General features: G+C 35.9%; 3 protein-coding genes across 3 annotated transcripts in view; 1 reads left to right on the forward strand and 2 right to left on the reverse strand.

The window, feature by feature from the left end:
- LOC127625141 (colorectal mutant cancer protein-like) overlaps nt 1-4,005 on the forward strand; it is a 132,386-nt gene extending 128,381 nt beyond the window's left edge. The window contains exon 17 of the mRNA XM_052100233.1: nt 2,679-4,005. Within this exon, the coding sequence (XP_051956193.1) occupies nt 2,679-2,859 (181 nt within the window). The 3' untranslated portion in view covers nt 2,860-4,005. The remainder of the gene's footprint in view (nt 1-2,678) is intronic.
- Nucleotides 4,006-12,173: 8,168 nt separating this feature from the next.
- On the reverse strand, nt 12,174-52,888 carry LOC127625540 (serine/threonine-protein phosphatase PP1-gamma catalytic subunit A-like). Its single transcript, XM_052100858.1, has 7 exons — nt 52,636-52,888; nt 28,236-28,367; nt 27,553-27,783; nt 25,872-25,976; nt 24,280-24,503; nt 13,319-13,453; nt 12,174-13,214 (listed from the first exon to the last, which is right to left on the reverse strand). Exons 1-7 carry the CDS (start codon nt 52,688-52,690, stop codon nt 13,125-13,127), a joined length of 972 nt encoding a protein of 323 aa, XP_051956818.1. The 5' UTR covers nt 52,691-52,888; the 3' UTR covers nt 12,174-13,124.
- Nucleotides 52,889-55,297: 2,409 nt separating this feature from the next.
- LOC127625661 (myosin regulatory light chain 2, ventricular/cardiac muscle isoform-like) overlaps nt 55,298-72,089 on the reverse strand; it is a 19,389-nt gene continuing 2,597 nt past the window's right edge. The window contains exons 3-7 of the mRNA XM_052100983.1: nt 59,978-60,053; nt 58,543-58,647; nt 58,362-58,440; nt 58,143-58,191; nt 55,298-58,050 (exon numbers count right to left, since the gene is read on the reverse strand). Of these exons, the coding sequence (XP_051956943.1) occupies nt 57,946-58,050; nt 58,143-58,191; nt 58,362-58,440; nt 58,543-58,647; nt 59,978-60,053 (414 nt within the window). The 3' untranslated portion in view covers nt 55,298-57,945. The remainder of the gene's footprint in view (nt 58,051-58,142; nt 58,192-58,361; nt 58,441-58,542; nt 58,648-59,977; nt 60,054-72,089) is intronic.

The raw sequence follows: 72,089 nt of genomic DNA on the forward strand, positions 1-72,089 counted from the left end.
TCCCAAATTTTATTTTTGTCGGTTTCTCTAAAAAACGTTTTTGTCTTTCCCAAATTTTATTTTTGTAGGTTTCTCTAAAAAAAAAAAAAACGTTTTTGTCTTTCCCAAATTTTATTTTTGTCGGTTTCTCTAAAAAAAAAAAAAACGTTTTTGTCTTTCCCAAATTTTATTTTTGTAGGTTTCTCTAAAAAAAAAAAAAACGTTTTTGTCTTTCCCAAATTTTATTTTTGTAGGTTTCTCTAAAAAAAAAAAAAACGTTTTTGTCTTTCCCAAATTTTATTTTTGTAGGTTTCTCTAAAAAAAAAAACGCTTTTTGTCTTTCCCAAATTTTATTTTTGTAGGTTTCTCTAAAAAACGTTTTTGTCTTTCCCAAATTTTATTTTTGTCGGTTTCTCTAAAAATGTTTTTGTCTTTCCCAAATTTTATTTTTGTAGGTTTCTCTAAAAATGTTTTTGTCTTTCCCAAATTTTATTTTTGTAGGTTTCTCTAAAAACGTTTTTGTCTTTCCCAAATTTTATTTTTGTAGGTTTCTCTAAAAACGTTTTTGTCTTTCCCAAATTTTATTTTTGTCGGTTTCTCTAAAAACGTTTTTGTCTTTCCCAAATTTTATTTTTGTAGGTTTCTCTAAAAAAAAACGTTTTTGTCTTTCCCAAATTTTATTTTTTGTAGGTTTCTCTAAAAAAAAAAACGTTTTTGTCTTTCCCAAATTTTATTTTTGTAGGTTTCTCTAAAAAAAAAAAACGTTTTTGTCTTTCCCAAATTTTATTTTTGTAGGTTTCTCTAAAAAAAAAAAACGTTTTTGTCTTTCCCAAATTTTATTTTTGTAGGTTTCTCTAAAAATGTTTTTGTCTTTCCCAAATTTTATTTTTGTCGGTTTCTCTAAAAATGTTTTTGTCTTTCCCAAATTTTATTTTTGTAGGTTTCTCTAAAAACGTTTTTGTCTTTCCCAAATTTTATTTTTGTCGGTTTCTCTAAAAAACGTTTTTGTCTTTCCCAAATTTTATTTTTGTAGGTTTCTCTAAAAATGTTTTTGTCTTTCCCAAATTTTATTTTTGTCGGTTTCTCTAAAAAACGTTTTTGTCTTTCCCAAATTTTATTTTTGTAGGTTTCTCTTAAAAAAAAAAAAAACGTTTTTGTCTTTCCCAAATTTTATTTTTGTCGGTTTCTCTAAAAATGTTTTTGTCTTTCCCAAATTTTATTTTTGTCGGTTTCTCTAAAAACGTTTTTGTCTTTCCCAAATTTTATTTTTGTAGGTTTCTCTAAAAATGTTTTTGTCTTTCCCAATTTTATTTTTGTAGGTTTCTCTAAAAACGTTTTTGTCTTTCCCAAATTTTATTTTTGTAGGTTTCTCTAAAAATGTTTTTGTCTTTCCCAATTTTATTTTTGTAGGTTTCTCTTAAAAAAAAAAAAAACGTTTTTGTCTTTCCCAAATTTTATTTTTGTAGGTTTCTCTAAAAATGTTTTTGTCTTTCCCAATTTTATTTTTGTAGGTTTCTCTTAAAAAAAAAAACGTTTTTGTCTTTCCCAAATTTTATTTTTGTCGGTTTCTCTAAAAAACGTTTTTGTCTTTCCCAAATTTTATTTTTGTAGGTTTCTCTTAAAAAAAAAAACGTTTTTGTCTTTCCCAAATTTTATTTTTGTCGGTTTCTCTAAAAATGTTTTTGTCTTTCCCAAATTTTATTTTTGTCGGTTTCTCTAAAAACGTTTTTGTCTTTCCCAAATTTTATTTTTGTAGGTTTCTCTAAAAATGTTTTTGTCTTTCCCAAATTTTATTTTTGTAGGTTTCTCTAAAAACGTTTTTGTCTTTCCCAAATTTTATTTTTGTCGGTTTCTCTAAAAAACGTTTTTGTCTTTCCCAAATTTTATTTTTGTAGGTTTCTCTAAAAATGTTTTTGTCTTTCCCAAATTTTATTTTTGTAGGTTTCTCTAAAAATGTTTTTGTCTTTCCCAAATTTTATTTTTGTAGGTTTCTCTAAAAATGTTTTTGTCTTTCCCAAATTTTATTTTTGTAGGTTTCTCTAAAAATGTTTTTGTCTTTCCCAATTTTATTTTTGTAGGTTTCTCTAAAAATGTTTTTGTCTTTCCCAATTTTATTTTTGTAGGTTTCTCTAAAAACGTTTTTGTCTTTCCCAAATTTTATTTTTGTCGGTTTCTCTAAAAACGTTTTTGTCTTTCCCAAATTTTATTTTTGTAGGTTTCTCTAAAAATGTTTTTGTCTTTCCCAATTTTATTTTTGTAGGTTTCTCTAAAAACGTTTTTGTCTTTCCCAAATTTTATTTTTGTAGGTTTCTCTAAAAATGTTTTTGTCTTTCCCAATTTTATTTTTGTAGGTTTCTCTATGCGGTTCAGGGCTTCCGTACTAAAATATTTCATTTATAAAATAATTACTCTGTAAAAATGTTCTTTTCAGCCAATATTTTCAGCACTCTTTTTGAGTCTAACATTAAAGCAAGTATAGTTTTTTAAATAATCACAAACAACTGGAAAAATCATGTAAATGTTGTTAATGAAAAGGTCTGATTCATTTGGGCATATTTAAGTGACAGAGTAATTCTCAGGTCACGCTGGTCATTCATTATTCTGGGGAGCTTCTAACTTGTTACATTGCGAAAATGTTCATTTTAAAAATGGCCCAAACAATGCAGTTCAAATGCTGTTTATTAACTGTGTGTTTACAGTAATCTGGTGGCGGCGTACGAGAAGGCGAAAAAGAAGCATCAGAATAAACTGAAGAAGCTGGAGTCTCAGATGATGGCGATGGTGGAGCGACACGAAACGCAGGTGCGAATGCTCAAACAACGCATCGCTTTACTGGAGGAGGAGATGTCACGGCCGCACACCAATGAGACATCACTATGATACACACAGGTCTTTAAACACAAACACATTTAGTTAGTCTGCGCTGCAGCTCATCAGCGATCATCACTCACGAAATGCCTCGCCAAAGACGATTGGCTGAGATCTGGAGAGCACAGCCAATGAGAGGCCTCCACAAAATCAGCAGTAGCCAATAGCAGCCATGCAGGACAGCGTTTCTATGACATACGACAATCTTTCAGGACACATGTGACGGACGCTGGATGGACTAGACTTCTCTTACAAGTCAGAGTGACAGCTGTCAATCATGCATCAGAGTCAGAAATCCTGACGGAAGCATTTATAGAGACGGACTTGATGAAGCTGTTTTTGTAAAGTGTAATATTTGTTACTATATTACAGTATTCCGCTGCAAATTCTTCCGAACGTTCTCCGAGCAATCTAGTGAAATGTGGACAATCTCAAATCTTCCTGATTTATGTGGAATACTCGATTAACGATGAACATTCTGTCATCTTTTACTCACCCTCATGTTGTTCCAAAGCCTGTATGAATTTCTTTCTTCTGTGGAACGCAAAGGGAGACGTTGAGTAGAATGTTCACACTGCTGTTTTCCATACAACGAAAGAGGCAAATATGACAACAAAAAAAAGCCCCATTAAGTTGATAGAGGTGGATTATCAGGTGTGATTTTAAAAATGTAAGTTTTTTTTTTTTTTTTTACATGACGGTGCATAAAAATTATTAATTATATAAAGAATAACATGATAAAATGTCTCCGGACCGTAATAGTTCTTCTATCTGAGCTGTTCAAGCTTGTAGTACCACATGTTTTCACCAGGGGGCAGTAAGATTAATTATATTAAATATATTAAAACTTTTAATCATATATGTATATTAGTCAAAATATATTGTATATATATATTTGAGCTGTCGATTGATAAAAATGTTAATCAGATTAATTACACAATTAATCATATACATAAATATTTGCTGAGAATTCCCCTGAACAATAGTTCAATATATAATGATTAAATAATTATAAATAAAATAGATACATTTAAAAAAAAAATAATGCAGGGGTCTGGGTATCTCAGCGAGTATCACACTGGATTGTGCTGAGTGACTCCAGCCTGGTCTCCTTAGCAACCAAATTGGCCCGGTTGCTAGGGAGGGTAGAGTCACATGGGGTAACCTCCTCGTGGTCGCTATAATGTGGTTCTCGCTCTCGGTGGGGCGTGTGATGAGTTGTGCGTGGATGCCGCGGAGAATAGCGTGAAGCCTCCACACGTGCTACGTCTCCACGGTAACGCGCTCAAGTCACGTGATAAGATGCGCAAATTGGTGTTCTCAGACGCGGAGGCAACTGAGATTCGTCCTCTGCCACCCGGATTGAGGCGATTAACTGCGCCACCATGAGGACTCGGAGCGCATTGGGAATTGGGCTTTCCAGATTGGGAGAAAAAGGGGAATGAAACAATAATAATACAGATAATTAAAATGCATTATATTATTTTGGAACACAAGAGAAGCATTAAAAAAGTGATTTTAGAATGCAATATATAGTTTATTTCCATATTATTGACCATTAGTCTATCATTGGCGTACACTTCACAGTGATCCATTTTGCAACTAAATTCGTCAATCAGTCCAAGATGTACAGCTGCGTCAGACGGACACTTATGGAGCGTCTCATCATAAATATAACGTTTTAGGTCGCTGTGTCCTAAGTTAAACTTAGATCACTGCATTCAGATTTGCGCTCTATCAAGCTGTGTTTGAATGCATGAGGTTTGTTCTCTGTATGAGCTTCTCGTTGCCTATACAGTGAGTTGCACTTACTGCCCCCTGGTGAAAACAGGTGGTACTACAAGATTGAACAGCTCAGATGGAAGAACTATTACGGTTCAGGGACATGATTAAATGCATACATTTTTATATAATTAATTGCACTGAATTAACATGTTAAATCGACAGCAATAAAATAAATATATATAGTCAGAATATTTATCATATATTTTAATTATTTACGAATGCCAACCCAAAGTTAAACTGTCCCGAACCTGGTCAGGGTAGCAGACCTGCGTATATTCCAAGTCTTCTGAGGTCATATGCAAACTTTTGTGTTATGATCACATCCAAATTTAGGTCGTCGTTAAATAATATGTCACAAATCTCAAATTTAATTCGCGTATATTCAAAAATGCTGTTTGAAGATGCGACGCACCAGGTTTGATTTTCCCACCCAAGAAAGTCAATCCTACGGGTTTGGAACGACGTGAGGGTGATTCAATAATGACATTTTAAGGTGAAGTATTTCTCGAAGACAATATCAACCAATATCTCGCTGTGATGATGGTTCATAATATTCTTCAGTTTCACCAAAAGAGGAAAAAAATGTTTTTCGAGAAATACTGTCATTCAGTATCACGCTAATGTGAACTTCATGCATGTAAACAAACTAAATCATCAGTTGCTGAACTTGTAAAATCACTCGTATTTTCTGCCAAGTCTGTCTGATATTAGTATGTTTCACTCCACACGTGATTACTGGTTGTCAAAGCACATGACCTCCACATACATGACGTTATTCATGACTGCAAACGATGAAATATCCAGACAAATGTGATGCATTCAAGTTAAAGCACAGCAGTTACTGATATATGAGTGAACCTCATGATTATATTACACCTCCAAATAAAGACAGTAAAAGTGATTTTGGGCATAATGAAGAGTGTTGGGACAGCGGAGCTGGAATAAATGCATTTTTTATTGAATATTGGAGCAACATGTGAATAAATAATAACTGAAGGTTGTTATGATGAAAGTTGGAAAAGGAAAATGTTTCTTCATAACAAATCCATTCAACCCATTTAATTATTTGACAATATTACTGAGTGCACCGTTCAGATATTTCTGCATTGTGATGTTACATTCATTTAATACAGAGAATCATCTCGTCCGGACACATTTTAAGCATGAATACAACAAAAATAGAAATCTGATATATGGCAAAATATGCAAAACACACACATGAAATATTTGTTCATATTGGAATGTGAATATGTACATGTATGTGCGTATGTATGTATGTATGTGCGTATGTATGTATGTATGTATGCTCATATATGTATGTGCGTGCGTATGTATGTGCGTGCGTATGTATGTATGTACGTATGTATGTGCGTATGTATGTATGCTCATATATGTATGTGAGTGCGTATGTATGTATGTATGCGATATGTATGTATGCGACGCGTCGCGATGCGTGCGTATGTATGTATGCTCATATATGTATTTGAGTGCGTATGTATGTATGTGCGTATGTATGTATGCTCATATATGTATGTGAGTGCGTATGTATGTATGTGCGTATGTATGTATGTACGTACGTACGTACGTGCGTATGTATGTATGCTCATATATGTATTTGAGTGCGTATGTATGTATGTGCGTATGTATGTATGCTCATATATGTATGTATGTATGTATGTATGTGCGTATGTATGTATGCTCATATATGTATGTATGTATGCTCATATATGTATGTATGTATGTATACATACATACATACATACATACATACATACATGTATGTATGTATGTATGTATGTATGCTCATATATGTATGTATGTATGTGCGTATGTATGTATGCTCATATATGTATGTATGTATGTATGTGCGTATGTATGTATGTATGTATGCTCATATATGTATGTATGTATGTATGTATGTATGTATGTATGTACGTATGTATGTATGCTCATATATGTATGTGAGTGCGTATGTATGTATGTATGCTCATATATGTATGTATGTATGTATGTATGTATGTATGCTCATATATGTATGTATGTATGTATGTATGCTCATATATGTATGTATGTATGTGCGTATGTATGTATGCTCATATATGTATGTGAGTGCGTATGTATGTATGCTCATATATGTATGTATGTATGTATGTGCGTATGTATGTATGTATGTATGCTCATATATGTATGTATGTATGTATGCTCATATATGTATGTATGTATGTGCGTATGTATGTATGCTCATATATGTATGTATGTATGTATGTGCGTATGTATGTATGTATGTATGTATGTATGCTCATATATGTATGTATGTATGTATGTATGTATGTATGCTCATATATGTATGTATGTATGTATGTATGCTCATATATGTATGTATGTATGTACGTATGTATGTATGCTCATATATGTATGTGAGTGCGTATGTATGTATGTATGCTCATATATGTATGTATGTATGTATGTATGTATGTATGTATGCTCATATATGTATGTATGTATGTATGTATGTATGCTCATATATGTATGTATGTATGTGCGTATGTATGTATGCTCATATATGTATGTGAGTGCGTATGTATGTATGTATGCTCATATATGTATGTATGTATGTATGTGCGTATGTATGTATGCTCATATATGTATGTATGTATGTATGTATGTATGTATGTATGTATGTATGTGCGTATGTATGTATGCTCATATATGTATGTGAGTGCGTATGTATGTATGTATGCTCATATATGTATGTATGTATGTGCGTATGTATGTACGTATGTATGTGCGTATGTATGTATGTATGCTCATATATGTATGTGAGTGCGTATGTATGTATGCTCATATATGTATGTATGTATGTGCGTATGTATGTACGTATGTATGTGCGTATGCTCATATATGTATGTGAGTGCGTATGTATGTATGTGCGTATGTATGTACGTATGTATGTATGTGCGTATGTATGTATGTATGTGCGTATGTATGTATGCTCATATATGTATGTGAGTGCGTATGTATGTATGTATGTATGTATGCTCATATATGTATGTGCGTATGTACGTATGCTCATATATGTATGTATGTATGTGTGTATGTATGTACGTATGTATGTGCGTATGTATGTATGTATGTATGCTCATGTATGTATGTATGTATGTATGCTCATATATGTATGTATGTATGTGCGTATGTATGTGCATATGTATGTATGCTCATATATGTATGTGAGTGCGTATGTATGTATGTATGTATGTATGCTCATATATGTATGTATGTATGTGCGTATGTATGTACGTATGTATGTGCGTATGTATGTATGTATGTATGCTCATATATGTATGTGAGTGCGTATGTATGTATGTATGTGTGTATGTATGTATGTGCGTATGTATGTATGCTCATATATGTATGTGAGTGCGTATGTATGTGCGTATGTATGTGCGTATGTATGTATGTGCGTATGTATGTATGTATGTGCGTATGTATGTATGTACGTATGTATGTATGTACGTGCGTATGTATGTATGTACGTGCGTATGTATGTACGTGCGTATGTATGTATGTACGTGCGTATGTATGTATGTACGTGCGTATGTATGTATGTATGTATGTATGTATGTACGTATGTATGTACGTATGTATGTATGTATGTGCGTATGTATGTATGCTCATATATGTATGTGAGTGCGTATGTGCGTATGTATGTATGTACGTACGTACGTATGTATGTATGCTCATATATGTATGTGAGTGCGTATGTATGTATGTATGTATGTACGTAAGTATGTGCGTATGTATGTGCGTATGTATGTATGTGCGTATGTATGTATGTATGTATGTGCGTATGTATGTGCGTATGTATGTATAATGTAAAAATTATAAATTGTAATCCTTCAAAAATAGGCATTAATGTTTAAAATATATATATATATATATATATATGTATATTTTATTTTTATTTTGGGGTGAAATATGACCGTGCGTGTTTTTGGATTGTATTAATTTATATATTTTCATTTTGTGGGGGGAGGGGTGAAGTATTATTATTAAATTAATAATAAGGGAATATAACCGGGACATGCTTCTGACAGGTTTTATTCGTTGCTTTCAGAAAAGGGCATGTGTTAATGTTCGTCAATGATTGTTTACGTCATCACTGATTTCAGCCGTAACGATCTCCAGCTCTATCTTAAAGCTGAAGTAACTGCTGTAATACTGTAAAGTCCTGTGTTTGTTTCGAGTGACCCGCTTAGACCCGCCCCAACATCACTCAACTAATGGCGTGAGGTGGGGCGCTCTGACAGCTTTAAGAGACACTTTCTCACGAACACAAACAATATGCAGTCACAAGTTTAAAACGTTACAAAGTCAAGCGTTAAAAGTAACTTTGGTGCAAGTGTAGCAATTGTGTTTGTTTGCATGCAGAGGAATGTAACGTTATTATCAGCAAATGTAACATTTCAGTGTATGCAAAAAAACCCCGCTATATTTAACGAGTTTGATTTTCATCATCAGCGACGCACACACATATGAATAACACAACAGCTTCATCCTGAATTACAAAAAAAAGCACTTTTCCAGTCTGGTGTGGACTGCATCACCACAATGCCTTCTTACAGACTTATTTTAACTGCAAATTATCCACGAAAGCTCAATGTGCTCAATGGCTTCTGTTTTATTCAGCACTCGGCTAATTACACTCTTGTTTGTCCAATTGTTTTCAAGTAGGAATTGCTGCAGCGTGGAGTAACTCCAGAAGGGGTGTGGTTACTGTAAAAGGGGGTTGGGCCAACTCTTAAAGGAGGTGTCACTTCCACACCCAGTTAGGGTTCGGTTGGGGGGGTGGGGGCTGCTGCAGTTTGGAGCTCGGCCTACAGCAGTTTTAAGTGTTTAGGTAATTCACCCTTTGCTAAGCCCCACCTTCAAATCGTTACCGACCAATCCCAGCTCACCAAACTGTTGCTTTTGTCTGATTCATGTCTTTCAGTGTTACACTTCATTCCAAACCACATACTAATATCTATACAGTTTTATGACTTTCTGATCATGTTCTTAATTGTGACATTCAAACAACAATAAACCAAGAGGGGCGGAGCTTAGCAAAAGAACGATTGTTTTTGTGAACTGCTCTTTCATCAATGGCGATTCTGTATATGTACGGAAGCCCTGAACTGCACTATGAAGAAAAAAAAAATCCCTTTTTTTATATGTTTTGGTGCTTTCCTGAGCCTAAGGGTGGGACAGTGGGTAGTACTGCCGCCTCACAGGGAATACCCATTCAACTGGGCCTTTCTGTGTGAAGGGTGCATAGTTTCCCCCCACAAGTCCAAAAACATGCTGGTCAAATTTCCCCAGTAGGTGTGAGTGAGTCCCCCTGCCACTGGGGTTTGCATCAGGAAGGGTGTCCTGTGTAAGACCTGTGCAAATATGCGGATCACAGATGACCCGCTGTGGTGACCCCTAACGGGAGCAGCCGAAAGTAGTAGTGCTTTCCTGAGCAACATTGTCAAGAGGCAACATGACAATTTTTTTGCATGCTAGCTAACAATTAGCATGCAGTACCAACCTCGGCCACCAGGTGCCACGTCACAGCTGTAGTACTTTGATGCATGCTAGCTAGCTAACAATTAGCATGCAGTACCAACCTCGGCCACCAGGCGACTGCTGTAGTTCTTGATATGTTGGATTTATAATTGTATAATACAAAAATCATTTCACCTAGTTAATGTTTTTCACAGTGTGGTTCAGGGCTTCTGTATAGAAGCAATTTTCCTCATTATCGGTTATAAAATAGAGGCTGATTTTGGTATCTTTAAGTCATGGGGAAATATTCAAGGCAATAAAAACACGTTTTCAGAAGGTTGTAAGTATCAATAGAAAGAGGCAGAAAATGCAAACAAGTAATACATTACTCTTAGTTTTACTGATATGCGTCTTTGAGTTCTTGCAAGAGTTGAATGTCAAGAGTCTCTGATAGTTTTCAGATTATTTACTCTCTGCATCAGTGAATAAAGGAGTGAATAAAGGATGTACTCTCACAGACTGGTAATGGTTAGAAACAGCCATTAAAGACAAAACTACAAGATGCTTGTCCTCACTTATTAAAATGATATGCATATATCTATTGGGCTGAAGAAACTATTAAGGGGTTTGTGAATTGTACTTAATTTGCACAGATCTTTTAATAAAGATTTTTCTGTCATTTTTGTTTTTATTGATACAGAATGTATTTGTTTATATAATAAAGAACTTAAGTAACAAATCACATATGTGGCCTGTTCATTGCAAGTCAGTTTGAATCTCATTTACGAAAATTTTCGTTAACACTATTTTGTCCACGAGACAAAAAAGACGACAAAAAAATTAAATACAGGATGCACACTCATGAGCGGTGAGAAAGTGATTGCAGGTGTTTCAGATGTAACCCCTTTAACTCTATAGACCCGCTAGCGCTATGTCGCGTAAAAAGTCTCCATATACATAACTCAGGCATAGGAGGATTTATTGGAAAGCTTAGAATCTGAACTTTTCAGAAATATTAATCACTTCTTCATTTGTTACTTAAAGGCCTCAAAACATTCGTGGCACATTTTAGCGCCCCCTAGAGGTAACGGGGTAGAAATATTTACACAAAAATCCTTCAAATAGCACATAAATTTCAGGAATGTGATTGTATAATTAATTTTGTTGCACTAAAACCACAGTTCGAAAGATTTTCAAAAGATTCACAAAGTGAAACGTGATTTCTGTAAGTCATCAAATACAAAAGTCTCATTTATGCAGTAAGCACCAAATAGCTAAAAACATTACCCATTTTGTGTGAATAATCCAATGTTATATCTTGGGTGCCATTTTCAAATAAAAACGGGCCTGAAAACGCAACCTTTCAAAGGGCACGTTTTTGAAAATTATGCCGTTATTGTCTCCGCGTAACATTCGAAAACGATGTCATTGTGCACACGTATAACGTGTTCGGTCATGAACTTTGTCCTTACCTCCAGGGCGAACAAACCAACATGAGATCACCAGTTGGAGTCCTTAAAAAGGTGGCGTGCTTTATAGTCCAGGGTCACTTGCAGTAATAAAGCAACGTCCAGACAAAAACGCTCGATACTTTCGCCATCTTCATCTTGTTTGTATTCACCGTTTTTAGTACATGTCCGTGTAAACGTACCCTTAAATGTTTGTTATTATGCACGCAAACCAAATCATCAGAAATATGTTATCAACTATTAATGATAAAATGTTAAAAGGATCTCAGCTTTCGAATGACACCTAGATTGAGCTTGTAGTCCACACAGAGGCCGAGATATTCAATGAAACAATGGGGGTGCTGCTTGAACTGAACATTAGACTGAATGTCTATGGACGTTTGGTCCGCGCACCATGGGCGGACGTGTTGGTTTTAGGTCGGTATGACTTACCGATCACAGGAAATTTGAAGCATGTCATGTGACCCACATACTCAAAACCGTCCCAACTCTGACGATTGGGTGAGAAACTCTCTGAAAGACATTTTTGGAATAAAAACAATGCAATGATGTCACCCCCTTCTCCCTTCCATTTATTCTGCAAGTATAACAATTATTTATAATGTGGAAAACTGAATTATTGCCAAGACTGAACCACACATTTCCTTTATATTTACAGTGGATTTGGGTTAAACAGAATTTATATGAAATACTGTAGAAATTTTGTAAGTAAAACATTTTCCTGATGTGATATACCTGATGAGGAGCTACATTATTCTGAAGACATGCTGACTAACACATAGCCTTCATAAGATGAAGCCAAGGCCTTGTGTCCTATATATGATGCATGCAACAAACAAAAAAAACATCCGTTTGAGATCAAATCAACATGCCCATAATGTGATGCAAAAACAAGCATTTACCACGAAGCGTTCGGAATAAGAAAACAAGGCATTTTGTTTGAAAAATAAAACAAACAATAAACGAATTTTACAGAAAGCGCTAAACTTTGATTGTTTTTCACCACCCGATGTAATCCTAACTTCATTATCGCCTCACTCAAAATACACATTCATGTACTTCTGTGTCCCGTCCGAAGATCTTAAAGAAAAAACAATCATAAAACATTTAAAAACTGAACGCAAGTGGACCGAATATCAAATTTCATGGCACGTTCACGAGACAAAAATGCAGAAAAGCGCTAAAGTTGAAATCATAAAAACGGACTCGTTTTCGAGCACTGTTATTTGCTTCATACTAAAGTGAAAACATTAGATGTTTTTAAAGCGGTCTTAACGAGCACGCATCATTGGATATGTCGTCCTGAAGTATTTAAGATTATAAAAGCCATTTTCATCTTCAAGAGCAACCAAGAACATTTCAATCGAACGAGTGGTCACGCCACAGCGGAAAAGGACGGTAAACAGAAGAAAAATAAAAAACAAACATTATAAAGACGCAAAGCCGGAGTGTAGCACGACTGTGTGATACTAGTCCAGACGGGTCACACCGGCCGACTCATTTCTTGGGCTGTTTGTTGACATTGTTCCTGGGTGGAGTCACCGGACGACTTGAGTTTGGTTTCTTCTTCTCGGCTGGTTTCAAAATCTGCAGAGCAACAAGAGATTTGATGGCATGGCTCAAAACACGCCAACACAAATGATAGAAAGACACACGGCACGTGATGGAGGTAAAGGTTTGTGTCGGTGTACCTGAAAAGAGCACATGAGTGTCTCGTCTACGCTCATCATGGCTCCAGCATTGTCAAACTCTCCGCAGTAGTTTGGGGCGGAAAAGAGGGTCACCAGCTGTCTCTTAGCAAAGAACTCGTAACCGTCTTCCACCACCTACATGAACAGAACATACAGAGGAGTAAAATGATCTCTATTGGGATATAACCAGATGTGGGCGGGGCTTAAATGGGAAGTGTGTCCACACTAAATGAAGAGTCCATTTAAATGCAACTCTATTCGATTTAAAAAAAAAAAACTTTTAATCCCTTCCCCCCCAATCATGTCAACTGTATCTGAGAAAAATGTTGTGTTGATACGACAAAGCAATCAAAAGTTATTACAAATTTTTTTATCCTAATAGTAGTGTCCAAAAACAAATAAAAGATAATAATTGTACATAAGAATTAATTACACATGCAAACACAACAATGACTAAAGGTTTGCATAGCATGCAGACATGATTTTAGTCATGAGATTTCACAGAATGACTTTCATTCTGTGTCATTTGAGTCATCATTGAGTCTGTGTCGTGTATTTGGCGCCATCTCCTGGTGGTCATATGTAACATTGTGCTTCATGTGGATTATCTAATGACCTATACATCTGATTATCTTGTGTGTGGACTCGATTGAAAGATAATCACAGACTCTAAATAATCATATGTGATATTTTATTATTTTATGTTCCGTTTATTTTTTGTAATGAGTTTCATTCTGTGTCATTTGAGTCATCATTGAGTCTGCCATGTATTTGGCGCCATCACCTGGTGGCCATATGTTATTAGAGTGAATGATCCACTCTGCCCATATTTGGATGACTTCCACCTCTGTTTGCAGAGTCCATTTAAATGCAACTCTATTCGATTTATCCTTCCCATGTAGCAAATATGCCTTTTATAATCAATTAAAATATATTTGTATTATATTTGATATAGCTCAGATAGGCTCAAAGGGTTTAAAAAAAAAAAAAACACAATCATCAAAATATGAATAACGGCACTCTTCGCAAACACAAAATAGGTCTTATTTTAATCCTTTTAGTGCTGAATGCGTTTTTAAAGATTTCCTGTTTCAGTGGCATACTCTAAATTAAAGGCTTATAACTCGATAACAAACAAACAAGGATGATCAAGTGTTCATTGTAAAGAAAACTTTTCTTATTTGCCATTATATATCTCTGGATGTAAATAAGGTGGCTCCGAAAAACGGAGAAAATAATGGAAAAAAACTAAAAACTGCAACTTAAACCTGGCGTGTACATTTTTCCCTTTAACCATCCTCGTATCTATGGCTTCAGTGCCATTTTCTCACGTCAGTCATATTTGCATGAGCGGGCGTGCACTCTCTCTTTCTCTCTCTTCCTGCTCACGTATATCAGTGAGAGAGTGTGACCTCATGCATCTGCATCAAAGAGAGCAACTTTTTCCACCATCAGTCAAAGTTGTTTCATTACCAACAACGCAATTATGTTTTAAACGTATTCTTCAATAACCTGACATTGTTTGCCCTGTAGTCCTGAGGTGATGGCTGCACCTTCTTGGCCTGTACTGTTACCGCTTGTGCGCTGGTTCGGTTCACTGCCGAATGGACTGGTTGACGTAGGCTTCTAATGGCACTTAAAGGCGTGTCATTTAGTCACCAGCCAATATTTTATTTTACAGCTGCCGAAACTTAATATAGGCTAATGTAAATCATACATTATACATCTACAGTAACTCAGAGAAGAATATAATCTCTGAATGCTATTCTGAGATGAGTTGCCGCAGTTTTGGCGGCACGAGGGGGACCTACACAATATTAGACAGGTGGTGTTAATGTTGTGGCTGATCGGTGTATGCTGTTGGAAAGCTCTCACAGAGTAAGAATTCCACCAGCTTATTTGTTTTACTCACAGACAAAAATATAGCGAGTAATAGCTAAATATATTTATTTGACAAACATTTCATGTGAATGTAACTGGCCCTGGTCAACCTGCTCCGAACAGGACTCAAACCGGCGTGGGAGGCGGGTGCGCTAACAAGTAGGCTAAAGGCTACAGCCTCTAGCATCAGTCGCTAGTGCACCTCTTGAGGTCAGGAGAGTGAGGTTTATACACATTGCACAGCTATCTATCAGCTGGCTCCTGTTACATGAACAGGTGTTGTTTAAAATATCACATAACATTACTTAGAGGCGGCAATTATCTTTAAAATAAACGTAATCTGATGCATAGATCATTAGATAATTCACAAAATGTGCACACATCACATAATGTGCTATCTGGCTAAAAACATGTTGGCTTTCCTTAATCACATGACATCATCGGAAATGTAGTACGTTGTCCAGCGTCATGGAACGCTAAACTAATCGTAATGGGGATCAGTTCGCTGCAACCAGAGGTGTAAGTCATCCAAATATGGGCAGAGAGGATCATTCACTCTAATAACAATGACCACCAGGAGATGGCGCCAAATACACGACACAGACTCAATGATGACTCAAATGACACAGAATGAAACTCATTCTGTGAAATCTCATGACTAAAATCATGTGTGCATGCTATGCAAACCTTTAGTCATTGTTGTGTTTGCATGTGTAATTAGTTCTTATGTACAATTATTATCTTTTATTTGTTTGGAGATGTTTTTGGACACTATGATCAATTATATTTATAATGTTGTAACTTTTGATTGCTTTGTCATTTCAACACAAAATTGCTTGGGTACAGTTGATCTGATTGGCAACAAAACAAATGCCGTTTTTCTGACCCACCTTATTTACACCCTGAGATGTGTCAAATCAGTAGAATCAGAAAAAATTAATACATTTTTGGCTCAAGTTTTTTGTGAAGTCTCCTTAGCAACCAAATTGGCCTGGTTGCTAGGGAGGGTAGAGTCACATGGGGTAACCTCCTTGTGGTCACTATAATGTGGTTCTCGCTCTCGGTGGGGCGTGTGGTGAGTTGTGCGTGGATGCTGCGGAGAATAGCGTGAAGCCTCCACACGCGCTACGTCTCTGCCGGTAACGCACTCAACAAGCCACGTGATCAGATGCGCGGATTGACAGTCTCAGACGCGGAGGCAACTGGGATTCGTCCTACACCACCCAGATTGAGGCGAGCCACTACGCCACCACGAGGAATTGGAGCACATTGGGAATTGGGCGTTCCAAATTGGGGAGAAAAATCAAGAAAGAAAAACACCTGATTTATAATGTTTTGGGCAATATTTAGGCAAAACAAAAATAGTGTCAAAAGTGTTAGGGTTAGGGGAAACAAGGGAAGTCAGAAGAATACAACTTGGTTACTATGAAGTTACAGATTCACAGCACATTAATTACACCATTACAAACTTATGTGCATACGCAATTAGTTATTTTACTCCAGCAATTTGATTTAAACTTTCACAAATCTTACTCTGCACATGCAAATCTTTTAGGCACTAATTTACCTTCATATTAAACTCTGTATACATTTTGGGCAAAAATAAAATAAAATAGACTTAAGCTGCGTACACACTGCCAGCGACTCCATCCCATTCATTTTCAATGAGAGCACAGCGACTTCCGGCGACTAAATGTTGGCGTGTCCAGCGACGCGACAAAGTTGAGACAAGTTCAACTTTATTCAAATGAAGAGCGACTAATGGAAGCGACAGCCAATAGGAGAGAAGACGGGAGAGCTCACGTGATCCTTCTCTCTCTCTCAGCTCCTGCAGTAACGGAAAGATGGATGAAAGGCTAATTCTTGCTGTTAGCAATGTTCCAGTGCTCTATGATATGGATATGGTATATCCAGCCGCAGCTCTTGCACCAGCCGGTGGTACTCGCCGTGCTGACTCCGAGATTGAATGGTTTTGTGGACCCAGACAGACCGGCGTTTGCGTTTTCGCCGCAGATAAACAGCCGCTATGGCAAACAACACGCCTTGTTTCTCATTCATCTTTGATATAAAGCATTTTATGTACCGATTCCATTTATATTCAGTCTTTTCCCTCCAAAATGTTGTTTTTTGGCGCCAAGACAAGCGATTCGCTGTCAACAGCAATGGAATGTCATTTATAAACGTTACTAGGCAACCAGTAGTTGGAACGCTCACTTGCGACTTCACCGCCAGCCACTGGCGACCTGCAGCGACAGAGTCACTGGCAGTGTGTACGCAGCTTTATAGAAATTGAGCATGTTTCTGACCCAGTAAAAGCCCGATTCATTCTCACAAGCTGTCCCCGTTTATTATGATGGTGACACAAACATTCAACTCCAGCATAATCATGACAGCCTTTGTGCAGATAAAAGTGAGGCCTGTCCATATCAGTATCTTCTACTACTGTACCCTTATCAAGTTTACAGAAACACGAAGATACTCACAATATATTAATCAAGTCCAAAGTTTGAGATTTTGACGTCAGAAGTAACGCAACTCAAAGTGCACTTGCCTCATTTAATAAACCTATAATAAAATAAAGAGTGGTATGACCACGTATGACGTGCAATAGTAGAAACGGTTCATGGGACTTTCATACGGTGTCAAATTGAATTTAAAGTCAGAACTGCATGTTTTGTAATATCTGATTTTTACACCGATGTCAGAATTATCCTTCATTTGTGCTGAATTATCGTATCATTTGATTTGCGTCCATCGAGTTCCAATTAAAAGAAAATTATCAATGTATTATTTATCATCAATGATCAATTAATGATAACTTATCAATAATTATACAGTGATATAAACTGTTACCACGAGATGAAAACATTAAACACTAACCTTACATAATACATCTCTGAAGATATTTAATCTTAATACTGCAGATTCATATGCATACGGTTCAGTATGCACCAGCATAACTCCTCTATCAGTTTTCTGCTCTTTATCAGGAACAGTTTCGCCTTTCCAATAACTGGACATTCATGTAACGTGACACTGGCATCAAGTCTGCTCTATGCTACAGCTTATTCGGCCAAAAACTGCCCCCTTTATAAAGAGACTGACTGAAGTGTAAAATGACCTATATATATATATATCCTCCGGAGCACCTAATAAACATGCAAAACTAGTGCAAATAGTTTCCTAAAAATGTGTCCTCATATGTGGACAGTGAGATTAAATAATATTAAGCTATAGAACAGGGGTGTCCAAACTGCGGCCCGCGGTCCAGTTTTTATTGGCCCGCGGCAAATTCTGAAAATATAATTGAATATGGCCCACACAAGAAGCTTGAGCTCAACTCTGTTGCACTTCTCAGTTTCAACACTAGATGGAGCCAGGCAGCCAGCCACAGAAACTGTGCTTCTCAACCGTTACCGCTAGAAAAACTCACCAGAAATGGCAGCACCCAGGAAACGAAAAATAGCAAGTGAGTGTAGAAGATTTCAAACACGGTGGGAAAATGAATATTTTTTCAAAGAAATCAACGGAAAGTGTGTCTGTTTGATTTGCAATGAAGATGTTGCTGTGATGAAAGACTATAATGTCCGTCGGCACTATGAAACCATACATCAGAGCTACACATCGTACACCGGTGCCGAACGAACACAGAAAGTCAAGCAAATGGCAGCTAGTCTGCAAGCTCAACAACAGTTTTTTTTTCGTGCTAACAAAATACAGGAAAACGCCACAACAGCAAGCTATGAAGTCGCTAAACCTATTGCCCAGCACGCAAACCGTTCTCAGACGGTGGTTTCATAAAGCAGTGCCTCAAAGTCACAGAAATAACGTGCCCAGAGAAAGTGCAGGATTTCAACAACGTGAGCTTATCCAGAAATACAGTGGTGCGGAGAATCGAGGACTTGTCAGCTAACGTGAAACTTCAGCTGAGAGACAAAGCTGGTGCTTTTGATTTTTACTCGATAGCATGCGATGAGAGTACAGATGCTACAGACACTGCGCAGCTGTTAATTTTTTTGCGGGTAGTAGATGATAATTTTTGCTGTACGGAGGAGCTGCTTGATATGATGAGCATAAAAGGCACAACGACGGGTAGAGATATTTTTGAAGCTGTCTCAGAGGCAGTTGAAAAGATGGGGCTTAAATGGGACAAGCTCTGTTGAGTAACAACGGATGGAGCTCCGGCCATGACGGGTGATCGCAAAGGAATGGCATCGATGGTGTGCGCCAAGGTAAAAGAGAAAGGAGGTGAGGCTTTTAGGATGCACTGTATAATCCACCAAGAAGCACTATGTGCCAAGACTGTCCAGCTGGGCGATGTGATGAACACTGTTGTAAAAACTGTCAACATAATTCGAGCTAGAGGACTGTACCACAGAGAATTTCAAGCTTTCCTTTCTGATGTGGATGCTGAATACGGGGATGTACTCTACCACTCTGAGGTGCGCTGGCTGAGCCGCGGCTATGTGCTGCAGCGCTTTTATTCGCTGAGATCAGAAATCGATCAGTTTATGAAAGAGAAGGGCCGACCTCTTCATGAACTGAGTGACCCTCTGTGGCTGACCGACCTGGCATTTTTAGTTGATCTTACTCATCATCTGAATACACTGAACAAGAACCTACAAGGCAAAGAACAGCTGGTGCCACACCTCTATGCGCACATGAAAGCCTTCCGTGTAAAACTCCGCCTGTTTGAGACACAACTACGAAGATTTAATGTTGCACACTTCCCTGCACTGTCTGAAATCAAGTCTGCTTTTCCAAATGCCGACCTTTCTGCTAAAAAGGAGAAATATGTGTCTGTGATTGCATCTCTCGTGACCAAATTCAACCAGCGTTTCCAAGATTTTTCTGTCATTGAAAAACAAATCAAGCTGTTCTCGACGCCCTTCCTGGTGGATGCAGAAGAAGTGGAAGAGAGTCTGCAGTTAGAACTGATTGAAATGCAATGCGATGATTCTCTGAGTCAACATCAGCTTCTCTCCCTCCCTGACTTCTATCAGAGTTTGGATAGTGCCAAGTTTCCTCTGATGAGACGCCAGGCAAAAATGATGATGAGCCTGTTCGGCTCAACATACATATGTGAACAAACATTTTCTCTGTTAAATCAGAACAAAAGCAGATTGAGAACCAGAACGGCCGATAGCCATCTCTGTGAAGTCCTTCGTGTCTCAACCACCAAACTTTCTCCTGACATGTCAGCCATCCTTCAATCCAAAGGACAGCATCACTGCTCCCACTGAGTGCAATGTTCTTCACATTATAGAATTATCAGTTCATATTAAACAGCAATAAAGCTAAAAGCAGCGCGCGTGTGACCTAGTACCATGGACAGCGGCGCCGCGCAGAGATCTGCCACATGAACGCGTTTCCCCCCGGGGGCGAGCGCTGTGAGTTGGTTGTTGCGCGAGTGTCTTGCTGCACCTTCCTCTTTGTCGCTTTTGAATTGTGTGCGTTAGTTTTGAAGTATTTTTTATTTGTGAGAATTGTTCTTTAGGCGAATTAGCAGTCGATTGAAATTGCCTCAGATTATTAGTCTGACAAGTCCTGCTAAATATGGTAAACCTTAATTACAGACAGTTTACACATGTTCATATTTTTAATGAATATAATTGAAAGTAGAACGGGGCTGTCACCAGGGCTGTATCCGAGGATGTTTTGAGTCAAAAGTCCTATCAACATCTGTATTTTCTCCAGCAAGGTTTTGTTTCAACAAAGTATGTTGGTTTTCATTTAAATAAAAAATTTTTTGTGAAACTAAAAGTTCAATATACATTTTTTGAAGGTAGTTTTTAAACTGAAAGGTTTTCAGGACAAGAGTATTTTTTTCATAAATGTCAACCTGGGGCAAATTGTCACATGTTTTTTACTATACATTGATATGAGTGCAATGTTCTTCACATTATAGGTGAGTTACAATGTTACGACCACCTGTGCCACCTGCAGGCCTGTCGTTCCAGTGCACGGGCAGTGCAGTTCCAGTTATTAACCTGACTCTTTGCAAACGCACACAACTGACATTGTATTTAATTCATACCACACTTTTTACTTTAATAATAAACAGTTCTTTATTCATTTTAAATGTTAAAACCTAAACTGTTTGTTCCTGTTCCTTTTTATGTTGAGACCTTGATTAACAAGCCAGGTCGTAAAAACGCAGTATTCATGTGTCAATATAGTGTGTGGCCCGGCCCTTTGTTTATTTTTCTGTATTTGGCCCTCACTAAAAAAAAGTTTGGACACCCCTGCTATAGAAAGTCAATTTTTTTTTTTCATCAGTTTGTGTATCATGTGTCCAGGAGTGATTATTCATGTTTCTGAGATGTTACATCATAAATTAGCATAATAATTCAGATTCAAAGTAACATCCAGCATCGTCCAATCACTGTCAACTATGTTTTAAATAAAATGATCCATTATAAATGTTGAATCTATGTACTGATGATCATCGTCCCATGTGTGTCAAACATGTTGAGTGATCCAAACATCATCTGCAGCCTGAAACTGAACTTTATCAGATTTTAGGAGTGAACACACTTAACTGCATAGAGAGCTATAGGATGCTCCCTTGCTCCCTATTTAGTGCATGACTTAACCTCCAGTGTGCTGTCTGTCTGCACTGGTCTCAGAACAGTTATAGGAGAGCTATAGGATGCTCCCTTGCTCCCTATTTAGTGCATGACTTAACCTCCAGTGTGCTGCCTGTCTGCGCTGGTCTCAGAACAGTTATAGAGAGATATAGGATGCTGCCTTGCTCCCTATTTAGTGCATGACTTAACCTCCAGTGTGCTGTCTGTCTGCACTGATCTCAGAACAGTTATAGGAGAGCTATAGGATGCTCCCTTGCTCCCTATTTAGTGCATGACTTAACCTCCAGTGTGCTGCCTGTCTGCGCTGGTCTCAGAACAGTTATAGAGAGATATAGGATGCTGCCTTGCTCCCTATTTAGTGCATGACTTAACCCCCAGTGTGCTGTCTGTCTGCACTGGTCTCAGAACAGTTATAGAGAGATATAGGATGCTGCCTTGCTCCCTATTTAGTGCATGACTTAACCCCCAGTGTGCTGTCTGTCTGCACTGGTCTCAGAACAGTTATAGAGAGATATAGGATGCTGCCTTGCTCCCTATTTAGTGCATGACTTAACCTCCAGTGTGCTGTCTGTCTGCACTGGTCTCAGAACAGTTATAGGAGAGATATAGGATGCTGCCTTGCTCCCTATTTAGTGCATGACTTAACCTCCAGTGTGCTGTCTGTCTGCACTGGTCTCAGAACAGTTATAGGAGAGCTATAGGATGCTCCCTTGCTCCCTATTTAGTGCATGACTTAACCTCCAGTGTGCTGTCTGTCTGCACTGGTCTCAGAACAGTTTGAAATGCATCTTATTGTCATCCTAACTCCATAGAAAGCCTCTGAAAGACATATTTAAACTTTTTGTATTTGCAAGATGCTAGCCAAGAGCTGCTAAGTTCATTACTTGCATATCATTATAGTTTTCTAGAACGTTACATTATTTGGATAATTGGTAAAAAAAAAATCTGTTAAATTTGATTGTTAAAGAACTGAATAAAGAATATTATATTTCATATAGTTTTAATATATTTTTTGTCCAATTTTGGTGCATTCATTTCAATAATAGTATAAAATTATACATCTATATAATAAAAAAAGTCTAATATTAATACAATTATAAAAAAAAAACAATTTTAAAATAGGTATAATTTTTTTTTTTAAATAATAATAATTTTCGATTTCGGCCCCAAATTTTCATTTCGGAGCATCATTGTTTATTTCCTATACAATATTTTGCGTCTGTGCTGTTATTTAATTTGTTTTTTCTATGGTAACACGCTGGAAACGTCTCACTGTTTTGTCGCGCAGGACAGTCACATTTTTAGACACCTTTTTAAATAAAAAACAATTAAAAACAAAAGCCTCTTGAGACACCTGCGTTCGGTTTCATTCACTGCGCTGCGTCTTGTTATTTTTGTGCAGGTTTCACAGAGATTTGACCTTTTGAATCTCTTTCATGTGACTGTCACACATGATTTCAGATTGTTTTTCAGCCGTATGACAATGTTGTTACTTTACTAGATTGTTACAAATGTTGCCCACGATGCTAAAAATATATCCAATTGTAAATAAATAACTTGCTTGGAGAGGGAATTGTTAAAAGAGTGGCAAAGTTCAATGGCATCAAATCTTTCAAATGATATTCAAAGTTCCGACAAGAGATACACACAAGCATCATATAAAGTGTTTTGTTTACAGTTGTGTAAAATGTGTACTTTTGGCATTTCCGCTAACATTTCCTGTCTGTTTTACAAACACTCATGAGAAAAGTTTTTCCAGCATTGGTCTATTATTGTGGTATCGACTGTTTTAGATTTACAAGCCCATAAACGACTAATAAAAACTGTGATTGGACGCTTTGCATGTCAGTCATCCGGTCTCCTCCTGTCTGATGATGCGTTCACATACCACGCGTTTAGCGCGGCGCGACTACATACCAAGTCAATGCAAAGACGCGAATAGATGCAAATTTGTGCCGGGTGGCGCGAATGAAGTGACTCGAACACGCAAAATCGCTTCATTTGCATATTCGCCCAAGTGCGTTCCCCATGACGCGTTGTCGTGAAAGCCTATCAGCGTTGCGAGTGTCCGTGTGTCACTGACGTACTGACGTAATAGCTGAAGAAATCTGGAAAAAATTGTTGTATCGGTGTGCGAGCACCCGTCATACATGGACAACGTCATATATGTACAGAGACTGGACAAAAAACACATCGCTTGGAGGAACGCGAGCGAGGAAGTTGTGCGTGAAAATGTTGTACTTTACTCTGAACAAAGTCGTAGAAGCCCCGCCTCCTTTCCTTTTCCGGAAGAGAAGCGGGAATACTCGTGGGTTCGCGTTACTCGCGCAAACGTGAGTTTAAACACACATTTATAATCCAGCGGTCAAACTCGCGCGTGCAACGCAAGGCGAAAATGTTCTTCACGTTGTGTGTGAACGCACCATTAGTGGGCGGTTCTTTGCCAGAATAAGCTGCATTAGTACTAAGAAGGCCTCTGAGGAGACTCACCTGATGGGCCCGGCAGATGAGATCCATGTCGTGTTTGTGCAGGAACTTGGCCACTACTTCACACCCAAATGTGAAGGACACTCCTCGGTCATTCTCTCCCCAGCCTAGAACATCCTTGTCTGGATCAGACCACAGCAGGTCACACAGGAGACCCTGATCAGGAACATCTGTGGGTCTCATGATTCTTCTGATCTGCTCCATGGACTGCAGGTCTGGAGACAAGCCTGAGGAACAGCAGCCAACAGGAAGCATCAGAAATATAATAAAGACGGCTGAAAGTATTTTCAGTCAAATAAAGTAGCAAGTTTACTAACTTTACATTTCAGTAGTTCAAGCAACTGCTAAATGAATGATTTAAATATGTTATCACTAACATCACTATGAAGTTATTGTACTTGTTTGAATCATTATATCGATATGCTTTCTATCAATTTACATTTATTATAAACAGTAAAAAACGAAATGCATGCAAATTAGGTGTCACCTAATTAAAATTCTCGTTATGCTAACAATTTTTATGAATACAAAATAAATATTTTTAATAATAATTAAAAATATCAAATGACTTTGTTGTTAACATAACAAGAATTTTAATTAGGTGACACCTAATTTGCATGCATTTAGTTTTTTACTGTTTATAATAAATTATTATTTACATATATTTATTATTTGCACAATTAAAATTCTAATTATGTAATCACATACCATCTGATACATTTTTACATTAATTTTATTATTTATATATATATATATATATATATATATATATAGTGAAAATTAATGCATACAATAAAATTCTCATTATGTAATCACATACCATCTTATTAATGTTTACATAAATTTTATTATTTACATATTTTTTATTCTCATTATTAATATATTCATTATGTAATCGCATGTCATCTGATTAACTTTTATATTAATTTTATTTACATATTTTTTATTCTCATTAATATTCATTATGTAATTGCATGTCATCTGATTACTTTAACAGAATTTTATTATTTACATACATTTTATTATTTATATCTGTTTATTATTTACATATATTTATTATAATATATAATTAAAATTAATGCAAACAATTACAATGCTCATTATGTAATCACATACCATCTGATTCATTTTATATTAATTTGTGCATAAATTGTATTATTTATATAGTTAAAATATATGCATTTAGTTTGATGCTCTTCCTTAATTAAAACTCAGTTTTTGTGATTAATTATACGATTGTTTAATTTTAATATTATATTGAACTATATTGAATATCAACTTGAAAAAAACATCAAATATTAATTAGTTTAATAATAATAGTGTTATGTATTAATACACACTACTTTGCATATTTTGCTAGTAGCTTGTAGAGTAGCTAACAGTACAGCTCAACTGTAGCTTCACTACTTTATATTATGAATATATTGTAGCCTAGGAAACCACAATTGCACAGCTACACATATTTATTGTAAAATGTGAACTTCTCCAATTCACACTACTCCACATTACTGACGATTCAGTGTGTGTACTACAGCAGGTGAGAGTCTCTATGATGCATTTGCATTTTGACACCTCGGTTACAGCGCCACACCCACCTCCATGGCAACAGAAGATCTTCTCATCCACTATGGCAGCGATGGGCAGACAGTTGAAACAGTCCGTGAACGTCTTCCACAGCTTGATGTTGTAACGTCTCCTGCCTAAACACCCACAATACAAGTATGTGAAATGGGCATGAAAACTCCAGTGATGTATTTAAAAGTGAATGTGAATGCTATCTAAGAGAGAGAGGTCTGCATCATGCTAAAAATACACACCAGCTCCTCTTCACCTCAACACTGCCTCACACATACACACTACTGCAACAACACTCAATCATTTATTGTGCACAGAACAAATGCACGAGTGTTCTTGCGAGATTGCACAATAGATTCACTTTCATATAATTACAAATATGAATGTTTGACTCCAGGGCGTGCTGAGTGACTCCAGCCAGGTCTCCTTAGCAACCTAATTGGCCCAGTTGCTAGGGAGGGTAGGTTCACATGGGGTAACCTCCTCGTGGTCGCTATAATGTGGCGCTCTCAGTGGGGCGTGTGGTGAGTTGATAGCGTGAAGCCTCCAGACGCGCTACATCTCCATGGTAACGCACTCAACAAATCATGTGATAAGATACACGAATTGACGGTCTCAGACACGGAAGCAACGGAGATTCGTCCACCACCACCCGGATTGAGGCGAGTCACTACGCCATGACGAGGACTTCGAGCACATTGGGAATTGGGTGTTCCAAATTGGGAGAAAAAGGGGAGAACCCCCCCCCAAAAAAAATATATTGCATAAATATAATGTAATTATTGATTTATTATTATGTTGTTACATTTTACTATACAGTAGAAAATATATTCGTCACGATTTCTTCACATTTCATGCGTCTAGTTAAATTGAGCTTTTATTTTGGCAGAATGGGGCACTTCCTGTTTGTACGTTTTTGACGATAGCTGCATGCCAACAAATGGCTTAATGTGCTTATTAAACCACAAAAGGCTGACATTTAATTTGATAAATATATAGTCTGCATGTGCTGCACGCTTCAATGTTAATGTGCACTTTGCTCTGGTATCTACACAAACAGTGTTGTGTTTGTGTAGATACCAGAGACTGTTTAGCTTAAGACGGACCACTTGTATAAAAACTGAATGGAGATCTTGTGGACATAGAAAAAAAAAAGTCCCATCTTACAGATTAAAGAGCTAATGACCTTTAAGATACAGACATTGCCTGTCAGACATTGTCTGTGCATTAGCTGGGCCAGCCCATCGAAAATAGCGCTTTTTATTGTGATCCGAGCTACAGAAGCACAATTTATGATGCCATTGTTGTCAGACTTTATAACTGATTTAAAACATGTTCTTTGATCATTAGGTAGATCGGAGCTGTACTTACATGCTCCAAAAATGGGCTTGAGTGGACTGACTCTCAGTGAAAGTTACTCTATTTCACACATTCCCTTTGAAGCATGCAGCACATGCAAACTGTACATTTTTGTATATCGTATTTAAATAAATCTAAATAAAATATATAGTTAATTCCGGGGCTTTTTTATGGAGTCTATGATTCCGTGATGAAATAATAGGGCCCTAGTCAAGTAGTAGTGACACATTTTTCAATACATGAAAATGCTAATTTTTTTCTTTTGATTTTTGGTGTAAAATATGTCCTGGCATGTTTTCATGAGATTTACCCAACCAGTAAAACTCTCTCGTGTATACTTACACTCATCGTAAAAGCCATAGATGCGATTGATGGAAGCACACTCGTGGTTCCCTCTCAACAGGAAGAAGTTCTCAGGGTATTTGATTTTGTATGCCAGCAGCAGGCAAATGGTCTCCAGAGACTGTTTCCCCCGGTCAACATAATCCCCCAGAAACAGGTAGTTGCTCTCCGGTGGGTATCCTCCATACTCGAAGAGTCTGAGGAGGTCGTAGTACTGACCGTGGATGTCACCTGTGGAGAAGACAGCAACTTATTCACTGTTCTGCAGTACTCCGTATGATTATATCACCACCAAACGCTGAAGAGGATCAGCGGCTCGTGAGACTATTTAACGACATGATGTAACTGTAATTAAACCAATTACACAAGTGTGTTCGCAAGGGCAAATCGATTACAGTCAAACTCCTCTGTAAAACAGCATGCATTGTTTTCAGACATCTGAAATTATAGTTAAACTAGGGCTGGGCGGTATGATGGCATATACGGTGCAATGGTAGAAATGAGATATTTAGCATAACTTATACCATGATATATGTTTTAGGTCATAGTACCCACCTCTAACATCAAATATACAGGACATTTTAAAGACATACTAAAATAATTTTTAGAGGCTATTTCATTATATTTGGAGAAAGCTCATCTGGCAAGATGAGCTGAAGAGCGGAAGGAAGTTTGTTACTCACCGCAGACCTTCAGAGGTGCTTCTAGCTCCAGTAGGATGGGCTGGCTGAGGAAGATCTCACGGGATTTCAGACACAATCCACGGATCTCGTTTTCCTGCAGCTGAACGTTCTTCCCGGGCTTTGACCCTCTCACTGCAAACACACAAACAAACAGTCAACCAAAGTATCACTTGTTTATTTGACTCTGCTTGGTCAAAACTAATCACAAATGATAGTGATGTAATGACACTTAAGGCCTGTCAATGTCGGGCAGCATCTGATACCGTTTATCCACTGCTAACATTTGCATCGAGCAACCAAAAAATGTCAGAAAAAGCACAAGTAATTAGACTCCAATTATTCAGAAATTCGGGGCGGCTGTGGCTCAGGTGGTAGAGCGGGTCGGCCGCTAATCGCCGGGTTGGTGGTTTGATTCCCGGCCCACATGACTCCACATGCTGAAGTGTCCTTGGGCAAGACACTGAACCCCAAGTTGCTCCCAATGGCAGGCTAGCACCTTACATAGCAGCTCTGCCACCATTGGTGTGTGAATGGGTGAATGAGACGCAGTGTAAAGCGCTTCGAATACCGCTAAGCTTAAAAAGGCGCTATATAAATGCAAACCATTTACCATAAATAATATTGTGTATAGGGGTGTAACGATACGTCATTTTCACAGTATGATAACCGCAGTGTTTCCCATTAATTACCTAGAGTGTGTCGGCCCACCACTGTCTAGTTTGTATAAAACGCCGTGGCATTTTGAGGACACATCGTTTGAGGTAAGTAATGTTAACTAACGTTACAGTATCCACTGCTGTTATCCACTAGTCCAAAGACAATTATCAATGTACGACAGCAAAAAGTGAAGTCGCTAGTGGGCGTTCCCACTACTGGTTGCCTAGTAACGTTTATATTAACATAAATGGCATTCCATTGCTGTTGACAGCGAATCGCTTTTCTTGGCGCTAAAAACAAACATTTTGGAGGGAGAAGACTCAATATAAATGGAATCAGTACATAAAATGCTTTATATCAAAGATGAGCGAGAAACAAGGCGTGCTCTTTGCCATAGCGGCGGTTTATCTGCGGCAAAAACGCAAACACCGGTCTGTCTGGGTCCACAAAACCATTCAATCTTGGAGTCAGCACGGCGAGTACCACCGGCTGGTGCAAGAGCTGCGGCTGGATATACCATATCACAGAGCACTGGAACATTGCTAACAGCAAGAATTAGCCTTTCATCCATCTTTCCATTACTGCAGGAGCTGAGAGAGAGAGAGAGAGAGAGAGAAGGATCACGTGAGCTCTACCGTCTTCTCTCCTATTGGCTATTGCTTCCATTAGTCGCTCTTCATTTGAGTAAAGCTGAACTTGTCTCAACTTTGTCACGTCGCTGGACACGCCCACATCTAGTCGCCAACGGTCGCGACAACTCGTGTCGCCGGAAGTCTCTGAGCTCTCATTGAAAATGAATGGTATGGTGTCGCTGGCAGGGTGTACGCAGCTTTAGTCTCCTCGCTTATGTCGTGAAAAGCAGTGTATAATGTATCTAACGTGACATCTAGCTTATTATCTAACGTTAACGTTATTTCCAGTGGCTCTGACAATGTAACTATTTTCAGCATGTGAGGAGCAAGTTGGCTCATCATGTTATGTTAGCCTACTTGTAATGTTAGCTAAGCTTAATGTTTGTGCCCTTGATTTTCAAATCATGAGCATTTTTTATATTTCAAGAAGAGAGAGCGAAATCCACCAACAGATGAGGAAGAAACCGCTACAGAGGTAGCTAGCTAGGATAGCTAGCATAGTTAGATGGCGAGTCAATAGCCAAACAGATTATTCATAGGCTTTTGTCAAGAAATAAACTGGAGTAACAGTTGAATTTTACTGTTATTTGTTTCTTTGTAGCAGAAGAGAGCGCCTCAGCTGACTCTCATAGAGGGACAGACTTTCAGAGAGGGGCAGCAGGGCAGGTACGTCCCATAGGGGCAGCAGGGGAGACCACCTGCCCTGAGGGAGGGACAGCAGGTGATTTTGATTTTTGTGGGTATGATTTTTTGCTGTGTCATCACCATTCATATCTATACAACCAATGTTTATGATTAAATTACTACTAGAGCATAAAAATGTTTACAAGAGCACAAAGTTCGGCCCGCCAGAGGGGCCGAGGTCCACCCGCCACAGTCTCACAAAATCCTGTGGGAAACACTGTAACCGTCATTAATTGTGTACGTTTACAATCTTATGATAAATAGATTTTTCTTTTTATCTTTTGTTCTTTCTAACATTGTAAGCATGTTATTCTGGTCCTGTTTGACCTACTTCCCTCCACTAGATGGCATCAACAATCACCTTCGGTCACAAAATGCCAATCTGAAATGTAGGTGGCGCTCTAACGCATTTTAACCCGCACAGATGTGCTCGTCCATAGACATTCAGTCTAATTTGAATTTCTTCCCCCAATTTGGAATGGCCATTTCCCAATGTGCTTTTAAGTCCTCGTGGTCACGTAGTGATTCGCCTCAATCAGGGTGGCGGAGGATGAATCCCAGCTGCATCTGAAATCGTCAACCCATGCATTTTATCATGTGGCTTGTTGAGCGCATTGCCACGGAGACGTAGCGCATGTGGAGGCTTCATGCATCCACCGCAGCATCCACGCAACTCCCACGCACCGTGAACGAACCACATATAGCAACCACGAGGAGGTTACCCCATGTGACTCTATCCTCCCTAGCAACCGGGCCAATTTGGTTGCTAAGGAGACCTGGTTGGAGTCAATCAGCACATGCTGGATTCAAACTCACGACTCTAGGGGTGATAATCAGCGTCTCGCTGAGCTTCCCAGGCCCCCTAATTTTCTTCTTTTTTTTGTTAAACACCCACATTGTTTAATTTAATATCTCGGCCTCTGAGTGGACTAGAAGCTCAATCAAGGGGTCATTATAAAGCTGAGATCCTCCCCTCTGTGAAGATGTGTAAACATTGTTTAACATCCACAGTCAATAACATATTCCTGATGATTAGTTTAGCATGCTTTTCCTGCTGGACAGCAAGTTTTGTTCTGGACATCTACGATATAACATTGGATTATATACACATTATATATTAAAAATAGCATTATTAGCCTAATGTAAAAACAGATTTAAAGTTTTGGGCAACTTTGGGCTTACAGCAACAGTGATCGGCACATAAACGTGACGTTTGTATTTGATGTCTTACATATATCATATTTCACTTTATGATTCTTTTGAAAATCTTTCAAACTGTGATTTAAGGCTACAAAATACATTTACAGTCACATTCCTGAGAATGAGAGCTTTCATTTGATATATGACTTGCCCATTTAAGTGCTATTTATATATTTCTACCACATGACCTCCAGGTGGCGGTGATTTGCGACGCGTATGTTTTCAGGCCTTATTTTATTATTTTATGTCACAAAAATGCAGAAGTGAAATTATTTATGAACATTTCAGATTCTAAGCTTTCAAATGATACCCCATCTGCCTGACTTACATACGCAGAGATTTGAACATTTTAAGCGTTAGCTTTTTCCATGATATAGTGCCCTCCCCTTTGGACCCGCCGGCGGTTTTAGATTTTAAGAGGTAACCAGATGATGTCATCATTAATAGAACAGCCTGGTTAGCTGAGTGATCAAATCTTACACATGTGGCTGGTTTCAGTTTGCAAATATTCCAGCTGTAATACTGAATAAACGTTACTTCCAATTTATTTGTCTGCACTAACTTCGAAAATTAAGCAAGCTGCTTGGTTGCCCCTCATGGGCGCTTTTGCTTTGAATTTTAAAACCTCAATCTACGTTTCTTTTTTATTATTAAATGAGTAGTTTACATTTAAACAGTTTGTGTAAACTGCACTCAACAAACTAAAATTAACGAATATTTTTAATATTGGGGAAGCGCTTTATTTGCTGTAAATATCCTGCGGAGAGGCTTGCAGTTTGTATTGCTATTCTCACATCCACTGCAACCCTTCAGCACAGCGGGAAGTAGGTTACCGTCACTGATGTGTTCCTCTGTCGGCAGACTTGCCCTAGTTGCAGAGGATCAAAGTGACCTACAGAATTCATTCCTAATGCACGATGCAGCAGCTTCTCCCAAAAGAGAGCCGGATCATCCCGCAGTCCCCCACATACACTGTTCAGCTAGCAGCATTAGCAATTTTCACATCGATCTCATTTTTATAGCGCCAGAACTCCAGGGAATAGTCAGAGCCTGTCCTGTGCACCATGTCGCCCTGTCACTGCCAAGCATTTCTATTTTTAATGCTTGTTTTGAGCAACTGGCACAAAGACATCCATGCTAGCACTGGACTGGACTCTTTTTGCTGGTTACAGAAAGCTAGGGCTTGGTGCTCTGACTATATTCTGTACATAGAGATTTTCCAAAACAAGTCTAGATGAGAAAAAACTTGTTACTAAGGGGTGATGTTTGGCACAACAAAAAGTGGTGTTAAGTTGTTCACAGCTGCCGAGCACATTTTTGGAGCTATTTTCTATGGATATAAGTGGCATGTAAGTGCCGAGCAAATGCATTATAACAATGTGTAATATTATTAAAAAACTATAAACGTGATGCAATATTGGCTAGTAGAGTTCGATCGATATATTGGTTTTACCGATTAATCAGTGCTGGTAGTAACTTTTTGTAACCATTTGGAGGATTCTACCGTTACAACGGCTTGGTTTTGCAGTATAACAGCGGCCTCTAGTGGCGAAACAAAATCGACAAAATTGACACCTAGTGGGGATTCGCTGCATCTAAATCGGTCATCATTGACAATATTCAACAATATTTTTATCCTTACCGCAAAGCATATTTAGTAGGGCTGGGATAAACTATTTTTTAAACGATTATTTTCATTTTTTTCCAGTCCGATTTGATTTCGATTCGATTAATCGACTTGTGACAACACCGGTAATACCGGTTTCATCGGGGCTGGGGGTGTATAAAATGTAAAATATAATTAAAATTCACCGGGAGTTTGATTGACTGGCGATCTGATCAATCAATCATAATACGCTATTTTTGTCTGACAAAGTAGTCAGGAGAGAGAAGATTAACGTCGGTGGATTTGAATTTGAATAATTGATTGTAGGCTACCGTACTGATGGTCTATCCGCGGTTAAAACAACAGTTCTTCTGATGTAAGCTACATTCATGTTTAGCCTATTTGATGCTATCAATTAAACAAGGAAAAGATGATCGGTTCACGAGCAGCTTTAACTGAGGCAATCTGTCACGACACATTAAAGAGCCACAAAATAGTAAACCTATTTATGGTTTAATTTTCTTTGAATGACCAAATTTGAAAGTTGAGACTTAATTAAATGTTACCTGCTTGGTCCTGTCTGTCAGCGCGTTGTCAGTGTCCTCTATGTATTTTTCACGACATTCATAGCTATAAGTGCATTATTAATAGCTATAAGCGAAAACAACGTATTATAGCCTACTCCAACATCGAGTGCAAAGTGGGGAGTTGAAAAAGAACGTACGGTGCTCTGTCATCTGCAGCTGCTCCCGGGTGGCGCCTCTTAAGGTGCTGGTGCATTGCCGTGGTGCTAGAACGGAAGGCCATCTCCATTTTGAAAAGACGACATATCACGGAATTGTTTCCTTTTAAATTAAAGAATTCCCATACTTTAGAGGAACGAGTGCGTGCCGCCTTGCACTTCTGATAGTCTGAGGAGCCACTCGTGTTGCTACTATTCTCCGGCGCCGCCATCTTTGTTTTGGGTCTGACGAATCGACGCGCATTTTTGCGTCGACATATTTTTTGCGTCGACGTCATCGTTGTCCCAGCCCTAATATTTTGTTATTTTGATTAGATAATCGAGCGTCCTAAATTAAAGCGAGGGCATGCAAAGATAAATGCGAGCATAAGGAACTATTAAGGAATGAGAAAGAAAATATTTTTAAATTCTATAAATACATTTTAATAACTTTCAGCTGATTAATCGGGTATCGGCCATATCCACCACCTTAACTTATCAGTATCTGCAAAATCCACTATCGGTCGCTCTCTAGTGGTAAGATCATTGAATTGTTTTCAACGAAATTGGAGGGACAAAATCGTTGAAAAAAATCAAATAAATGCAATTTACGCTGTTATATTTAGTGCATGATGTAATTTAAAAGGAGCATGTATGCACTTTCGCAATTGCTCTTTCATTTATGTTTAAATATATAAACTACTATAACATCTTATAAAGTAAACTTTCACACAGCAACTGAATATACACAACTGAGTCGAAATCTGAGCGGTCTGCGATTTTAAGAATCAATATCGGGATCGTACAAAAGTAAATTTCGGTTAATTGGAAAATCTATATTTTTACTACCCTTTATATACTAATTGTAACTGTTTTGTAAAGTATTAAATTCTCTTCATTACCCAAAAATAGCCATTATCACATGGTTATAAAAATAGAAAACTTTTCCAGTAAAGATATTGTAATACTATAACATGATATAAATTGCTGAAACTATTGCTTACGCAAGTCTTTAGTCATTCTGCTTACTCGTACAGAAAGCTACTTGATGGTCCGCTAACATGACCAGTATTGGTGTGTTACACTATATTAGGTAAATTACACTTATGTATATGGATCTAGGCATCATGGCACAGCATCATTTAGACCAAAATGTCTTGAACTATCCCTTAATGTCGCTGTGTGACCAAAGTTGACGCACTACTGTGAAGGTGACAATAAGGCCAGTCTTTGGCTCATTTGTGTCTAGTTAAAGTTTTGTGAAAAGTCGTTTCATGCATAATCATTATCGCTTTCATGACTGATCATTGCTGTAACTCTTCCGAGTACTTGAGTACTCGTGCCTATTTCTAGTCAGTAAGTTTACATGAACTTTAAAATTGAATAATTAGTCAGATATTATTTTTTTAGGTACTAATTTGCAGTTCCTTGACCGCTTTATTCGATTATGCATTGTGTCATATGTACTTGTAAAGACAGATTAAGACTGTAGCTCGACAACGCAACCATGTAAACATATTGGGTTCAGATTGGTGCAAAAATAATCCATATTTGGGCAGACATATGATTGGTGACTGTTAAATATGGCCACCAGGACATGGCGCCAAATACACGACACAGACTCAGTGATGACTCAAATGACACAGAATGAAACTCATTCTGTGAAATCTCATGAGTAAAATCATGTGTGCATGCTTTGCAAACCTTTAGTCATTGTTGTGTTTGCATGTGTAATTAGTTCTTATGTACAATTATTATCTTTTATTTGTTTGGAGATGTTTTTGGACACTATGATACATTATATTTGTAATGTTGTAACTTTTGATCGCTTTGTCGTATCAACACAAACGTTTTCTCAGATACAGTCGACATGATTGAGAACAAAACAAAAGTTTTTCGGAGCCGCCTTATTTACACCCAGAGATATACAATGTCAAATACATTTTTGGCAAAAAAAAAAAAAAAATGTGTGTGTGATATTTCAGCAGTTTCTTAGGCTGAGAATGTCTTATGATCTATATCATTAAAAAACATTACAAGTTCACTTGACTCTCCTTGTTTTTCGTTGTTGTTTATTTTGTTGCGTTATAAGCCTTTAATTTTGGGTATGCCACTGAAACAGGAAATCTTTAAAGTCCCCATGAATTAAAAATTGACCATACTTTGTTTGCCTAAATTGATCGTTTTGTGGTGAACAATTCATCCATGCAAGTCAATCCACACAAAAAAAAATGTTGGCTTCGTAATCTAATCAAAATCTGAAAATTCCCCGCCCCTCTGCATTGGAGGACCTTGCCTGATGACGTAGGTTTAACGGTTTAGGTGTCTCCTTAACATCCGTAACCACGCCCCTCCAACTGACAGTAGACAGGCTGCCTGTGTGTTTGCGAGCATTGACAGCGTGTGAAAGGAGAGATGGCGAGGAGGAGCATTTTTGGTTGTGACACTCACGGAACACTTTTTACCATTCGAACCCTCCGCATGTAACGGCTCAAACATGACGAAATGATCCTCCGTGTGTTCCTGTTCTTCTTCATCTTCCTCCTCCTCCTGCTGCAGGAAGGGGACTGCTGGCGGTGTTTCAGGCGGCGAGTAATTCTCAACAACCGATTGTAAACTTGCGTTAAGATTTGCTTCCATTTCTGAATGAAACACCTACTTTTTAGATCCAATCAGGTGCTAGTAGGAAAGAAAAGCCACGCCCACTATTTTGCCTCATTTAGTATTCCGTTTCTCTCGGAAATACGTCACAACACTGGAGAAAAGTCGTTTGCAACTTCCGGTTCACGGGGACTTTAAAAACACATTCAGAGCTTAAATAAGTTAAATACTGATGGTTTTCACCATGTTTTTTAGCTCTATAAAACAGAAAGTTTAGTTATAAGGGCTGTCAATTTAACGCATATATTCAGTGCGATTAATTTGACTAAAAATAACACGTAAAAAAAAAAAATTATGCAATTAATCGCAATGCCCCCGGACCATCATAAGGAAGATTCCTGAGAAATGCTTGTAGTACCACCTGTTCACTCCAGGGGGCAGTAAGTGAAACTTCAGCTGTGTGAGCAACACACAGTTTATACAGTGAACAAACACTTCAGCAGAACAACACAAACATGTGTTACATTCTTGTGTTCAAACACTTGGAGCGCAAATCCGAACTAAGAGATCTCAAGATGTGTTCAACCGATTACAATTTTTTATCGAATTAATTACATGGTGTCCCGATTAATTAAATAGCGATTAATCACATATACAAATATTTGCAGAGAAAGCTCCTCATATAACAATAATTAAATATATGATGATGAAATAATTATACATGGTTATCTTTAAATATTTAAATATAATATATATACACACACACACACACACACACACACACACACACACACACACACACACACACACACACACACACACACACACACACACACACACACACACACACACACACACACACACACATATATTCAGATAATTAAAATGCATTAAATTCTTGAGGCAGAAGAGTTCATCATTGATTGCAACCTTAAGAGTAATAGTCTCTCTCATTAACATGCCAGGGCTCGACATTAAGGCTTGTCCGCTTGTCCGGGACAAGTGGATTTTTTGTAGGACAAGTAGAAGAGAAAATTAGTTGTCCGACCGGACAAGTTAAATTTCAAACAAAATAAAATGCCATGTTACTTCACGTTATGTGCCACTCATTACGTCTATTTTACAGATTTAATTTAATCGATTTGAAACTAACACATTTTTTAATAAACACAAGATTTTGACGCATATCCAAGGGTTTGTGCGGAGTGTGGAGCGCGCACTGCATGGAATAGAGGCGCGGGCGCGAACACTTGCGTTTTCCTATCAACAGTGGAAACAACTTAAATACTCTATCATTTCTGGTCATACTGAAAATAATAATACATAATTTGCAACTACTTTTATTTGTGTAAATTCACAATAACAAGAAAACGTGCTTTTGCAAAATAAAATAAAACAATCAGGCGTGCTTTCATGGTCTCCGTGAACTGAAACTGAACTGAAACAAAATATAGTCTATGTAACGTTAGGCTAAAGCTTGAAATGTCCACTTTTAAAGAACCAATTCGAATCGAAAGAAAATAGCCTAACGTTACCGTCTGATTATGCAATCCATATGAATTTCTCTCTAAAGGCGCATCCGCTTTACATCGGAGATGGAGGTATATTTCCAGCAAACACTGATTTAGAAAACATTAAAATGCCTCGTTATTTTTTCAGGTTATAAACAGAAAAGCTCCAAAAACAAGAAGTCACCTTAAACCAACAACATAGGAATTAAAACGGGAACGAAATTTTTTAACCAAATGGAAAGATTAATTCGACTGGGTTATTTATGAAGACGGAGTAATGTTCTGTGGCGTCTGTCGGGCGCAACCCAACCTGGCTGACAAGTAAGTGACGTTAGCTAGCTAACTTAGCGTCGGCAGCTGTGTAGCTACTGTAAGCAAGCATTAAAAGCATTAAAGCATTAGTTCACCTCAAAATGAAAATTCCATCTAATTTTCTCCTCCAACTTCAAAATCGTCCGACATCTTTGTTTTATTTTATAATTATTAATAAAAAAATAATATTTTGTGATGTTTCCAACGTCGCAGACCAGCACAAGACCAACAATTGTGGTTATAAAAAGTATAAATATTTTTTTTTTTAGAAAATGAACGATCGTTTCAGCTAGATAAAGACCCAATTCCTCAGCTGGGAACGTGCACAGCCCTTTGAAGCACTTCAAAGCCCTTTTAAACTGCATCGATTTGGACTTCAACGTGTTGTTAAACTTAATCATATTTATTTAGGCATATCATATCAGTTAATTGCCTAGGCATTGTTTCTAATTTAAAATAATCTATTATTTAGATTTCATTTCAACTTTATTTCAATTGCTGAGCAATGGTTGCGCTTGAAGTCCATTGTGTGGAGAAAAATCCTGAAATGTTTTCCTCAAAAAACTTAATTTCTTTTCCACTGAAGAAAGAAAGACATGAACATCTTGGATGGCATTGGGGTGAGTAAATTATCATAAAATTTTCATTTTGAGGTGAACTAATCCTTTAACAGCATTTGTATTGGTTGTACAATGTACATAGTTAAATATTACTATTAGCCATTTGCCTACTTTAGCAAGTCACAGTATTTCCAAGCCCTGATAATGTACGAACTGTAACTGAGATGACGCAGTAAATAATTCCTCTTTCAAGTAACTGCACGGTCTGTATGTTACCAAAGGATCTTGGGACAAAGCTGCAAAACAGTACATAACAGAAATTGTGTAAATGTTTTAAATGCTTTCAATGGTTTGTTCGAATTCTGCATTAGCAAAACACAAAAAAATAAATGAAATTATAAATCTTTACCCGGGCAAGTGACTTTTGTGCAAGGACAAGTGAAACATAAATTTACTTGTCCGAAGGACAAGTGCCTCAAAAAGTTAATGTCAAGCCCTGCATGCGCAGGGCTTGACATTGAAATCAGAACAAACAGAAATGCAGAGTTTTCTTAAAGAGACAGTACCGGTTATTAGCACATGTTCGACAAATCAATGTAAATACCTGTAAATACTACAAATGATGCAATCAAACAATATAATAGATGCAGTATAATATAATATTTATTAAAACATTGATTTGTTCATTTTTTAAAAAGCTAAAATTTGACCAAAATAAGGAAAAACAAATAAAAAATAAATAGTAAAATTAATATTTTCATATTGTACATATTTATTAATGGGTACACTGTATAATTAACCGCATTGGCTGGGAGATACTGTATTTCATATGTAAGCAAAAGGGACATTATAACTGAAATATACACACATGAATATGTATGTATATGGAGTGGACCAGTGGAAGTATAAAGAATGCTGAAAGTGTTTCCACGTTATTTAAGTAGTGCTACTTTTTTTAGTTTGTGTTTTTTTTTATTTATCCGAGTATGCAAAAATGTGTGCACTTTGCATTAGTTTTAAGGTGTAGTTTTGTGTAAAAGGGAGTTTTTGTGGAGTGACGATGCAGTAACTTCACTGTCTCAATAACTCATGTTCCCAAAATGTCCTTGTGTGTGCCATTAATTTTACTATTTCTTGTATCATCATTTTCCTCAAAGCCAAAACCACAAGGGCAAGTTTTAGAACTTGATTGGGCACATTCTGAGATTAGCTAGATTAGATTATACTCACTCGCTTTGCGCCAAGTTTTGTGTATTTAAGTGTTTCTTTGATCAACAAGGCTTTGTTTGTATTGGAGTCGCTTATATTTTGTATACTAGCATAGTCACCGCCTTACATCAGTGTTAGGGAAACTGGTTTGAAACTATATATATATGGGGCAAATCCCTTTAATTACATAAATATCAGATTATGTAATTACACATTTCAGAGCAGTATTTATCCATCTCTAACAATCAGGTGCTCATTTAGGGTCATAGTATTGTTTTTCCTTATTTTGGTCACATTTTAGCTTTTTAAAAAATGAACAAATCAATGTTTTAATAAATATTATATTATACTGCATCTATTATATTGTTTGATTGCATCATTTGTAGTATTTACAGGTATTTACATTGATTTGTCGAACACGTGCTAATAACCGGTACTGTCTCTTTAAGAAAACTCTGCATTTCTGGAAACAGTGTATTTAAATGAGCGCATGTTAATGAGAGCAACTATTACTCTAGAGCTGGACAAAAAAAAACACTATTTTTAGACAAATTTTTCTTTTATTTATTTTGTCAATTCGATATCGAGCCTCAAAAGCCAAAACAATCTTTTACTCTTACGCAACCAAATTTCCTTAAAGGGGTCATGACATGGTTTTTTTTATTGTATTATTATGTTCCCTTAGGTGCAATTATAGTATTAATATATTTTTTTTTAAGAAAAACTTTTAAAATCTAGTGATTTATGACCTTTTCCCACCCTGTTTCTCATCCTCTGATTCAAACAGTCTGTTTTGGGGGCGTTTTCCATTTAAGACTTCAGTGTTAACGCCCACTGTTATGATTGGCTAACGTCAGTGCCTATGTATCAATTATTGACGCCCCAGCCAGAACAATATGCAAGTAAACTAAGTAAAAACACTCTGATTATTCATAATGAATGAAATTGCGCTTTAAAAAGTAGTTTAAAGTTTAAAATAGATTACTTACAGTTTGCGTCGTCGTTGTTCCCAGAATAGTCGACACGGACTTATCTTTGAGCAACAGTTTTCTGGCAAAGCCAGCATCATATTGAGATTTGTTCTCAAAACAGTCATCCTTAAAATGTACAGAACAAACGCTTAAGTTAACACTGCCGTGACTGGGACGTCCACAAAAAATAAACTGCATCCATTTTTCCCTGACGTCTGGATCTTTCGGCAGCTTATTCAGAGGTTTTGTTTGACCACAGCCAGGAACAGCACATCTGTGTGGCATCGTAATTTTCCTGTGCACAAGTAGTCTCTGTCAGAGCTCGCTGTCCATCGACTGAACACTTGTGAGGCGTACGACGATACTGAAATGAGCGTAGTTGTCTTGCGCTTAGAGCGTAGTTATCTTGTGCTGGAGGCGGTCATATGCAAACGCTGGTACGTCACTTCTAACCGACACGTCACTTCTAACCATGAATCCAGAACGAGCTGTATTTTGAGCTTGATTAAATAAATGATTCGTTTAGAATGGGGAGGACGTCTTAAAATATTAAACTTGCAGGACGTTTTAATGATACAAAGACCTCTTATATACCAAAAGATCAAGGCAAATTTGGTTTCTCATGTCATGACCCCTTTAAAGAGACAGAACCGGGTTTTAGCACGTGTTCAACAAAACAATATAAATAACCGTAAATAGTACAAATTATGCAAAAAAAGCAATAAAAATGTTAACAAAATATAATATATGTAATATAATATTATACTTCTTGATAAAATACATTGATTTGTTCATTTGTAAAAAGCTAAAATGTGACCAAAATGATGGAAAACTATTAAAACTAACCCCATTTAATATATAATTAGTCAAATGTATATTTTTGTATTGTATCTAGTTTGAAGGTCACTTGTGTAATTCACAGAATTAGCTGGGAGAGAATTATGCACCTCCGTTTTGAGTGAAAAAAGCATAATTTATGGATATTTTGGGGAATATTAAATCAATTATGTAAACATTTTGTACTGTTTGTCACACTAGTGTGCTTTAATGTTTAACCAGGATGTTTGTTTTTGAAAAGTTTGCTTTTATTTTGTACAAAATAGCACAAACGGTCAAAAATGACCGGCCATTGAAAATCAATGGGGGAGATAAAAAATAAGAATAAATTGAGTGTTCAGGAGCATGCTCATGTTCACATATGTGCTTGCAAACATACAGGCCTTGGACCGGTGCATGTGCATATACACACACGTGTGCACTAACACACACAAACGCTCACATACACACACACACACAAACTTTTTTGCGTATTCTCACACACACACACACACACACACACACACACACACACACACACACACACACACACACACACACACACACACACACACACACACACACACTGTCTTTGCCCCACAGTGACCCCTCTCCAATAGAATCAATGAAGTTGTGGTGTTCCCAGTCAAAGCTGCCCGGCCATTGAAAATTAATGGGGAATATCGCAAAAAAACTGGACTTTTATTTTGAAATGATTTTATTTTCTGAAAAGGGACACAAAGTATCACTTGTAACGTTCCGTGTCAAATCTGACCATTGTGACAAAGAGAACTGGCCTAACACTGTCATATAAAGTCCCATTTCATGGAACAAAGATACCAACACTGTTCCTATTTCTGTTATATTTTCTAATCAACATCAAACCAAATGAACGAACACCTGGTGGTTTTGAGTCCTCGTGCACATGACTGATTTTGCATGTGCCTTGCAAATGTGTGCTGTGCATTTGAAACACACAATGCTTAATGAAATAAAGATCATCAATTCTATTGGAGAGGGGTCACTGTGGGGCAAAGACAGTTCTGGTGGTGGTGTGTGTGTGTGTGTGTGTGTGTGTGTGTGTGTGTGTGTGTGTGTGTGTGTGTGTGTGTGTGTGTGTGTGTGGGATAATGTTGAATGGATGTTGGATGCAGTTCAGAGAAGGATAAAGTTAATCTCTGAGAAAAATAAAGCATGTAATACTCAAGAGTTTGTGCATGTACGTGAGCATGTGTGTGTGTGTTAGTGCACACGTGTGTGTATATGCACATGCACCGGTCCAAGGCCTGTATGTTTGCAAGCACACATGCACATATGTGAACATGAGCATGCTCCTGAACACTCAATTTTGACTTATTTTTGATCTCCCCCATTGATTTTCAATGGCCGGTCATTTTTGACCGTTTGTGCTATTTTGTACAAAATAAAAGCAAACTTTTCAAAAACAAACATCCTGGTTAAACATTAAAGCACACTAGTGTGACAAACAGTACAAAATGTTTACATAATTGATTTAATATTCCCCAAAATATCCATAAATTATGCTTTTTTCACTCAAAACGGAGGTGCATAATTCTCTCCCAGCTAATTCTGTGAATTACACATGTGACCTTCAAACTAGATACAATACAAAAATATACATTTGACTAATTATATATTAAATGGGGTTAGTTTTAATAGTTTTCCATCATTTTGGTCACATTTTAGCTTTTTACAAATGAACAAATCAATGCATTTTATCAAGAAGTATAATATTATATTACATATATTATATTTTGTTAACATTTTTATTGTTTTTTTGCATAATTTGTACTATTTACGGTTATTTATATTGTTTTGTTGAACACGTGCTAAAACCTGGTTCTGTCTCTTTAAGGAAATTTGATTGCGTAAGAGTAAAAGATTGTTTTGGCTTTTGAGGCTCGATATCGAATTGACAAAATAAATAAAAGAAAAATGTGTCTAAAAATAGTGTTTGGATTTTTTTGTCCAGCTCTAGAGTAATAGTCTCTCTCATTAACATGCGCTCATTTAAATACGCTGTTTCCAGAAATGCAGAGTTTTCTTAAAGAGACAGTACCGGTTATTAGCACGTGTATTAGCACTTTTTATAATAACCTGTTCTTGGTGGCATTTAAAAGTCAGCTGAATTGGCAACGGTTATGTTTAACACAACTAAATGTTTAAAATAACCATTTATATAAATATTATAAACATAAGTGATCAGATTGGGCAAGTGACCGTTTTATTGTCATGTTCTGCCTACAGTGCAAACACAAATATTTTGTAGTCGCCATGTCAGTCGTCATATGATACCAAGTTTGTTTATGATATAACAGGGAACCAAGTGTACACTGTGTGTGTCTGGGATGAGTTTATAAGATGGGCGAATCTGTGAACGCCCAAACCTGCAACACATGAGCACCAGAACCGTCAGGCACAAGAACAGCTTTTCCAAAACTGCCCCATTGAGCAATAATTATGTGCAAAACACAGCTTAGTCCATTTATATTCATCCAACATATCCTAACTCCTTAGCAACAAGCATACTTGGCAATAAAGCTCATTCTGATTGACATGTGGACTCGGGCTCCAGGACTGGATATTCTCTATCTATAAACTACAAGGCAGGTCGTGGCACCTCACCAAGCGCCATAACACACCATGTGTGCGGTTATGTAACGGGAACAGATTGCCAGGTGAACAGCCGTATTAATACTAGGGCGGGACGATGAAGGGCGCCGCGACTCACACCCTGGCTAGGTTTCGGGGCTGTAAAGCAAAAACATGCATGTGCTGCGATTTGCTGCGTCTAAACTCTGGCGAGGTGGAAAACAACAGGGCGAGGCTCCTCAGAAATGCTGTTAGCTTTATTGCACATTGTGAGATCAGCCTGCAAGAACAAATATATCTGGCTTCCAGACATTCTGCTAATGCCAACACGATTCTGCCTAAGTAGATTAAGAGTATTGTTCTTGCACATATTGAACACTTCAAACATTCACAGTTTAGGTTGGAAAAAGTATGTGAACCCCTAGGCTAATGACGTCAAAAGTGGAGTCAAGAGTTGGCAAATCTGGCATCCATTTAATGAAACAAGATTGGAGGTGTGGGTTAGAGCTACTTTCAAACATTTTGAGTTTGCTCATTCACAAGAAGCATCTGCTGACGTGGACTGAAAGAGATCTTAGAAGACCTACGATCAAGAATTGTTGCCTTGTATAAAGCCGGAAAAGGTCATAGTTATCTTAAAGATATTAGATATTCATCTGTCCACAGTGAGACAAACCGTCTATAAATGGAGATGATTTAGTACTATAGGTACTCTCACTAGAAGTGGCTGTTAGATATTCAACTGTCCACAGTTAGACAAACTGTCTATAAATGGAGATGATTTAGTACTATAGGTACTCTCACTAGAAGTGGCCGTTAGATATTCATCTGTCCACAGTTAGACAAACTGTCTATAAATGGAGATGATTTAGTACTATAGGTACTCTCACTAGAAGTGGCTGTTAGATATTCAACTGTCCACAGTGAAACAAACTGTCTATAAATGGAGATGATTTAGTACTATAGGTACTCTCTCTAGAAGTGGCCGTTAGATATTCATCTGTCCACAGTTAGACAAACTGTCTATAAATGGAGATGATTTAGTACTATAGTTACTCTCACTAGAAGTGGCCGTTAGATATTCATCTGTGCACAGTGAGACAAACTGTCTATAAATGGAGATGATTTAGTACTATAGGTACTCTCTCTAGAAGTGGCCGTTAGATATTCATCTGTCCACAGTTAGACAAACTGTCTATAAATGGAGATGATTTAGTACTATAGGTACTCTCTCTAGAAGTGGCCGTTAGATATTCATCTGTCCACAGTTAGACAAACTGTCTATAAATGGAGATGATTTAGTACTATAGTTACTCTCACTAGAAGTGGCCGTTAGATATTCATCTGTGCACAGTGAGACAAACTGTCTATAAATGGAGATGATTTAGTACTATAGTTACTCTCACTAGAAGTGGCCGTTAGATATTCATCTGTGCACAGTGAGACAAACTGTCTATAAATGGAGATGATTTAGTACTATAGTTACTCTCACTAGAAGTGGCCGTTAGATATTCATCTGTGCACAGTGAGACAAACTGTCTATAAATGGAGATGATTTAGTACTATAGGTACTCTCTCTAGAAGTGGCCGTTAGATATTCATCTGTGCACAGTTACACAAACTGTCTATAAATGAAGATGATTTAGTACTATAGTTACTCTCACTAGAAGTGGCCGTTAGATATTCATCTGTGCACAGTTACACAAACTGTCTATAAATGGAGATGATTTAGTACTATAGGTACTCTCTCTACAAGTGGCCGTTAGATATTCATCTGTCCACAGTTAGACAAACTGTCTATAAATGGAGATGATTTAGTACTATAGTTACTCTCTCTAGAAGTGACCATTAGATATTCATCTGTGCACAGTTACACAAACTGTCTATTAATGGAGATGATTTAGTACTATAGGTACTCTCACTAGAAGTGGGCGTTAGATATTCATCTGTGCACAGTGAGACAAACTGTCTATAAATGGAGATGATTTAGTACTATAGTTACTCTCACTAGAAGTGGCCGTTAGATATTCATCTGTGCACAGTGAGACAAACTGTCTATAAATGGAGATGATTTAGTACTATAGGTACTCTCTCTAGAAGTGGCCGTTAGATATTCATCTGTGCACAGTGAGACAAACTGTCTATAAATGGAGATGATTTAGTACTATAGGTACTCTCTCTAGAAGTGGCCGTTAGATATTCAACTGTCCACAGTGAGACAAACTGTCTATAAATGGAGATGATTTAGTGGGAGTGGTGGTGGTGTAGTGGTCTAAGCACATAACTGGTAATCTGGTAATCAGAAGGATGTTGGTTCTAGTCCCACAGCCACCACCATTGTGTCCTTGAGTAAGGCACTTAACTCCAGGTTGCTCCGGGGTGATTGTCCCTGTAATAAGTGCACTGTAAGTCACTTTGGATAAAAGCGTCTGCCAAATGCATAAATGTAAATGTAAATGTAAAATTTAGTACTATAGGTACTCTCTCTAGAAGTGGCCGTCCAGTCAAGATTGATCACCGCAGAATGATCAATGAGGTAAAAACGAACCCTAGAGTGACAGATAAACTTGAAGGAATCATTGGAGCTGGTTAACATCTCTGTTCATGAGTCTACTGTACAGAAAACATTAAACAGGTACGGTGTCCATGGCAGGACATCATGAAGAAAGCCGCTGCTTCTAACAAAAATATTGCTGTCTCAAAGAATGATCCAAAATATCTTCTGAACGTTGTGCAGGTTTAATACCGGAAACACTTGCTTTGAGGTTATTGCTGCCAAAGAAGGATCGACCAGTTATTAAATCCAAGGGTTCACTTACTTTTTCACACCACAGTGAATGTTTAATGGGATGTGTTCAATGTTCACATGCTTTTGCAGCACTTCGCTTTGCACACGGTCATTTCCCTACTCATATTCTTAAGAACTCTTAATATTTTACAAACTTGCACCGCACTGGGCTATATTATAATATACAGTGAAGCTCAAAACTTTCAGTACACCTCTTTAAAAACATTTTTTTCATGATTAATATTTCATTGATTGAGATGTTATCGGTTTGTATAAGCACACAAGAATTAAATGGCGTTCAATTATTTAATAAACATTAAAATGAAAACATATTACAAGATAAAAAATACATTATATCAAAGTATTTACAGAAACTTGTGTTGTAATGTAAACAAAACAACAACATCACTGTAAACACTGTCAGGATTTCCATTTTATTTAATAATTAAATAATTGAATCTGCTAATATAGCCACACATAAACAAATTCTAGAAATGTAGGACTTTGTAACTAGAGGTTTAGCCACATTATTGCCTGAAGCTCCTTGGACGTCAAAATCGTACTTGCACAATGTGCATTATGCATGATTTGGCAGTTTTGAGGGGCGGCGGCACGGCCATTGCTCCTGATACTTGGTGAGGAACTTCTGAGGAACTTTTGCTTCTTTTTAGGTCTGTTGCTTTATCTCTCCCTGTCAGTGTCCTCCTCATCTGACGTCATAATTATTTTAACCGCAAGGCACACACACACCTTCCTGTAACTTTCTTGGTAACGTTATTTATGCGGCACGTGCGCCTGCTTTTTTACATTTGATGACATGAATGCTTCAATTTTAAAATATGAATTCTAGACTGGCCTTGAGGTTGAAGTCTATTCAATTCATTTAGGTTATTTTCAAGCATTCAAAGCTTTCTTTTAGGGTATCAATGCCTTTTACCTTACTGCAGATAAACAATAACAATCCATGATTATGTGCCAAATAAAAAAATTCACCTTTGACCAGAATAGGGCTGTCATGATTATGAAATTTGGCTGATGATTAATTGTCAAACAAATAATTGCGACTATGATGATTAATTGTCTATTTAAAGGCTGTGACTATTAATGGTCTCGTTATATATTTCTGCAGTCTATGAGCAACGCCTGGTGGTCCCTTCACAAAGAGGCTCAAAGTATTTCGCAACATTCACTTTTATCTTCCAACCTCTACATAATCTGCGGTTACCTTCTCAACATTCAAGAACCATCTGAAAATTGGGCCTGGGTAGCTCAGCGAGAACTGACCATCACGAGTCCGATGGGGTGCTGAGTGACTCCAGCCAGGTCTCCTTAGCAACCAAATTGGCCCGGTTGCTAGGGAGGGTAGAGGCAACCAAATTGGCCCGGTTGCTAGGGAGGGTAGAGTCCTTAGCAACCAAATTGGCCCGGTTGCTAGGGAGGGTAGAGGCAACCAAATTGGCCCAGTTGCTAGGGAGGGTAGAGGGGTAACCTCCTCGTGGTCGCTATAATGTGATTCTCGCTCTCGGTGGGGCACGTGGGGAGTTGTGCGTGGATGCCGCGGAGCCTTCAAACATGCTACGTCTCCATGTTAACGCACTCAACAAGTCACGTGATAAGATGCACGGACTGACGGTCTCAGACGCGGAGGCAACCGAGATTCGTCCTCCACCACCCGGATTGATGCGAGTCACTACACCACCACGAGGGCTTAGACCGCATTGGAAATATATATATATATATATACATACATACATACATACACACACACACACACACATACATACATACACACACACACACACACACACACACACACACACACACACACACACACATTTTATATATATATTTTAAGCTTGCGTCCCACAGTATCATTACCACAGTGTGTTTGAACCAGGAACATTTGCCATTTCACGATCGTTTAAAGTGAAACAGGAGCACTTTGCGTTCACTATCAAAGTTTATACTTGATAGATTATACTTTCGTGGGAGTTTGGCGCGAGCCTCTGCACGTGAAGCGCTCTTCTGTACAGGAGCTGGTTGATGCCGCGGTTCAGTGACACTCGGACTCGACTAAAACACAAACAAACAAGGGCTGTGTAAAAATTATTTTATCGATAATCGCATAAAAAGAACATTATATGAGCGATATCCAATTTTTTGCTTTATTGATTTTGCTTTAAAAACGTAATTCATTTATTGAAACACAAAAAACTTAAAATAAATTTCTAAATTCAAATTGCACTTTAAACGAAAAAAGCAATAAAATAACGAAGTGATAAAATCTAATTTAACCAGCTTATTGAAACATTTACCGTCTTCAACGACTCCATTTGCATCACACGAGTATCCGTCAACGATAACAGGTGGAAAATTACTAAAAGCCTAAAGATTAAGAACTAAAGACAATTATAAATGTAAAGTTAATAATAATGAAGCCTAATAAATTCCCTTGTGTTCCCAAAATAATGCTGCAGAATGTGTGTTCTTATCGAATGTGTTTTGGTAACAAAGTTAATGCTGCCTAAAGACAAAAAATAAGGTGAACGTGTCTTGTGTTATTTTATGATTTAATCACGTTCGTCTACGTTTCTTTTATACAAAGATATTTTTTACTGAACCTGCAGAGTTGCGTTCACAACACATGCCAATCACGTGGAAATAAAGTGAACTAAACTCACAGCACCTCCTGAGATAGTCTTGGGTCATTTGCAGCATTCTCACAGACAACATTATTATTGCAAACATTCGAAACATGAAAACTCTTTACTCTCTACACAAACAGCTCATCAGACATGAGCATGAGGGTAGATGAGTAAAATTACCCCCGCATGAAATACATTCGGATGAGGAGCTTGCGAACTGGATTCAGCCTTCTTGCACGTTGCGGCTGGCGGGTGCTAGTTTCACATCCTGGCCACAGTTTAATATATTTAGCGACTTCCCAGATCCATGGTTCTGCCATTTCCCAATATCGTCGATCATCATCTGTTCACAGTCGGCATCGGGATCTTTGTAAGACATCGTCAATATCCGATTATATCATCCTATCGCCCAGCCCTAACACAAATGCGCCGTTCATGGCATTTATACAGTAACTTTGCTTAAATATTCCCTTATTTGGGGGTCTGGGTAGCTCAGAATTCAAAGACGCTGACTACCACACCTGGGCGTGATGAGTGATTCCAGCAAGGTCTCCTAAGCAACCAAATTTGCCTGGTTGCTAGGGAGGGTAGAGTTAAATGGGGTAACCTCCTCGTGGTCGCCATAATGTGGTTTTCGTTCTCAGTGGGGCGAGTTGTGCGTGGATGCTGCGGAGGATAGCGTGAAGCCTCCACACGCGCTATGTGTCTCCATGGTAACACTCTCAACGAGCCACGTGCGGATTGACGGTCTCAGACGCGGAGGCAACTGAGATTCGTCCTCCGCCACACTGATTGAGGCGAGTCACTACGCCACCACGAGGACTTGGAGCACATTGGGAATTGGCCATTAAAATGTGATTGGAATTTGAATGCCCGATAACTGCAGTCGTCTCAAATAACCGCGATCAGACGGTTATTTAATAATCACGACAGGCCTACGACCAGAACCATGTCAAATGAATAAATCAGCGCAATGCATAACCAATAATAAACAAATGATTCCCACCAATCACAACAAACCATACACTAAAATCTTAAGACTTAAAGGAATATTCTGGGCTTAATCGACAGCATTTGTGGGATAATATTGATTACCACAAACAAATATTTCTTTAAATAAAGCAAAGATCGAGGTTACAGTGAGACACTTACAATGGAAGTCAATGGGGCCAATTTTCGTAGGGTTTAAAAAGGCAGAAATGTGACGCTTATAATTTTATAAAAGCACTTACATGAATTCTTCTGTTAAAACTTGTGGATTATTTGAGCTGTGAAGTTGTTTCAATCATAATTTTTATGGTCATGGCAATTAAGTTGTAAAATTGGAGATAACTTTACTCAGAAAAGGTTAGTAAGTGACTTTATGGCACTAAAATCACATTACCATGTATAATGTTTGCATCTTGTGACTATACTTTTGAAACCGTTAGTATTTCAATCACATCTCTCTTAAGATAATCCTGTTTATGTCCTAAAATGAGCTCTAATGGCACCTTTTGACTAATGTATTCCCATGACTTTCCCAGTTGTTTATAGTATAGCTAATAGCATACAATAGGTTCAAAATTACATATTTTGTGCATATAATTGCATCTCAATCACTGAAATCCCCTATACTGGACAGACATACAAGAAAATAGCATATTTAGGCAGCAGTGTTGGGTGTAATGCATTACTAAGTAATTATTTACTGTAATTAAATACATTTTCATTGGAAAAGTAAAGGATTATTCTTAATTTTTCAGTAATCTAATTACAGTTACTTCTGATGTAATTGCGTTAAATACTGTATATCGACAATTCTATATAAAACAATAGTGAATTTAAACTCAAAATGTAACAATTAATGTTAAAATATATGTTTTCTAATTTAACGCTGCCCCTTTAAATTCTTTGGTCAGTTCATGAATAATGAATTTGATTATATATGATTTATTTGAAAGCATTAAAAGTAGAGTTTCATGTCTATCCTTGGTCAATGTTGGGTAAGTTACTCTAAAATAGTAATTAATTACTAGCTAATTACATCTACATTGTACAATTACTAAGTAATTGCATTACTTATTACAAATTACTTTCTAAAACTCATATCAACCTCGACCAGATGAACAGTTTCATGTCTATCCTTGTTTTGTTCTTTCAAGTCTTTCAAATAAATCATATAAAATCAAATTAATTATTCATGAACTGGCCCAAGATTTTAAAGGGGCAGCGTTAAATTAGAAAACATACATTTTAGATGTTAAATTTCGATTTTATTCAATATTATTTTATATAGAATTGTTCTAGAGTCTATATACAGTATTTAACATGATTACATCAGAAGTATTTGTAAATAAATTAATGAAAAATGTATTTAATTACAGAAATTAATTACTTAGTTATGCATTACATCCAACACTGGTGGCGGTTGATCAGGATTTTTAGAAAGTAATCAGTAATAAGTAATTCAATACATTTTCAGACAGAATAATTAGTACAGTAATCAAATTACACTGTAGAAGATGTAATTAGTAATTAGTAATTAATTACTTTTTTAGAGTAACTTACCCAAAACTGCTAGGCAGCATTTGGGACACCAAAAACGCGTTTAGATCGACAAAATAAAATAAGCTGTTGTTTCATTACGCGTTGTAAATAACAATAGCTTATTATTCCGCGAGACTGCTGTCTATGTAGGGAACTAACAAAGGTTTGAGACACAGTCATTAACGAAAGTGAGGAGCTAAAGCTCAGCTAACACTGTTAGCTCCGATAACTGTTCAAAACACGACTCGAAAAGATATAAACAGACAGATAAATATCCACATGCAGCAATAACAACATTTTAAGCACAATGTATCTTATTTTTGATGTTTGCTAACGTAAACTCACCCTCGAGGAGCCGCTGAATGATGCTGTCTATGTTGAGTTTGTCGATGTCAGCCATGACGAGCCCAATAAAACACACACACTGCCGCTTTAAACACCCCAGACACGACAGATAAAGCTCTTACGATTACAAATAAACCGAAGTATGACACAAACACGTCTGCATTGCCCTAAAACCAGACTTAAATTGTTGGACTGGAGCGGACCGTTGGTTACGTGCTGCTGCTGTGACACACACCGGCTGTGCGCGGAAGGATACTCACACAGCAGCGTCACCACAGCTGCTGGAATCCGGCCCGCGGATGAATACCACAAGAATAGAGAAAATAGGGCACAGGGGTGGCGGCAGGGTTGACTTTCTCAATAACAAGTGACGTTGAACGTCAATGAGCACTATAGACTTGGCTTAGTTTTTTTAATCTATATTTGACTATATTTATTATTGGAAGCTATTGGAGAATTCTAACATTACTTTCATGACAATTAAAGGAACAGTTCACCCAAAAATGATCTCATCATTTCCTCACCATTATGTCATCTCAAACTCTTATGACTTTCTTTCTTCTGCTGAACACAAAGATTTTTAGAAGAATATCTCAGTTCTGACGGTTCATTCAATCCAAGTGAACGGTGACCAGAACTTTGAAGCTCTAAAAAGCACATTAAAAACTCCAGTGGTTAAATTCATGTCTTCAGAAGCGATATGAAGTGTGTGGGTGAGAAACAAATCAACATTTTAGTTATTTTTTTACTGCAAATTCTCGTCCCTGCCCAGTAGGTGGCGATATGCACAAAGAATGCAAATCGTCAAAAGCAATATAATTAGAATGTGAAAGTGAATGTGGAGATTTATGGAGAAAAAGGACTTACATTTTGTTTAATTTTTTACCAACACCGATCATATCACTTATGAAGACTTGGATTGAACCACTGGAGTCGTATGGATTACGTTTATGCTGCCTTTATGTGCTTTTTGGAGCTTCAAAGTTCTGGTCACCATTCACTTGCATTGTATGAGCCTACAGTGCTGAAATATTCTGTACAGGTCTATTATTAGTTGTAAGTGAACTTGTTGGGCAAATAAAAGTTGAAGAGGGATTTCAATACAGTAATTTAACAGTGTTTCTCCTCAGATAAAGGAGATATTTAAATCATTTGTAGAAGTTAGAAGTAAATGGAGACAGAACTGTGGCGTCCTCTAGTGGTTGCCTGATATATGGAGTGTTGAGTACAATTGAAGAATGGAGTTTGAATTGAATTGGCCACACCACACATGATGTTGCTATATTGTCCTACTTGTTTTATATGTAAACCTTTTCAAAGTCATTTGTTTATTTTCCAACAGTGTATGATGAATTCACATAGTGCATGTGTTTGTGTATTTAAGTTTGAGTGTAGGTGTGTGTGTGTGAGTGTGAGTGTGTGTGTGTGTGCGTGCGTGCGTGTGTGAGTGTGTGTATAATATGTGTACGTATGTGTGTGTGTTTGAGTGTGTGTGTGTTTGTGTGTATAAGTGTATGTGTGTGCATTTGAGTGCACGTGTGTGTGTTTGAGTGCATGTGTGTGTGTTTGAGTGTGTGTGTGTTTGTGTGTGTGTGTGTTTGTGTGTATAAGTGTATGTGTGTGCATTTGAGTGCACGTGTGTGTGTTTGTGTATTTAAGTTTGAGTGTAGGTGTGTGTGTGTGAGTGTATAGTATGTGAGTGTGTGTGAGTGTGTGTATAATATGTGTATGTATGTGTGTGTATGTGTGTTTGAGTGCATGTGTGTGTGTTTGAGTGTGTGTGTGTTTGTGTGTTTGAGTGTGTGTGTGTTTGTGTGTATAAGTGTATGTGTGTGTGTTTGAGTGTGTGTGTGTTTGTGTGTGTGTGTGAGTGTGTGTGCGTTTGAGTGCATGTGTGTGTGTGTATGTGTGTGTATGTGTGAGTGTATGTGTGTGTGTGAGTGGAATTGCACACACGGACCTGATACAAGACACCTGCCATAATTACACTGAAGATGTAGCGGTAATCCATTAATGCCAAACTAATTGCATTATTGCATTTAATTCAATTTCATAACGAAATTCATTTAAATTGAATTTAGTCATTTTTAAACAAATTAAATGAATAGACCTTGAATATATTTAAGTTTTATTAATTTAATTTAGTTAAAGATTACTCAATTTTATTTCATGGAATTTAAATATGTAAATATAAAAAATTGTTACAATATTTTGTTGAGTGACGGCTTCAAAATATACATTAAATAGCTTTTGTGAGAACTTTTTTAAAGACTTTTTTTGACATTAATTTACATAGAAAAGTGGCCTGATTTGTAATGCCAAAATTGCCAGTGTCTTTTATTTTATTTATTTTTTCATGTATTAAAAAAAAAGATACTGTGTGAAAAAATAGCAAGCATCATATTACAAAGACATGTTGTTTCCTACAATTTTTAAAATAATATAACTAACCTTTATTTTGTCATTGTATTAAAATAAAACAGATTTTGTTTCCCTACAAACTTTAATGCTGATTTGGTTTATCGTTTTTTTTACTTTAAAATATTATGAATGTCAATTGAATAAAATCAATTGAGTCAAAAGCAGAAAGAAACAGTTCTAATAATTGAAATTCAGTAAATGTGTTATTTTTATTGCATTAAACCTATACAATTGATATCTTAATCAGCCCTAAAATTAATATTATATCATACATTTATTCTTTATTTATAGCAATACCAAGCAAAATGGTATAAACTTTTTCTGTGAAATTATGTGAGTTTCTCCTTCAGTGTACGTCTATGGGGTTCTTCAGGTGAAAATGGTAAGTGTGAATTGTTAGTAAAGAACACATCTCTCTTCAACAACACACATGATTTGAGGGATCATTCATGTCTGTGAAAGGCAGGATTGGGGCGTGTGGTAAGTTGTATGTGGATCACGGAGAGGCAAACGGCAAACGGCATGCGATAAAAGGTATTTTCTATATTAATCAGAGTTTTTGTCCTAACCAGCCGTGACGAGTGACAGTAAATTCTATCGATCGCTTGTTTTCTATTTTTGGCATTGCACGGGCAACTCAGTCCAAGGTGAGCTGGCACCAGTCCCAAAAAAAACAAAACAAAAAAAACAAGGCTGGGCATAGAACTGCATCAATTCTTCAAAAACAAACTCTTCAGACATGTTTAGTAAGTTCTGTTCTCTGTTTTGTGTGCAGCTGTGTTGTGTTCTGTTGTCACTATCACTGTTTTTAGAGAAACAAAACAAGTTATCGCTTGAACGCCCCAATGTCATGAGGGGGCTTTGTGAACTGTGGCTCTCGTGTCCTATCATGAACACACACAAAGATCAATGAACATTTTCACAATAATACATTAGAATTCGTTTTTTCATAACAGGGCTTTGACTTTATCCCAGCAGAAAATTTAATTTCTGCCATCTGTTATCAGTATCATGAAGTGAGGGTCGCAAAATACCCACCACACACACACACACACACACACACACACACACACACACACACACCACGCATACATTTGTGATACACTATGTGTAATTCATACTGAAAAAATGTGTATACACTCCCTTTCGAATGAAAGGTTTGGTAAGGACAGACATTTTAAGGGGCACTATGGCCCAAATCGTCAAAAACGGAAAATGAAATGCCCACTGTCCTTTCCCATTTTAGACATCATCACAGTATGGTAGAACCCATTTGTGTGACTGCCACTTTCAGTACAGTTTAGATACATGTATTATGTTTGGTTATTCAAGAGAATGTCAAATTCGGTCAGGTGAAAAGTTCAGAATGGCATTTGATGCTACTTTAATAACTAATATTTGGGTAAAACAAAGGGAGCACGTGTAATTTGCTAATAAATAAATGATTATAGAATTAAACAGAGGCCTTTAGATTTCATACAAATATTAGCCAAAACAACAATGCACTGGATAACTTTACTGCAGTTATAGACCGTATTGACAGCAGCGCCATCTTTGATTTTAAGCGGGAAAAACAACGAGGATGTGAGGCATTTTCTCTTCAGTGGGCTATACTGCCGTTTAAAGTGTATTTGGATCGTTCTGCGGACCAGCTCTAGGGGCTTTTTACAGCTTTATACCGTGCGTGGAACTGAAGAGACTGTAAGTCTATCCCTAACAGCCTCGTTGTCATTCCCATAAAAAATAAAATATTGCGCTATTATCACATAATATTTAGCAGAGATGGGCCACTTCTATTAAAACGAATGGGAGATATCGGAACGCCCAACGGTAGAAAGGAAGTCCCGCCTTACAGCTAAAAGAGCCAATCACCTTTTATATACAGACATAGCCTGTCAATCACCATGAGAACGCGCATGCGCCTTAGCTATACAAGCTGGAAAAAATGCGCTTTTTGTTGTGATCCGAGGTAAAGGAGCACAATTTATGATCCCAGTGTTGACATATTTTACGGCTAATTTGAAATAGGTTCTTTGATCGTAATCTTGACCTACTGTTCAGGAGATTTTGGTATTTTCCCATTCCAGTTGGTAGAAGCTGCACTGCCATGACTGGAAATAACATCTCGAGAGCGATTCAAATATGGCCGACAGTGGACTGACTCGCTAGAAACACTTTAAATATTTCTCAGGGTAGATTTATTTGTTTCTGATCACATATCTTAAAGTCTTGACTAAAATAAATAAAGCTATTTGAACGTTTTCACTGTTTTTGCCCAGGAAAAATGATACAGCTAGTTGAACACACATCAAGCTTTTGTGACAACTTGCCCCAATAGTGGCACATTTTGACACACTTTATGGGGTAAGTTGTCACAATGGAAGCTACCATTAAACCAAAGCTGTAGGTTTCATGTGAACATGAAAGGGGACTCGTCCCCCCATCAATCCCTCATCACAACCCCCAAAACAAAATCTAAGCCTCTTTAAATCTACGTAGACATTAAACAGCCTAATAAAGGCTTTTCAGTCAAATTAAAAAAGTAAAACAGTTATGAATCACAAAATGATTCATTAAACAACTAAAATGGAAAATGCAACATACAAAACCTCTGCTTGACCAAACAAACATTTGTTTAAATAGGACTTTTCTCTCCAGATTTCATCGTTACTGAAATACAGTATATAGCTCCCCTATACTGTAAGTGTTTATTGGATTATTAAAAAATTGCATAAATGGATTTTGACGTGATTTATTTTACAAACAAAGAAGTAATATTACACGTTGTGCAATCATACTCTTCTCTATTGATTCAAGCCTGTCAATCATAAATAAGTGGGCGTGGACAAGCACACAGGGAGCGCTGGGATTGGCCGAGGGCTACGTGAATTATTCCTGGTCTTTTTCTTCTCCGTGAGTGATGACATGGACCAGATTCCGGTAGTCCAGGTTTCCCGCAGGGTCAGGGGGGAATGCGGTGAACATTTGCTCCATCTGAGGATGAGAGGTCAGTGGAACTGTCACGGTATCCATGGCAACCTGCAACCATCAGTATTAACCTGTAGGGTGTGTGAAACATCCCTCACCTCCTCGGCTGAAAATCTGTCCGCCTGTGTGGTCAGCATCTCGGTCACACTGAAAAGGAATCAACATTGAATATAATTTCTACTTAAATACTTATGTTACATCCCCCAAGTAATACCCCCCCAAGAGGGACCCACTTGCCCACCCTAAAGCTCAAAATGCAAGATCACATCCTATTACCGACCCTGACAGAGACAGAAAGAGAATATGAAATATCTAACTATTCCTTCTTGAGAATTCCCTTCCCCTCCGGATCAAACACTTTGAAGGCGTTCAGGATGGTTTCCTCTGGATCAGCACCTATAATGAAACACATAAGTGAACGAACTGCCTGTACAAACAGAAAACTAGATGAAGTTCGTGAACGTGTTAAAACATCCATTTGGTTTTCAGAATCCTGACCCTTGAGTTTCTCTCCAAACATTGTGAGGAACACGGTGAAATTGATCGGTCCAGACGCTTCATTGAGCATTTCATCAATCTCTTCCTGTTTCACATTGAGGCGTCCTGTCAATCAAAAGATATGGGAATAATAATAATAATAATAACTAGATAGGTACATTTCCTGAAGAAAATGTGAGTGGTGCTTGCCGTGTCAAAACTCGTTAAATAGCATTTTTTAACTTGTTGCTAAGCACTAAAATAATGGTCATAGAATGTTGCTAGCATGTGTTTTTCATGATGGTAGCATGTAGGTGTTATGTTTGTGTTAGCATGATGCTAGCATGTTTTAGTATGTTGCTAGGTGATGCTAGAATGTGTTAACAGGATACTAGCACGTTTTTAGCATGTTTTAGCACTTCGCTAGGTGATACTAGCATACTAGAACGTTTTTAGTATGTTTTAGCACTTCGCTAGGAGATGCTAGCATGTGTTAGCAATATTATGACTTTGTTCTCATAATTTTGAATTTATTCTCGTAATTTTGAATTTATTCTCAAAATATTACAAATTTATTCTGGATATTTTTTTTCTTCCTCAATGTTTAACTTATTTTCTAAATATTATGACTTAATTCTTGTAATTTTAACTCTTCTCTAAATATTATTACTTTTTTCTTGTTATTTTGACAAAATTCAAAAAATTTGTATACATTATTTATTTTATTTATAGTCGTATAATATGTATAATATGAATGTTATGCAAATCTTAATCAATATATATAATACATATCGTTTTTGAGAGAAAACTAATTTTTGTGAGAAAAAACACTTTTGAGAGAGACAAAACATTTATTTGAAAAAAAAAAAAAAAAGTTTGGAGACTAAAAGTAGGCACCAAGACACCTATTAAAAAAAATTCACCTATTGAAATGTTTATTTCACAGTGCAGTTTCGGGGCTTCCGTACTTACATTATCTAAGAAAAACTTTATGGTGAATATTATCAAAGGTTAGTGGGATAGTTCACATTCTGAAAGTGAAAGTGGAGATTTAAAGTAAAAAAAAAGTAAATATGAATATGTTCCTTACCCACACCTATCATATTGAATCACATGGATTAAACCACTGGAGCAATATAGAGTTCTTTTATGCTGCCTTTATGTGCTTTTTGGAGCTTCAAAGTTCTGGTTGCCATTCACTTGCATATTGATCTACAGAGCTGAAATATCCTTCTAAAACTCTTCATTTGTGTTCTACAGAAGAAAGACATTCATACACATCTGGGATAACATGAGGGTGAGTAAATGATGAGGGAATCTTTCCTTTTGGTTGAACTATCCCTTTAATGCTGCATTCTGTTCTTAAGAAATAAACAATTTTGCAATATTAGAAATATGCTTGTGTTGTTTACAATCTCAGTTGTCTCATATGTTTACTAAACTTGTCTAAACAAACCTAAAGCTGCAAACGTGTCTCTCAGGTCATTCTTGTCAATGAAGCCGTCTCTGTTCTGATCCATGATGGTGAACGCCTGAAAACATGGAGAAGAACCATGTCAAACCAGATGGAAAGGGTATTGTACGTAATGATGGTATTGTAATGGTATTGTATGTAATGATGGTATTGTAATGGTATTGTACGTAATGATGGTATTGTAATGGTATTGTACGTAATGATGGTATTGTAATGGCATTGTACGTAATGATGGTATTGTAATGGCATTGTACGTAATGATGGTATTGTAATGGCATTGTACGTAATGATGGTATTGTAATGGCATTGTACGTAATGATGGTATTGTAATGGCATTGTACGTAATGATGGTATTGTAATGGTATTGTATGTAATGATGGTATTGTAATGGCATTGTACGTAATGATGGTATTGTAATGGTATTGTACGTAATGATGGTATTGTAATGGTATTGTACGTAATGATGGTATTGTAATGGTATTGTACGTAATGATGGTATTGTAATGGTATTGTATGTAATGATGGTATTGTAATGGTATTGTATGTAATGATGGTATTGTAAGGGTATTGTATGTAATGATGGTATTGTAAGGGTATTGTATGTAATGATGGTATTGTAAGGGTATTTTATGTAATGATGGTATTGTAAGGGTATTGTATGTAATGATGGTATTGTAAGGGTATTGTATGTAATGATGGTATTGTAATGGCATTGTACGTAATGATGGTATTGTAATGGTATTGTACGTAATGATGGTATTGTAATGGTATTTTATGTAATGATGGTATTGTAAGGGTATTGTATGTAATGATGGTATTGTAAGGGTATTGTATGTAATGATGGTATTGTAATGGCATTGTACATAATGATGGTATTGTAATGGTATTGTATGTAATGATGGTATTGTAATGGTATTGTATGTAATGATGGTATTGTAATGGTATTGTATGTAATGATGGTATTGTAAGGGTATTGTATGTAATGATGGTATTGTAATGGTATTTTATGTAATGATGGTATTGTAATGGTATTGTATGTAATGATGGTATTGTAATGGTATTGTATATAATGATGGTATTGTAATGGTATTGTACATAATGATGGTATTGTAAGGGTATTGTACATAATGATGGTATTGTAATGGTATTGTATGTAATGATGGTATTGTAATGGTATTGTACATAATGATGGTATTGTAATGGTATTGTATGTAATGATGGTATTGTAATGGTATTGTATGTAATGATGGTATTGTAATGGTATTGCACATAATGATGGTATTGTAATGGTATTATATATAATGATGGTATTGTAATGGTATTTTATGTAATGATGGTATTGTAATGGTATTGTATGTAATGATGGTATTGTAATGGTATTGTATATAATGATGGTATTGTAATGGTATTGTACATAATGATGGTATTGTAAGGGTATTGTATGTAATGATGGTATTGTAATGGTATTGTATATAATTATGGTATTGTAATGGTATTGTATGTAATGATGGTATTGTAATGGTATTGTATGTAATGATGGTATTGTAATGGTATTGTATGTAATGATGGTATTGTAATGGTATTGTACATAATGATGGTATTGTAATGGTATTGTACATAATGATGGTATTGTAAGGGTATTGTATGTAATGATGGTATTGTAATGGTATTGTATATAATTATGGTATTGTAATGGTATTGTACATAATGATGGTATTGTAATGGTATTGTACGTAATGATGGTATTGTAATGGTATTGTATGTAATGATGGTATTGTAATGGTATTGTATGTAATGATGGTATTGTAATGGTATTGTATGTAATGATGGTATTGTAAGGGTATTGTATGTAATGATGGTATTGTAATGGTATTGTACGTAATGATGGTATTGTAATGGTATTGTACGTAATGATGGTATTGTAATGGTATTGTATGTAATGATGGTATTGTAATGGTATTATATAAAATGATGGTATTGTAATGGTATCGTATATAATGATGGTATTGTAATGGTATTATATATAATGATGGTATTGTAATGGTATTGTACGTAATGATGGTAATGTATTGGTATTGTATGTAATGATGGTATTGTACATAATGATGGTATTGTAATGGTATTGTATGTAATGATGGTATTGTAATGGTATTGTATATAATGATGGTATTGTACATAATGATGGTATTGTAATGGTATTGTATGTAATGATGGTATTGTAATGGTATTGTATATAATGATGGTATTGTAATGGTATTGTATGTAATGATGGTATTGTAATGGTATTGTATATAATGATGGTATTGTACATAATGATGGTATTGTAATGGTATTGTATGTAATGATGGTATTGTAATGGTATTGTATGTAATGATGGTATTGTAATGGTATTGTATGTAATGATGGTATTGTAATGGTATCGTATATAATGATGGTATTGTAATGGTATTATATATAATGATGGTATTGTAATGGTATTGTACGTTATGATGGTAATGTATTGGTATTGTATGTAATGATGGTATTGTAATTGTATTGTATATAATGATGGTATTGTACATAATGATGGTATTGTAATGGTATTGTATGTAATGATGGTATTGTAATGGTATTGTATATAATGATGGTATTGTACATAATGATGGTATTGTAATGGTATTGTATATAATGATGGTATTGTAATGGTATTGTACGTAATGATGGTATTGTAATTGTATTGTACGTAATGATGGTATTTTAATGGTATTGTACATAATGATGGTATTGTAATGGTATTGTATGTAATGATGGTATTGTAATGGTATTGTATGTAATGATGGTATTGTAATTGTATTGTACGTAATGATGGTATTGTAATTGTATCGTATGCGTAATGATGGTATTGTAATGGTATTGTATATAATGATGGTATTGTAATGGTATTGTATGTAATGATGGTATTGTAAGGGTATTATATATAATGATGGTATTGTAATGGTATTTTATGTAATGATGGTATTGTAATGGTATTGTATGTAATGATGGTATTGTAATGGTATTGTATATAATGATGGTATTGTAATGGTATTGTACATAATGATGGTATTGTAAGGGTATTGTATGTAATGATGGTATTGTAATGGTATTGTATGTAATGATGGTATTGTAATGGTATTGTATGTAATGATGGTATTGTAATGGTATTGTATGTAATGATGGTATTGTAATGGTATTGTACATAATGATGGTATTGTAATGGTATTGTACATAATGATGGTATTGTAAGGGTATTGTATGTAATGATGGTATTGTAAGGGTATTGTATGTAATGATGGTATTGTAATGGTATTGTATATAATTATGGTATTGTAATGGTATTGTACATAATTATGGTATTGTAATGGTATTGTACGTAATGATGGTATTGTAATGGTATTGTACGTAATGATGGTATTGTAATGGTATTGTACGTAATGATGGTATTGTAATGGTATTATATATAATGATGGTATTGTAATGGTATCGTATATAATGATGGTATTGTAATGGTATTATATATAATGATGGTATTGTAATGGTATTGTACGTAATGATGGTAATGTATTGGTATTGTATGTAATGATGGTATTGTAATTGTATTGTATATAATGATGGTATTGTACATAATGATGGTATTGTAATGGTATTGTATGTAATGATGGTATTGTAATGGTATTGTATATAATGATGGTATTGTACATAATGATGGTATTGTAATGGTATTGTATGTAATGATGGTATTGTAATGGTATTGTATATAATGATGGTATTGTAATGGTATTGTATGTAATGATGGTATTGTAATGGTATTGTATATAATGATGGTATTGTAATGGTATTGTACATAATGATGGTATTGTAATGGTATTGTACATAATGATGGTATTGTAATGGTATTGTATATAATGATGGTATTGTACATAATGATGGTATTGTAATGGTATTGTATGTAATGATGGTATTGTAATGGTATTGTATATAATGATGGTATTGTAATGGTATTGTATGTAATGATGGTATTGTAATGGTATTGTATATAATGATGGTATTGTAATTGTATTGTACATAATGATGGTATTGTAATGGTATTGTATGTAATGATGGTATTGTAATGGTATTGTATGTAATGATGGTATTGTAATGGTATCGTATATAATGATGGTATTGTAATGGTATTATATATAATGATGGTATTGTAATGGTATTATATATAATGATGGTATTGTAATGGTATTGTACGTAATGATGGTAATGTATTGGTATTGTATGTAATGATGGTATTGTAATTGTATTGTATTGTATATGGAGTGGTGGTGGTGTAGTGGTCTAAGCACATAACTGGTAATCTGGTAATCAGAAGGACACTGGTTCAAACCCCACAGCCACCACCATTGTGTCCTTGAGCAAGGCACTTAACTCCAGGTTGCTCCGGGGGGATTGTCCCTGTAATAAGGGCTCTGTAAGTCGCTTTGGATAAAAGCGTCTGCCAAATGCATAAATGTAAATGTAAATGTATATAATGATGGTATTGTACATAATGATGGTATTGTAATGGTATTGTATGTAATGATGGTATTGTAATGGTATTGTATATAATGATGGTATTGTACATAATGATGGTATTGTAATGGTATTGTATATAATGATGGTATTGTAATGGTATTGTACGTAATGATGGTATTGTAATTGTATTGTACGTAATGATGGTATTTTAATGGTATTGTACATAATGATGGTATTGTAATGGTATTGTATGTAATGATGGTATTGTAATGGTATTGTATGTAATTATGGTATTGTAATTGTATTGTACGTAATGATGGTATTGTAATTGTATTGTACGTAATGATGGTAATGTATTGGTATTGTATGTAATGATGGTATTGTAATTGTATTGTATATAATGATGGTATTGTACATAATGATGGTATTGTAAGGGTATTGTATGTAATGATGGTATTGTAATGGTATTGTATATAATGATGGTATTGTAATTGTATTGTACGTAATGATGGTATTGTAATGGTATTGTATGTAATGATGGTATTGTAATGGTATTGTATGTAATGATGGTATTGTAATTGTATTGTTCGTAATGATGGTATTGTAAGGGTATTGTACGTAATGATGGTATTGTGATGGTATTGTATGTAATGATGGTATTGTAATTGTATTGTACGTAATGATGGTATTGTAAGGGTATTATATATAATGATGGTATTGTAATGGTATTTTATGTAATGATGGTATTGTAATGGTATTGTATGTAATGATGGTATTGTAATGGTATTGTATATAATGATGGTATTGTAATGGTATTGTACATAATGATGGTATTGTAAGGGTATTGTATGTAATGATGGTATTGTAATGGTATTGTATATAATTATGGTATTGTAATGGTATTGTATGTAATGATGGTATTGTAATGGTATTGTATGTAATGATGGTATTGTAATGGTATTGTATGTAATGATGGTATTGTAATGGTATTGTATGTAATGATGGTATTGTAATGGTATCGTATATAATGATGGTATTGTAATGGTATTATATATAATGATGGTATTGTAATGGTATTATATATAATGATGGTATTGTAATGGTATTGTACGTTATGATGGTAATGTATTGGTATTGTATGTAATGATGGTATTGTAATTGTATTGTATATAATGATGGTATTGTACATAATGATGGTATTGTAATGGTATTGTATGTAATGATGGTATTGTAATGGTATTGTATATAATGATGGTATTGTACATAATGATGGTATTGTAATGGTATTGTATATAATGATGGTATTGTAATGGTATTGTACGTAATGATGGTATTGTAATTGTATTGTACGTAATGATGGTATTTTAATGGTATTGTACATAATGATGGTATTGTAATGGTATTGTATGTAATGATGGTATTGTAATGGTATTGTATGTAATGATGGTATTGTAATTGTATTGTACGTAATGATGGTATTGTAATTGTATCGTACGTAATGATGGTATTGTAATGGTATTGTATATAATGATGGTATTGTAATGGTATTGTATGTAATGATGGTATTGTAAGGGTATTATATATAATGATGGTATTGTAATGGTATTTTATGTAATGATGGTATTGTAATGGTATTGTATGTAATGATGGTATTGTAATGGTATTGTATATAATGATGGTATTGTAATGGTATTGTACATAATGATGGTATTGTAAGGGTATTGTATGTAATGATGGTATTGTAATGGTATTGTATATAATTATGGTATTGTAATGGTATTGTATGTAATGATGGTATTGTAATGGTATTGTATGTAATGATGGTATTGTAATGGTATTGTATGTAATGATGGTATTGTAATGGTATTGTATGTAATGATGGTATTGTAATGGTATTGTACATAATGATGGTATTGTAATGGTATTGTACATAATGATGGTATTGTAAGGGTATTGTATGTAATGATGGTATTGTAATGGTATTGTATATAATTATGGTATTGTAATGGTATTGTACATAATTATGGTATTGTAATGGTATTGTACGTAATGATGGTATTGTAATGGTATTGTACGTAATGATGGTATTGTAATGGTATTGTACGTAATGATGGTATTGTAATGGTATTGTATGTAATGATGGTATTGTAATGGTATTGTATGTAATGATGGTATTGTAATGGTATTGTATATAATGATGGTATTGTAATGGTATTGTACATAATGATGGTATTGTAAGGGTATTGTATGTAATGATGGTATTGTAATGGTATTGTACGTAATGATGGTATTGTAATGGTATTGTACGTAATGATTGTATGTAATGATGGTATTGTAATGGTATTATATATAATGATGGTATTGTAATGGTATCGTATATAATGATGGTATTGTAATGGTATTATATATAATGATGGTATTGTAATGGTATTGTACGTAATGATGGTAATGTATTGGTATTGTATGTAATGATGGTATTGTAATTGTATTGTATATAATGATGGTATTGTACATAATGATGGTATTGTAATGGTATTGTATGTAATGATGGTATTGTAATGGTATTGTATATAATGATGGTATTGTACATAATGATGGTATTGTAATGGTATTGTATGTAATGATGGTATTGTAATGGTATTGTATATAATGATGGTATTGTAATGGTATTGTATGTAATGATGGTATTGTAATGGTATTGTATATAATGATGGTATTGTACATAATGATGGTATTGTAATGGTATTGTATGTAATGATGGTATTGTAATGGTATTGTATGTAATGATGGTATTGTAATGGTATCAGTATATAATGATGGTATTGTAATGGTATTATATATAATGATGGTATTGTAATGGTATTATATATAATGATGGTATTGTAATGGTATTGTACGTAATGATGGTAATGTATTGGTATTGTATGTAATGATGGTATTGTAATTGTATTGTATATAATGATGGTATTGTACATAATGATGGTATTGTAATGGTATTGTATGTAATGATGGTATTGTAATGGTATTGTATATAATGATGGTATTGTACATAATGATGGTATTGTAATGGTATTGTATATAATGATGGTATTGTAATGGTATTGTACGTAATGATGGTATTGTAATTGTATTGTACGTAATGATGGTATTTTAATGGTATTGTACATAATGATGGTATTGTAATGGTATTGTATGTAATGATGGTATTGTAATGGTATTGTATGTAATTATGGTATTGTAATTGTATTGTACGTAATGATGGTATTGTAATTGTATTGTACGTAATGATGGTAATGTATTGGTATTGTATGTAATGATGGTATTGTAATTGTATTGTATATAATGATGGTATTGTACATAATGATGGTATTGTAAGGGTATTGTATGTAATGATGGTATTGTAATGGTATTGTATATAATGATGGTATTGTAATTGTATTGTACGTAATGATGGTATTGTAATGGTATTGTATGTAATGATGGTATTGTAATGGTATTGTATGTAATGATGGTATTGTAATTGTATTGTTCAGTAATGATGGTATTGTAAGGGTATTGTACGTAATGATGGTATTGTGATGGTATTGTATGTAATGATGGTATTGTAATTGTATTATACGTAATGATGGTATTGTAAGGGTATTATATATAATGATGGTATTGTAATGGTATTTTATGTAATGATGGTATTGTAATGGTATTGTATGTAATGATGGTATTGTAATGGTATTGTATATAATGATGGTATTGTAATGGTATTGTACATAATGATGGTATTGTAAGGGTATTGTATGTAATGATGGTATTGTAATGGTATTGTATATAATTATGGTATTGTAATGGTATTGTATGTAATGATGGTATTGTAATGGTATTGTATGTAATGATGGTATTGTAATGGTATTGTACATAATGATGGTATTGTAATGGTATTGTACATAATGATGGTATTGTAAGGGTATTGTATGTAATGATGGTATTGTAATGGTATTGTATATAATTATGGTATTGTAATGGTATTGTACGTAATGATGGTATTGTAATGGTATTGTACGTAATGATGGTATTGTAATGGTATTGTATGTAATGATGGTATTGTAATGGTATTGTATATAATGATGGTATTGTAATGGTATTGTACATAATGATGGTATTGTAAGGGTATTGTACGTAATGATGGTATTGTAATGGTATTGTACGTAATGATGGTATTGTAATGGTATTGTACGTAATGATGGTATTGTAATGGTATTGTATGTAATGATGGTATTGTAATGGTATTATATATAATGATGGTATTGTAATGGTATCGTATATAATGATGGTATTGTAATGGTATTATATATAATGATGGTATTGTAATGGTATTATATATAATGATGGTATTGTAATGGTATTGTACGTAATGATGGTAATGTATTGGTATTGTATGTAATGATGGTATTGTAATTGTATTGTATATAATGATGGTATTGTACATAATGATGGTATTGTAATGGTATTGTATGTAATGATGGTATTGTAATGGTATTGTATATAATGATGGTATTGTACATAATGATGGTATTGTATGTAATGATGGTATTGTAATGGTATTGTATATAATGATGGTATTGTAATGGTATTGTATGTAATGATGGTATTGTAATGGTATTGTATATAATGATGGTATTGTACATAATGATGGTATTGTAATGGTATTGTATGTAATGATGGTATTGTAATGGTATTGTATGTAATGATGGTATTGTAATGGTATCGTATATAATGATGGTATTGTAATGGTATTATATATAATGATGGTATTGTAATGGTATTATATATAATGATGGTATTGTAATGGTATTGTACGTAATGATGGTAATGTATTGGTATTGTATGTAATGATGGTATTGTAATTGTATTGTATATAATGATGGTATTGTACATAATGATGGTATTGTAATGGTATTGTATGTAATGATGGTATTGTAATGGTATTGTATATAATGATGGTATTGTACATAATGATGGTATTGTAATGGTATTGTATATAATGATGGTATTGTAATGGTATTGTACGTAATGATGGTATTGTAATTGTATTGTACGTAATGATGGTATTTTAATGGTATTGTACATAATGATGGTATTGTAATGGTATTGTATGTAATGATGGTATTGTAATGGTATTGTATGTAATTATGGTATTGTAATTGTATTGTACGTAATGATGGTATTGTAATTGTATTGTACGTAATGATGGTAATGTATTGGTATTGTATGTAATGATGGTATTGTAATTGTATTGTATATAATGATGGTATTGTACATAATGATGGTATTGTAAGGGTATTGTATGTAATGATGGTATTGTAATGGTATTGTATATAATGATGGTATTGTAATTGTATTGTACGTAATGATGGTATTGTAATGGTATTGTATGTAATGATGGTATTGTAATGGTATTGTATGTAATGATGGTATTGTAATTGTATTGTTCGTAATGATGGTATTGTAAGGGTATTGTACGTAATGATGGTATTGTGATGGTATTGTATGTAATGATGGTATTGTAATTGTATTGTACGTAATGATGGTATTGTAAGGGTATTGTACGTAATGATGGTATTGTAATTGTATTGTACGTAATGATGGTATTGTAATTGTATTGTACGTAATGATGGTATTGTAATTGTATTGTACGTAATGATGGTATTGTAATGGTATTGTACGTAATGATGGTATTGTAATTGTATTGTACGTAATTATGGTATTGTAATTGTATTGTACGTAATGATGGTATTGTAAGGGTATTGTACGTAATGATGGTATTGTAATGGTATTGTATGTAATGATGGTATTGTAATTGTATTGCACGTATTGATGGTATTGTAATGGTATTGCACGTAATGATGGTATTGTAAGGGTATTGTAATGGTATTGCACGTAATGATGGTATTGTAAGGGTATTGTACGTAATGATGGTATTGTAATGGTATTGTATGTAATGATGGTATTGTAATTGTATTGCACGTATTGATGGTATTGTAATGGTATTGTACGTAATGATGGTATTGTAAGGGTATTGTACGTAATGATGGTAATGTATTGGTATTGTAAATAATGATGGTATTGTAATGGTATTGTGTGTAATGATGGTATTGTAAGGGTATTGTATGTAATGATGGTATTGTAATGGTATTTTATGTAATGATGGTATTGTAATGGTATTGTATGTAATGATGGTATTGTAATGGTATTGTATGTAATGATGGTATTGTAAGGGTATTGTATGTAATGATGGTATTGTAATGGTATTTTATGTAATGATGGTATTGTAATGGTATTGTATGTAATGATGGTATTGTAATGGTATTGTAAGTAATGATTGTGAGAGAACGCAAAACTGATTGTGAGGGAACGCAAAACTATTGTGAGAGAACACAAAACTGATTGTGAGGGAACACAAAACTATTGTGAGGGAACGCAAAACTGATTGTGAGGGAACGCAAAACTGATTGTGAGGGAACACAAAACTATTGTGAGGGAACGCAAAACTGATTGTGAGGGAACGCAAAACTGATTGTGAGGGAACGCAAAACTATTGTGAGGCAACGCAAAACTATTGTGAGAGAACGCAAAACTGATTGTGAGGGAACGCAAAACTATTATGAGGGAACGCAAAACTGATTGTGAGGGAACGCAAAACTATTGTGAGGCAACGCAAAACTATTGTGAGAGAACGCAAAACTGATTGTGAGGGAACGCAAAACTGATTGTGAGGGAACGCAAAACTATTGTGAGGCAACGCAAAACTGATTGTGAGAGAACGCAAAACTGATTGTGAGGCAACGCAAAACTATTGTGAGGCAACGCAAAACTGATTGTGAGGGAACGCAAAACTGATTGTGAGAGAACGCAAAACTATTGTGAGAGAACGCAAAACTGATTGTGAGAGAACGCAAAACTATTGAGAGAGAACGCAAAACTGATTGTGAGAGAACGCAAAACTGATTGTGAGAGAACGCAAAACTATTTTGAGGGAACGCAAAACTGATTGTGAGAGAACGCAAAACTGATTGTGAGGGAACGCAAAACAATTTTGAGGGAACGCAAAACTAATTGTGAGAGAACGCAAAACTGATTGTGAGGGAACGCAAAACTATTTTGAGGGAACGCAAAACTGATTGTGAGGGAACGCAAAACTGATTGTGATGGAACGCAAAACTGATTGTGAGAGAACGCAAAACTGATTGTGATGGAACGCAAAACTGATTGTGAGAGAACGCAAAACTGATTGTGAGGGAACGCAAAACTGATTGTGATGGAACGCAAAACTGATTGTGAGGGAACGCAAAACTGATTGTGATGGAACGCAAAACTGATTGTGATGGAACGCAAAACTGATTGTGAGGGAACGCAAAACTGATTGTGATGGAACGCAAAACTGATTGTGAGAGAACGCAAAACTGATTGTGAGGGAACGCAAAACTGATTGTGATGGAACACAAAACTATTGTGAGGGAACACAAAACTATTGTGAGAGAACACAAAACTATTGTGAGAGAACACAAAACTGTTGTGAGGG

The sequence above is a fragment of the Xyrauchen texanus genome, chromosome 3, assembly GCF_025860055.1.
Source record: "Xyrauchen texanus isolate HMW12.3.18 chromosome 3, RBS_HiC_50CHRs, whole genome shotgun sequence".
NCBI classification, from domain to species: Eukaryota; Metazoa; Chordata; class Actinopteri; order Cypriniformes; family Catostomidae; genus Xyrauchen; species Xyrauchen texanus.

Bases quoted from the DNA above. Each gene is read 5' to 3' on its own strand.
- LOC127625540 (XM_052100858.1), bottom strand. From the start codon at position 52,690: ATGGCTGACATCGACAAACTCAACATAGACAGCATCATTCAGCGGCTC. The intron at 27,784-28,235 runs GTGAGTAACAAA...TCTTCTCCACAG, and splicing joins AGCACCTCTGAAGGTCTGCG to GTGACATCCACGGTCAGTAC. The intron at 24,504-25,871 runs GTGGGTGTGGCG...GCTGTTCCTCAG, and splicing joins GATCTTCTGTTGCCATGGAG to GCTTGTCTCCAGACCTGCAG.